Source organism: Paramormyrops kingsleyae, chromosome 25, assembly GCF_048594095.1.
Source record: "Paramormyrops kingsleyae isolate MSU_618 chromosome 25, PKINGS_0.4, whole genome shotgun sequence".
NCBI classification, from domain to species: domain Eukaryota; kingdom Metazoa; phylum Chordata; class Actinopteri; order Osteoglossiformes; family Mormyridae; genus Paramormyrops; species Paramormyrops kingsleyae.
In genome coordinates, this window is record NC_132821.1 from 31,583,059 (window position 1) to 31,655,147 (window position 72,089).

Consider the following 72,089-nt stretch of genomic DNA (forward strand, 5'->3'; position numbering starts at 1 on the left):
GTTTCCTTTTCAACTGTATTCATAATGAACCTGACAGATCACCCGAATAGAAGCATGCCGTTGAATTCTGTCCACCCATAAATATATTCATTTTTTTCCCACGTAGCTTTTCAATACGTGTTGAGTCTGTAGCCTATCCAAGGGAGCAGAGAGGGGAAGAACGTGCAAAAACGAGAGCGGGGGGTGACACATCACAAGGGCCGATAATCACCCAGCTTGCCAAAGCTAATTTGGGAAAATAATGAAAGAAAAACAGCACACAGGGCACTGCATGTAAATGAGCAACAAGCACCTCTCCTGGGATTTTAATGAATAATAATAATAATAATAATAATAACAGAATTGAGTCTGGCAACTTGTTATTAATTGACAAATGACCCTGCCTTTAAGTCACTCTGCAATGAAACTCGCCTCCTTCTCTTAACTGCCAGCACTGCATTACCTGCACTGCATTACCTGCACTGCACGGCACTAAGCCTGACGACGCACTCCAGGGCGTAAGCTGGCTTTAGCCGCGTTGAAAGCTTTGAGAGTCAGAGACTGAATCTGGAGTGCTATGCTTGCATTGTCGGCAGTGGGGAGGGCGGACAGATGTTAAAGCAGCACCCCGCACCCCCACCCCGCCCCCCCGCATGCACGACGCAGCACAATAAACTACAGGGCTTATCAGAGATGGAGCAGATACTCACAGTCTGACTAATAAGGCATTCTGCAGATATCTGGCTGTGAGGTGCTTCATGAGTCAAAACTATTCAGAATCTGTGAGTTATTAAAACTGCATTTAAATGCTACTACTATTAATAATTATCATCATTATTATTATTATTATAAAACCAATAGGAATGCAGCAGCTAGACTGCTTGAGCCTCTAATACTAATAATAATCACCAATGAGAGGGGTGACCTGCCATTTTACTCTATTTTAGCTTTGGACAAGCAGGTATAGAAAAGTGATGGATGGATGGATGGATGTTACCATTTCTAAACAAAATGGTACCAGCAGATTTCCTGAAATGACTGACTGGCTAACCTACACCGTTCTTTTACATTCCTTCAACAAGTTTGATGATTTCCTTCAGTGTAATACCAGTGCAATTTTACTGTGGTAAGTAGCCAAATGGGAGATCTGTCTCTGAGTCTGGGTAAAGCCGCGGGTATTACCCCCCCCCCCCCCCCATTATTACAGGGCATAAGCTAACAATTACAGGGAATGAAAAACGTGAGTGCTAAAGCGGCTCGACTGGTATCATCCTCACCGTACAACTTCACTTGCTGCAAGAGCTCCTTCAGGTCAAATTTAGCAGAAGGTGCATATGTTCTTCTCTTTTATTCCCCTCTGCATCCTTAAGTTTGCCCCCGATAACCTAAAATATGCTGCAATGAATAAGTTTGTGCTATGGGTTTTGTGTTAATGTGAATTTCTTCAAAACTGAGGTTTTATACTACAGTATATATGCGAGAAGACAGCATACACGTTTAACGTAACGCTCCCCTCCATGTAATAAGTAACATTTTCAGCGTATTCATGGCTAGATGATTTGCTTAAATGGTGTACTAGTTCCTAGTAAAGTACCAGTTTTTCCAAAAATAATCTCAAGGAAAGTTCAAGAAATGGTAGCTATATGCTTCAAGTTTGTGTTCTGTCCTGTGCTATGCAGGAAAAAATAAGCTCAAAATCAACGGCTGTAACCCAGGAACAACTTAAACAAATTCAAAATACAAGAACCTCCATAATCAGCAGGGATAGAGCTGTCAGGCAAGCCTTAAAAAAAGTGTTAATTAAATCTGGAATTACGTATGAATTAAACATTAAGCCATCACTGAGATATTAGTGTTATACCACGCTGCCATGACAGAGCATTTCATAGGGTTAAATAAAGGTTATTCATTTATTTTTTTCATTCCTCAAATAAGTAATTCCTACAACTTACCAAAGTAACTTTTGCACGGTTTTGGCCAACATCAGTTACAATATACAACAGATAGCTAATTCTCCAGTAAACAGTGTTTAGAGCTCATTTTATATGTAAATGTACCAATTCTGGTTACACTTAAGGGTAGCACAGCATATTCCATCCAGGGACTTGAACTGGCAATCTTTGATGAACTGGATGTGGGTCCATGTGCAGGGACGAGGTCATTTGGTGATCGTAACAGAGCAAAAATACGATCAACGAATCAAAACTGGAAAAAAAAACAGGCAGGGGTCATGACGAGATCAGAAACGAAACTAGACTCAGATCACTAGTAATAAATGGAAGACATCGGAAGCTGGAAGGAAGTCTGAAATCACATTGGGAAGAACGCTCGGTATGGACAATTCAGAATACCTCGTAACGCAACAACAGAGAAGGATGGCATTTACGACATATGGTAATAGTAAACAGGTGCATTTAATCAACTGCTTCTCTGGAAAATGTGGATTGGATTCTGGATCCGGAGGCTGACAGGTTGACAGAAATAACAGTTTGACCACAAGACTGATGATACCTCTTCGCTTTTGCTCTTATGAACCCCGTATCCAGGCAAATTGCTTACTTAGCAAAACAGAAAGAATGCCTGTCCCTGAATCTGCCTCAATCTGATGTCGAGCGATGTCAACCTTTGTTCCTGAATCTGCGAAATAAAAAAAATCACTTCCTCTATGTGATTTCTAGCCATGATTAACAGATTTCTCTTTAATTAATAAAACTTTCAAATTCCCTTTTCAGAGCTCTATAATGACCTTATTCAGCCATGAAACATTTTCCTGCTTCTTCTGTTTACTGCCCATTCTTCCTTAATCACCTCCTCGCTTCTCTGTGAATTATTGGTAGTTCCTTAGACAAAAGCGAGTGGTTCAAAGAAACAAATGAAGAACGCATCTCTTTATCTCGTGCTTTGAAGAGCCCAGCTCACTGCCGCCCTGTTTGCATGCATGACCGGGGTCGTTTGTGGGTCACATTCAGACAATCGGTGCCATCAAAACAAGGGTCAAACCACGGAGTTTTCATCTCCCAATCATTTCTGTTTCTACTCTTCTCATTTGAACATTGCTTTTTTGATAATTTTAGAATCTTATCTGTAAGGATAATAAAGAGGCAGTTATAAATGAGAACTTTTTTACATTGACTTTGTGCCAACTATTCAAGCTTTGATTTATTTAATAAGAAAAAAAGATTTTAAAAGTGTTTGTGCAATGCTAGCATTAAATATATCACCCAGTTTGAATAGCCAGTATATCATCTATTTATTCTCAATATAATCAGCCTTAAACATTAAAAAAAGGTTTGTGACAGATTTAATTGGTCAGTTAAGTTTCGTTCGTCAATTTTTAAAAAATGTTTATTTTTTTATTTTTTTTCCATAGTGGGTCTTACTGTCCTCTATTCATAGTGCTGTATCTCTCTTTTATTTGTTCCCAGGATGCAGTACGACATAGTTTATTAACATATTGTCCTATTGTTACAGCGCCTAATACCATCAGTTACATTTTATTTAATGTCATCCCCACCAAAGGAAACCTTATCAATCTTTCAGTATAAAAATAATGGTTCTTTCAACTGCATAATGGAAAATGAAAATGGGTATTTGTTTGAAAAAAAAAAAAAACAGAGTAGCCGACATGACAGGCAGATGTGTAATCAGCATTTTTACTCGACTCAGCGTAGTTCAGATTCAGATAAAGGTGCTTGCCTTTTGTTCGTCAATGCCTTGAGGGAGCGTCCTGCCTGGGTCATCCCTGTCAGCCACAGCAGCACTCGATAAGCAAGGGCACTGATTACGCACATGAGCCCGAAAAGTTTAAGCCGGAACAGCCTGCTTAACAAGTCAAAAAGAATGCATTCAGTCAGCAGATACAAGACAGCATTAACATCACAGTACTATCACCATTATATACAAAACTCACGATTGATCCAGTCAGAGAGCAATTAATGGTCATATAAAACTGACACAGATACAACTTGAGTTTATTATAATTTTTTCATCCAGTTTTTGAGTGTTGGTTTGATCTCAGAAGAGAGTTCTCCAGCAGTGTGAATCCTGTCACATTTTAAAATAAATATGATTACTGTTGTTGCTTGTTGTTATACAATAACTGTTCTTGTTTTATTTTTGTTTGTTTTTGTCTGCAATGGAAAGAGTGAAGGGAAGGATAGAAACACATTTTGAACGGGACTTCTTCATTTGTTCCTAAAAACACTTCGTGGTGTACCTGTTTAATGGTATTTCCCTGTGGCACCACTAGCTGTGCCGATATAATGACTAATTTATTTCCTAAAACTTTCAGCCATGAAGCATCGAAATGGCAACGTGAAATGGCATGTGTTATTGTTTACATGTTACATGTATAATGTAAGCTTCTCATTTAATACAAACAGATGATGAATAATAAATCGGGGAACAAAGTAGCTAAATTAATCTGGGTACAAAAAAAGGTAATACAAAATTAGTTGGGTAGCCTCTCTGTGTTTGCAATAATAACATTTTTCATTATTTCAAAATTAAATCACCTGTTATGGTGAAGACCCAAGGTAAGGAAATGAATTATTACAAAAACTCAACTATGAAAAACAGGAGGCTTATTAAGTAAGTAATTGAAAACCATGGTATCGGGAGCCTGATCAGAGAATAAACAAATAAAAACAATATAGTGAGGTCTCTGAACATCCCTGTAAGCACAATCTACTTAATCAAAAAAAGTAAGTTTCATTGTGCCGTCCAGACTTTGCCAGACTCTGACTGCCGCCACAATGAAACGACAGGCAAGAATGCAGATGATTTTGAACTCAATAAAAGCTGGCTGCAGCGCTTCAGAGTCTGAGGCTGAGAAAAAACGAAGGGCTAGAAAACTTTTATGGTAGAGATCAATGAATAAAAAAGAATCTAATTACTGAAACCTGAGAGACTCTATGGACTTTGCAATAAAACAATTCTCTAAAGATCTAAAGACCTAGAGCCTCATTTGGCTCAGGTCCGGAGTTTTATTTTTTTCTATTCATCATTCATTGGCTAAGAATTTGGTTTTGGTCTTGATATCAAATGTGGTATTTCAGCATTGTTTCAGTAGGCCACCGGCATTAGACACAGAAAGCTGGACTAATTGTAAATGTCACGCCTGTATTTCAGTTCCCTGACAATAGGAGCTGACAATCAGATACTGAAATCACCACACACAATTTTGGAATGTCAGAATTCTCAGACTTTCTGTGCTAAGAAGTGGATCTAATCATTTTTGACAATGCTGGAGCCATGGAGGTATTGCAGAGAACGCTCAGATTGCATTTTCTCCCTGGTGGGTGAGGACACTCGTCCCTTTCCACCAGGCATTAGAAGCCTGACATTAGAAAATGAAATCTAATCTGTACAATTTTATGCTTTCTGGAGAAATGAATATCCAAACAAATTCAGTAAGTAAATCAACGAAACGTACATTACACCGAATAAATTGAGGAATGATGAAAGTTGCATACAGTTTTGCTTTTTATCTTTGTTGAGTTCTCTGTTACTTTTTTGTAACTTTGTAAAATGAATCATTCTGGAGAGACGACGTTGTCGTAAAAGAAGATGTGACACTTCCAGCAATTAGCATCGACAATAAACAATTAACGAAAGAGGTAGGAAACTAAGGCGTACGTGAAAGAGAAGCAAAAAAAACCATAAGAACTAACTTTTTGTTACAATGCTAAGCATTCAACTACACACAAACACACAGAAACATTATTATGTTTAACCGAATCATATTCAATATATTAGTGATATTATACATATAAACTAAATAGATCAAATAAAGTAGCTAAAATAAAATATCCCCCTCAATTTGGCCCATAATGATAAATATCCAGCCCCTGCCAGAGGCCTACTTACGTCTCAAGATAAATCCACAGCAGACGTGTTTGGCTGGCTGTGCCCTCTGTGTTTCACTACAGCCGATATAATTAGCTCCCCTTTGTCCTGTACAAAGCCACTTCTGTGCATAGTGGCATCCAATGGAGGGAAAGCAAAATAAATTGAATCAGTTCAAATATTAAAAACAACTATTTAAAATCCATTATGAAAAGTTTTCTTGATGAGGTTAATCTGACTAAATATTCCCTCGCAGCCAGAAGTGGAAATCATTTTTTAAAATCAGAAGATACTTTCAAATTGCAATTCTAATTATTGTTATTATACAAATTAATGTCTTCTGATAGCATGTCATTATGGTTCTCATAGCTATATATATATATATATATATATATATATATTTTTTTTTCTTTGTTGTTTGTATATTTTCCTTTTTTAATAAACTTGATTGTAGCACATGGCAAATTGCCCCCTGAAGTGCATGAGTTGGAAGCTCTGGAAGCTGTGGATATGAAGCAATCAGGAGATCAGGGTTACACCATTAAATTCTACAAAATAGGACACTTTTTCTTAGTACAGATTTACACTCCGCATGACACGTATCGCAAGCATAACATTACCGTTTTATAAATCACGAACAGCAGAAAGCATATGGAATTTGACGAGGTGCAATCTGGACAAGTACTGGCACGTTACAGGCTATTCACAAGCGTCTTCTCACTCACTCGCACGCACGTGCAGACAGACACACACATACACTAAACACAAGTTATAACTGCTTAATCGAGTTAAGCGAGTTTCTTTGAACTCCAGGAGGAAACCTCAGAGGACCTGTAAGTATTATGGGAAGCCAGAAAGAGTCTGCAAAGAGCAGAAATGCTACTGAATTCATACATGTAACCCCTAAGGTAGGAGACAGCTCTCTGATAGGCCACACACACTATTATAACAATGAAAACATACTGCAATTATGTAACTTCTGAATTTATAAATAGGTGTAACATTGTTAGATAACTACTCCACAAACAAGTACTCTACAGCTGTTCTCTGGCATGATGAAGTAAATTGCTTTGGAGATTTGTCAGTTTAGTGGAAATGCAGGAGATGTCCATTAAAATGAAATTTACTCAAATATTACTCCTACAGCCATTGTATATTCACTTAGCAGCCACTTTTATCCCGTGGAACCAATGTTAGATGTGATATTTACTCAAAAGTCACAAAAGGCATTTTGGATTATAGCGAGCACGCATGCATGCAGCAAAACCTGCGGCAACAGTTGACTTTGTTTGGATTTTATACATAAATCTATTAGCTACGAGCCCACTAACGAATTCTGCACTCACTCAGGGGAAGATTACACGTACATCTATCTAGAGCCCAAAAGACCTCCAGGTTGAATGGGATCTTGATTTGCGAAAAGCAATCATGTCTGAAGACCCTCGACCGATTTCAACTCTGCACCGCTTACTCACCACCGTAATTTTATTCTAATTGTGACATTCCTGAAAAGTCCCCAAAAATTAGACACCCTTTTTGTTGACTTTCATATATTTCAACAAGGTATATTTTGAATGTCATGAGTGTCTTAAGTGATATTCATATTTTTTTTCTGTAAAATTTTATAGTGACCTGAGCAGTGTTCCTTTGCATATTACCGATCTGCACAGATTTGCATTCTAAAGCTGTTCCCCTAAAACTGGTTCTGCTTTCAGAAAGGAAATTAATTTCCTGTAATTTCTATGCTTCAGATCCAGAAATAGGACTTCCAGAATAGCTATTTTTCTTTGTTTTTGCTTATTTGCCTGCCGTATTTTATCATACTCGTGCATGCATTACCTCTACCCGCTTCAATAAGAGAAACCATTTTAAAGGTATTTAATGGTAAGAACTGCAAGTAAATTCTAAATCAGTGTTTACATGCTCTGCTTAACAGCAATTTCCCATTTATGTGCAAACATTTAGGAATGAAACAGGAGGGCAGACAGGCTAAAAGCTGAAATACGTGTGCACACTTGAGGACACCAAAGAATATTTAAAGAGTTTAGATATAGGCCTCAGACTACTGGCATTCTTCAAAAATGTATGTTTGAGGCGTATTGATGTGTAAATAATAGATTAATTATTCATGATTTTAGAACCCTTTTTATTATGCACGCTTTTGTCACAGATAAATGCTGTCAGAGTTGACAACAAAGACAATTTCATTATAATTAATATTTTGTCTTCTCTTTTGTCACACTCACAAAAGTGTTTGAATCCACACTCTTCCAAACTCCTCCTTTACATTCATTGCCTTATATGTTGCAAAAAAGTGTTTTTCTTGTAGAGTCAGAACAAGAGCTGCATTGTGGAATCGGCATAGAGGCTATAAACATGCCCTTTCTGTTTGTTCCATGTAGCTCATTTATCTTTTTTAGGTGTCACAGTCATGTGAATAAGGAATGCGCATGATGTTACACTGGAGCATTGGCTAAGAGGGAATGTGCTTGATGTTGCAATGGAGCACTGGCTAAAAGGGAATGTGCTTGATGTTGCACTGGAGCACTGGCTAAGAGGGAATGCGCTGGATGTTGCACTGGAGCACTGGCTAAAAGGGAATGTGCTTGATGTTGCACTGGAGCACTGGCTAAAAGGGAATGCGATTGATGTTGTACTGGAGCACTGGATAAAAGGAAATGTGCTTTATGTTGCACTGGAGCACTGGCTAAAAGGGAATGTGCTTGATGTTGCACTGGAGCACTGGCTAAGAGGGAATGTGCTTGATGTTGCACTAGAGCACTGGCTAAGAGGAAATGTGCTTGATGTTGCACTGGAGCACTGGCTAAAAGGGAATGCACTTGATGTTGCACTAGATAAAAGGGAATGTGCTTGATGTTGCACTGGAGCACTGGCTAAAAGGGAATGTGCTTGATGTTGCACTGGAGCACTGGCCAACAGGGAATGTGCTTGATGTTGCACTAGAGTACTGGCTAAGAGGGAATGCGCTTTAATGCTGCACTGGAGCACTGGATTTTCTGGTGAGATGCATGCATGTCTGTGCTCTCATAGACAAAGACGTCACTCCTGCCACGACTGTAAAATCTTGCCTTGTAATCGTAAGATCCGCCCTCCCAAAATCCGCAGTTCCCCAGTCACTCTGCACACGACTCAAGAGACAAGTAAGTATGATTTAACTAATTCCTAGTCATTTTTATACAGCACGAGTAGGTGGCTGACATGCTCCTTTTGTTCCCTTAGGTTGTCCCCCTTATGGCAAAAGTAAGTCAGCCGTCATCTCTGCATAGAAGCCGCAGTACAAAGTAAATATTCCATAAGAAGACAAATTCACTCCTATGACTACATGAGAATGACTGCAATGCTACCAGGGACAATTTCTTCTTCAGGGACTAGTCGTATGTGACATGCAAAATAAATCAAAAACAAAATAAAAAGCAGAATATAAATAGACAGCAAAAAAGCATATGATCCAATTCCCAACAGCCTTCTGAAAAAAATAAGTAAATATAAAAGAAAACAGAGAACACAAGTCATGGGCATTTTTGGCTGAAACAAACATTTTCTAGCAGTTTTTCACTGAAGCAGAAAATTGTCTTAAAACTCATACATTGAACTGGCACATGGCATCCCAAGCGGCACTGTGGACACCCTGCGAGTGAGATCTTACGCATGTCTGGATGTGCACAGATGAACCCAAATACTGAACCATGACGGAACGGCAGTGGCGAATTGGGAGACCAGCAGTCAGGCTAAGGACCTGAGATCAAGAAACAGCAGGTCAACAAAAGCACAGTGTAGGACTGAGCAAAGTGGCAAAAACCTGGAAACCAACCAATCAGAAACCCTTCAAGGTCTGAGACTGAGAGGCAAGGAGCAACAAGATCACGCACCAAGATTTGCGCTTGGACTGTTTATTCGAGCAGAAGATATTTGCTTGTTAGCTGGCAATTCTTTCAGATTAGGTCATAGGTCAGGTAGGGTGTACATGGCGGTCCCTGCTGCACTGGAGGAATTATTACACAAACAAGCACTTCCCAGACAGGAAAACCCTATGTTTTACCCATGAACCCCTAGCCGTCTTTTTAGAAAACGGTGCTTCCCTGTGACAATTTTGCAGAAATGCTTCGTCTGCTATCATTGACAGCCCGATCAGCGGCACAGTCTGATCAGCAACACTGTCCTATCAGCGACAGCCTGATCAGCAGCACATCCTGATCAGCGGCACAGCCCGATCAGCAATAGTCCGATCAGCAACAGCCTGATCAGCGACAGCCCGATCAGCAGCAAAGCCTGATCAGCGACAGCCCGATCAGCAGCACAGCCTAATCAACGACAGCCCGATCAGCAGCAAAGCCTGATCAGCGACAGCCCGATCAGCAGCATAGCCTGATCAGCGACAGCTCGATCAGCGGCACAGCCCAACTCTTTTCCTAATCCAGAGAACATCTACTGCAGGCCTTGGAAATTGGTGAAGGTGCAATCTGCAGTATCCTTTCCAAAGCCAGCAAAATAAACATTGACTATAAAATAATTCTCCCCCAATACTCCGTCACCGTTATGCCGCAGGTTATTCTGGGACGCATGAGGCAGGGGGACACCCCACGTGGGATGCTAGTGCATCACAGAAAGTACACACTGTAGGCCGTATACAGTAGCTACACTGATTGGCCTAATGGAACTTTTCTTGAACTGCGAGAGAAAACTCACAGAAACACTGGTGGGAGCCGAGAACCCCATGGGGCCGTGAATGAAACCTAGAGGTGAGAGACTACAATACCAAGCACTGAGCCATGCAAGCCGTCTTTGTGGATGTCTCTATTTCCGCTCTCTTACACAAATCCAGATCTATCCTTACAATTTACTGGCCCAACAACTAAATATCCCCCAGAGTTATTAACTGTAATCAATAGATTCTATTAATGTAGCTAACATCTCAGCAAGTCCTCTCTCATTTAATGATTTGTTATGTCTGATGTGTCCAGGTTTGTTGACAAAAGCTTCCTTCACAGCCCTTAGCTGACGCACTTGTGACTTTTAACTCCCAGCTACTTCGGTGACACTTGTCACGGCTCCCGGCAGAGAGGTGGGAGCTGGAGCAGGAGCAGGAGCAGGAGCAGCAGATGCTTGCTGTTTCATCTGACTTACAGCACACACACAGGGAACACGGTGGCCTGTCATTATGACATCGCGTGGAGTGACATGCTATGGCTACATAAAATGGTCAGTCGCAAGCCTCCACAGAGCGGTAACCGTGGAAACTCCCTGCATTCTCGTATGCTCTCTGAGTCACTGTTCCCAGCACACAGCCACAGTGCCCTGCACTGCACGCAGTGAGAGCCGCTGAATGGATGCAGCTGGTGCAGTAGGATACCCTGGTGACAAACGGTTCACTTGTAAAAAGCCAGGCTTCGCTGTTTGACGCTCATCGACTTTTGACTTACTTGTGAGAGAGTGGTAAGCTTGGTTGTGCCGATAGACACAACGGATTTCAAGATGGCCAAGAATGTTACCCAGGATAAGTGGCAAACTGATGATATAGCCACACCCAAGACTAGCATGACTGGCAACCAACTGTTCATTTTTGAGGGCTACAGAACCTGTCAGAAGACCTTCAGAGCAAAGGTAATCCAGTCTATAGGGATTTACTCTGGGATGAGCCATTCCTGAAGTGGATACCTGTATTTGCATAGCATTGATTCATCTGTATTCCACTAAGGAAAACTAGCATTACCTGGAAGTCTGTCTATGAGGGAGGGGGAGTAGACGTCCCAAGGTGGGATTTCTCTTACTCCAGGAAACAGGCCAAGACCCTGATGCCAGACTCTGCTCTCTGTGTGGGTATGTCTTCCCTGTGCTGATGTCAGACTCTGCTCTCTGTGTGGGTATGTCTTCCCTGTGCTGATGTCAGACTCTGCTCTCTGTGTGGGTATCTCTTCCCTGTGCTGATGTCAGACTCTGCTCTCTGTGTGGGTATGTCTTCCCTGTGCTGATGTCAGACTCTGCTCTCTGTGTGGGTATGTCTTCCCTGTGCTGATGTCAGACTCTGCTCTCTGTGTGGGTATCTCTTCCCTGTGCTGATGTCAGACTCTGCTCTCTGTGTGGGTATGTCTTCCCTGTGCTGATGTGAGATTCTGCTCTCTGTGTGGGTATGTCTTCCCTGTGCTGATGTCAGACTCTGCTCTCTGTGTTGGTATCTCTTCCCTGTGCTGATGTCAGACTCTACTCTCTGTGTAGGTGTCTCTTACCTATGCTGATGCCAGACATCCCCCATTGCTCCTTCCCATTATATTTTTGATATCCCCTACTATTTTAAACTAGCAAATAACCAACATATGATGGGCAGAAAAGGATAGACTACTAGCGGGATGCAAGAAACACACACGTAGCCAAAACTGGCAACGGTGAAAGACAAGCAGGTTTGGCAGAATTGGAAGCACGAAGGCAAAGCGAGCGTCAGAAACTCAACAAGGCAGGACTAGAAATTCTGCTGAAATGCAGGATAAAACACTAACAACCTTGCAAGGAATGACTGGATAGGACAAGTTTAAATAGGGCAACAGCAACAAGACACAGGTGGGCAACCTAAAACAAAGACAAATGAGGGAAGACAAACAGGTGGGTAACAAAATGGGCAACTGGAGTCTGCTATATGTGGACTGTGACACAACAGGCTAAGAACTGGTGCAATCAGTGCAGAAAAGTCTGGTCCTATGTACTGTTCATAAGGCAAGGTAAATCTGACTGAAACATCCATCTTTATGAACACCACCGGTTTTGCCCAGACAGCTTAATTGTTCTGTTCTTGTTTAGGGGAAAAAATAGTTAAGGGTAATACCTTCTTCATTGTGCCGTGCTGTCATAAAATTAAACGTGGTGCATTCTCTGGAGTCAAGTGCTGATGTTTGAAATATTCATGCACATGTATTAGATTTTTAAAAGACGAAACTTTGTTTCAGTCTTGACAATGTTAAAGACGGTTATCATTTATTGTTAAGAGGTACAGTAATGAACCCGCGGAGAGGCAGGCTTTCTCTCACACCTACCATTTGCATACTTCACATCCACCAAAAACACAATGAAAAGAAAGAGAAAAAAAGAAGGTAATTCTTCTTCTTAGCCACACGGTACAGACTTGTTACCTGAATGCTTGTCATCATACTCCCTAATCGCCTCTGAGAACACTGATGCTGGTAAAAGCAAGAACTCAGCACTGAAATGTACACTGAGGACTGCCTACGAAGAGGTATTTCGAATCGCAGCACGCCATGCTGGTCTTTAGGTCATCCGGCAAAGTTCTCTGACATTTTTTTTGTCTTCCCTTGCCTTTGCAACACTAATGATTAATATTTTTTGCTGAATCTAACCAAAAACATGCAGTTTATAGTGTATCATGCATTAGTTTATTTAAATTAAGTATTGTAGAGTTGAGACTGATACCAGAAAATTAAATATTGATGTTTGCAAATCTATTTGCAGATCTGATCATTCAAAGAGTATTATATTAGCAATGTGTAGCATATTTTAACTGAATATTTATCTCATTTGGGTGTCCTCCAGAACAGATGTTTATCACCACTCAAACCACACATTTTGTTGGGGCCCCTGAGGTTTGGAGGCCCCTTGTTGGCCACAAACAGTCACTACACCAAAGAATAAATAAATATATTACCTGTTTAGCTAGCCATCTAATTATATAGCTACAATCTTCTCTACTCTACTCGCTAGCTACTTATTAAGTTTTTTAAATGTCTGAAGAGGTAGGTGGAATTGGGAGCCCCAGAAGGACTTTTTGAATGGGGCCCCGGAAACAATAAACTGACTGTGACTGTCTCCTATAATTTGTCACATACTCATAGGTCACAGAGCGGGGAAACATGGGCAGGAGTTAAGGAGTCGGGGTTTAATTCAGAGTAAAGACAAGCAGGAACATGGAACAGGCAAAAACGTCACAATGACGTTAATGACCCGACTGGGGAAGCGTACTTTAATGTGGAATTAAATACACCAGATTAATTAACAACAACTAGAAACAGCTGGTAACATGGGGATTCCACACGGGGTAGATGAGGGGGCGTGGCACACGGGAGGATCGGACGAGCAGGGCATGACACAATTACAGCTAGCTTACCCACATCATGTGACAGCCAAAGTCCTCTTACTCATAACACTAGATATTAATATCTATTTTAGCAAAGTGCAAAATCTCTCATTTTAATTCAAAACATACTGAGCAAAACCATAGCATCCTGAAATCACGGTGTGGAATGAAGGTGGAACGGCCTGCAGTCCGTCCCCAACTACAAAGCGTGCAGATGGCAGATTACAGCTTCAGATATCATGCTACCTGATGAGCAGAATAACTTTTATCCAAAGTTTAAGGCTCAAACTACAGAACAGACATACAAAGTTCCCAACGTGAACCATCAGCACCTTCAGGTTCCTCTAGATCTGTAAGGTAGACAGAGGAAACCGGATCAAACCACATGAAAGCCTGTCACAGCACCTTCACTTCCCGAGGTTCCAAAAAAAAAATCTGAGGATGAGTAAAACCAGATTTACAAGCTTCTACCTCAGTCCCATTCAAAGGATTCGCTGGAGCCACAGGACAGAATAGCTATATGTAGGATTTTGAGGTCAGCCCAGACAATCATAGGGACCGAATCACTATCCGTTGAACAGATGTAACCTTACTGGACCCGCAACAAAGCAAAAAGTATGTTACATGATTCAAAACAGCCCAGCCATGAGCTGTTCTCAGCCCTGGTATCTTCTAGGAGATGTCAAAGCATCAAGACGTTGACGACCAGATTCACGAGCCAAGCTGTCTGCACCATCAGTAGCTGAATCTGGGCTACTGCTGCTATATTACTTGCATCTGCATTCCTTGTCTATGCAGACTTTACCCTGCACTGTCAGTATCGTCTATTGTCTATTTATCATTCATTTGTATGTAGCTTTTAATTTATCGATTGTGTCTAGATGCGTAAGCTTTCCAATACAGCCATTGCCAAGGCCAGTGAGGCATTTTGAATATGGATGTATAAAAATGTGTTCCAATGAAATGCAATTACAATGAAGAGTGGCACTTTTTATATCAAGCAAGAAGAGATATTTAAATAAATAAAATCTTTAAATTACTGCAGTGCATTTGTGCTATATATGTTTTTGCTGGCAGAAAGCAGGAACTCCTGATAGCTTGTAGTTCTGCACCTGGAAGAGGAGGCTGTAGTCTAACTGATAGAGCCACACTGCCTGCTGTCTTGCGGGTTCCTCCTATTCGGGAGTTATGCCTGCCGTTCTCCATTGTTCTGCGTTTCTCCTGACAGCCCTACAGCATAGCCCTAGTGCCACTAACTGGAAAATTCTATGTCTTATTTAAAACACACATGAGTCAACCTAAAGGAGAGAGGAACTTATTGCACACTGGTCCTGTCACTACCCTTCACTTTTGCACATGTCCACAATCCTTGCCTAATTAAAGGATTTATAGAAATAACATCGGGTTTATTGCAGAGAAAAAGGGGGGAGGGGTACTTATATCGCTTAACCTAGACCCTATACCCTCAACATCAGACATGAACCAAACGTATCATTATCAAAATGTAATGTACATATAGGAAAATAATTCTGTCAGTGAAGGTTCCATTACTGACTACATAAGTGGTATAACAGTCTGTACAGTCCCTGTAAAGACTGCAGTGCTGCTTATTAAAAATGGGCCCCTTAACGGCTTACTAGGCCTCCTGATGCTGATTCGTGAATCGAATAACACGTAGCTTTCAAAATAAATCCATGTTCGCGAACATGTCGTATTTTGCCGCCGGCCCGTCGAGGACAGCTGATTGGTTTCAGGTGAGTTAAAACGTGGACTGTGTTCACAAAAATAAATATACGTGGTGGCGAGCTAACGTCCGACATGGAGCAGGTACACTGTCATCGAAGCCAGCAACAGCGTTATCGTTAATCTCTGATCACTAATACACTAAGCGTAATCTCTCTAGCTCAGCCTGTAATTAATCATAAGGTTCATGGGAACTATGGAATAGCTAGTTTTTAAATGTGACATTATAATACAATGACATTAATTATCATGGAAGTAAAGTAAAATATAAAAAAATAAATGGAACATATCACTACATCAGGCCCTTTCACAGACTCAAAGCAGTACGTTTCCTCGATTATTTTCAAATAGAATGGAAAATGACCTGAACTGCTGTTAAATGAACATATGTGTCTTGAGTGAAGCTCTGTGAATGGAAAATCAAAACGCAGCATTTAGTTCACTTTTGGAGTCTACATCGCCATGCTAATTTTTTTCAAGAGGCAAATAAATTATAATTAAGAAATGGGAGTCAGTTTCCCAGAAGCAATGAAGTGCGGGAAGATGTGGATGCAAACAGGAGATAAGCGAACTACCGTCACTTTCGAAATGGCTGTTTACAATGAGATGATGTTTTGGCACCTAAAATAAACAAAACAAACAAACAAACCCAATTGTCATTAATCACTACTTTTGTGTACTTTACTGCAGACACAACTGTGAATTGTGTGTACAGAATTGGAGATTTTGCTGATTTGACTTCTGATTCCTCCATCCGTCCGTTCATCCTTTTTCCAGCACTCCATTCCTGATGTTACTAGGTCAGCGAATGCATTATCCCTAAAAAGTTGTGCTGGTATGCAACAAACACCACAAAACAACAACAAGTCTGATAAATTCAACAAGCATACTGATGAAACTGACAGCTTCTAGACCGGTGAACAATGAAAGATTATTCAAGAAAGCTACTTGCCAAACAAAAAGCATGTGTAAATCCTGCTTAAATAATAAAATAATAATAATAGTAATAATACTTTGCATTGACCTACCCAAGGATATTATAAATAAAGCAATTAAATTATTCAAAATTTGAAAAATATGTCCTATATGTATATTAATAATAATTGTAGCTACTAAATTAAATCCTTTTTCACAAATTTGTCATATTTCGTAATGGATTGTCATCATCCCGTCTAGAATAGCTGAGCTGTTTCACATAAATTTGAATACGAACTATGCTCACAAATATAAATATATGCAGTGGCAAGCTATTTGCATGCCGCTGTTAACCTGGGAGTTGTCATTATCGCCTCACGTGGCCAACCCTGACAGCGTGATGTCATCAAGTGTCACCACGCCGATGGGAATAAAGAGCAAGAAACGATGTTTCTGGAGTTGAGGGAGCGAAGCATGTCCTGCTCCTTCTGAATTATTGAGCACTTTGAAGATGAGGGTGTGTAAATACCAGGATGCTCTTGAGCAAACACACAGTGACTTGGCTCCACCCCAAGAGATTTTAGTCTTCATGATCAAGAACTACATTATAGAACATTACATCACAATGCGCCTTTTGAGGCTTGAATACCATTCACTGGCTTGCGTTTGCACTCTATTTAGCTATAGCTAGAGGAACAAAGATTATTTAACTTTATGGAACTGTATAAATAGGCACACCTATAAAGTAAACTTGTAAATGAATGTAAAATATGATACGGTGGCATACAAGTAGGGATTTCCAGAGGACTGTTGCTCATGGTGATAAACAGGATATGAGGTAAGGGACAGGGAGTGCAAGAGGGAATCAGGTGACCAGAGATGTTTTTGTTTGTTGCGAGTGAGTCACACTCCCCAGGTGGGTAATCCTCTGGGGGCTCAGTTCTGCTTTGCCGGTAAACCAGACCGGGGGCTCCCAGAGCTCTCAGGTCATTGTTCATGTGTTTTCTCTTTTACCTCCGTTCTGATGAGGTTGAGTAGGGTGAAGGTCCTTTGTTGCCACAGTCACACCTTATATTTTAATAATTGTTCGAAAAGGGGCTACGATTAGGATTGATACATCTCTGGTCCGTCAAGAAATCATTGTGTCACAAGATACTGTCCATTCAGCTTCCAAAGCTTCTCCAATTAGCAATTCGAAAATATAAATTTTACCTAAAACTGCGACATATAGTGTCAAACTGAATATAATTGTACTGAATATTCATTCAAAAATTGAATTTAAGATTATCCTGCATAGGACAAGCAGGTACAGAAAATTGATATAGATGGATGGATGGATGGATAGATGGATGGATGATTTTAAATTTACCAAAAAGAAGACCATCACCGAAATGTATCTGGATATTTTATAGACCATTAAGTGACAGATCTGTCGTAAGGAAATAAAGAACAAAGTGTGTATTTCTCTGCTTTTCCCCCCCATTGCTGCCTGTTATCTTCCTGACTGCTATATCAATTGCCACTGCGGACTGTAAAAAAAAAAGCAACTTAATAACCAGCCCAGGAAGAGAGACAAAGGAAATCGAACAAAGCACCCCGCCGTAATTTCAGGACGGCCGCCACACGCCGCTACGAAAAGCTGGGCTCCTGCCAACGTTATAAACGGCACTTAGTAATTAAAAGGGCAGCATGCAAGGTTTATCGGGGAGGCCGGGCAGCGTCTCTCCGAGGGTCCGTCGCTCTTGGGGAGTAACTCGGCGTCTCACCGCGAAGCCACAGCATCGCCCCGGTACCCAGGAAGAAGATCAAATTCTACATCACCAGCAGCTAACGCAGAATATAAAATGTCCTTTGGCGCAGTGCATGTTCTTTAAACTACTGAAGCAGCAAGCCGCATATTCTTGTAAATGGAACAATCAATACTCTCTCCCCCGCCCGACTCCTTATCTTATACGGCGGGCTTTTCACTTTTTTGTTCCTCCCTGTAAAGTGAAAGATTGAAAGGAGTAAAGTATTTAGCTTGCTGTTATTTCATTAAAGTACGAATTGTTTTACAGAGTAAACAAGTGACAAAATCCGGGTCTACGGGGAGAGACTTCCTTGATACAATGTGGAAATTACACTGGAATTGTAGATTACCTTGGGTCCGTGTCGCAAGTCTGCTGATGTAAGCAGTTTCTATTTAATTTAAAATAATACACACCCCCTTATACCAAGCTAAAAAAAGACAACTACAGAAGCTATTTAAATTCTTGCCATATAAGCATTTTTATTTAAATGATCAGTATATCTCAGAGCTCTATCTATCTATCTATCTATCTATCTATCTATCTATCTATCTATCTATCTATCTATCTATCTATCTATTTTCTGTACCCACTTCTTTTCATTAATCCTGAAGGTTCCTTCAGTCACTTCTGCCTTACAGCCACAGGTCTGCGGTTTATCTGATAACTGAAATTCACTTCGATTTCCCACAATGGAATCTGGTCAGATGTTTCATGGGACAATGTCAAGCACACACACATATATATATATATGGGGGGGGGGGGGGGGGTGTATTTTGATATTTGGGTGCTTTTATTATTTTCCGTTTACTTCCTAGGTGAATGAGAACATCGAGTGACAGATATGAAGTGGATCTGTCTTATCCACTCCTGTGGCGCTCCTTGCCGTGGTGTGGATGGGCAATATGCATTTTGATTTACCGAGGGTATGACATGCATGAAAACCATTCATGATGCAGTATATGTGGAAGCTGGCAACTGATATTGAAATTTATTTTCTGCCCTCTGCATTTTACACTTACAATTCAATTCCAAGACATATATGAAGTCAGTATATATACAGTCTATGTCCGTGATATAGCATGCAAGGGTCACCTCACTTAATAAGTGCAGTTTTGCAGTGACGACCAGATTTGTTTACCGCAAAGAAGGAGGAAGACATGGGGAATGTTCTTTACATACAGGGTGGGGAGGAAGAAACATCAAAAGACAACTATACTAGTTTGGCTCAGGGGTCATGCAAAGCAGGGGACAGTCTTGGGTATTCAAAGTAGAGGGCACAAGAGGGGGCATAGTTCATACAGTGCGGCCAATCTTATCATTAGCCAATGATATGTTTTGAATCAGTGAGTGACAGGGGCACTCTGGGTGCCAATCAGATTTCAGGTTGGAGCCAGTGCCCCTGTAGCCCCGCCCCTTTACACGCCTCTGATGCTAAGGGAAAACAAGATGACCACCAGGTAGACAGAGGGGTGTGGGGATTTCTGGCATTAGTGAGACAAACAGAAGACTCTGGCCCACCCTGAACCATGCAAGCCCCCCCCCCCCCATCTCAACTCCTTTACTATAGTTTATACATAGATCATAATTCATTTAACATTACGCAAAGTTACCTCTGAAGGGTGTACAGATCATTCGCATATTAGCTCAGTTAGCACAGAGCAGCAGTACGTTTAGTGACACCTCACACTTCCATTACGTATGCATGTCACATTCTGTCGAATTCCTTGCAGTTATAAGATAAAGGGTGAAATTGTCCTACAAATTAATGAGTAAATTAGAGTGTGCAGTCGTTCCAGAGTTACCTAAGGCAGTTATTAAAACTGAGCACAACATTAATTTTTATGCTTTTGTTCAGAACATGTGATCAAATTAAACGGATTGGTTGCGGTGCATCTGCTTACACAGTTTTCATTAGTAATATTATTTCATTATCTCGTCCATTGTGTTAATATTAACTATATTGTTGAATAATATCTTGTGAAAAACCAAAGAATGTATAAGATGTATATTATTATAATAATAATACTAATAAATAAGGACAACAATAATAATAATAAAATTGCCAAAAAAAATTTGCCAAAAAAATAAGGCTACTTAATTGTAACCTAAGATGACAAGTCAGTGTAAATAATGCGTATTCATCCTCTCGGTCATTTTTTCTCCCGCTATAAAACAGCAACGCTTCTCCGTACGTATACGGATTATTGTCTCTGTCCACGCGCAGCCGGTCCTCTCCGCTGAGCCGCTCCGAGCTCATGAGCAGCTAGTGCTAAGTGGCAGCTTAAGTGTCAAGGGCAATATAAAAAAAAACTGACTGGCTAGTGGCGATAGCGCAGGGCAGTAATGGGAACACAAGCGAGAGACCGCACAAAGCTAATTAACATGATACACTTATAAAGACAATATCATTAGAAATAAAGGCAAACCTAATTCCAGTCATCTTTATAAGGGAAATCCTATTATATTTGTGCCTCGTAAAACGGTCTTAAATTAATTTCACAACAGGTCAATCTGCTGTTGCCACGGTGATCTCCCACATTCAGCTTTAGGGTCCTGCAGCTGAAGCGATTGTTTAATGTATTAATTTGTACAGATGAGTGCAATTTGCATTATTTTAGTGCCCATTAATCATCCGTCTTTTATAAGCTGCTGACCAATATGCGGCATTCATCACAGTCATTTGATTTGATACCTTTAATAGCCATTAATTTGCTGCCTGAATATAGAGTAGTTCTTACACTCAGCTCTTGTAATGTGAGGTCAAATCCTGTGCAAAGACTCTAAATTACCTTTTTTTTCTGAGAAAGAAAGCAACTTCAACACAAAAGAGCTGTATTGTTTCTAATATTAGGTGATCTTAAACTACCAGATAGTGCTGGGACTGATCGTTCGTTAAGACAGGTCTTAGTTATGTTTTCAATTACTGTACTTGGGCCTTTCATGTTCTGCTGAGATGTAAAATGCAATGTTTATGCCTTGCAGCGTAAAAGCAAACAGAGGGATGACTGCTATGTCAAAGCTATTGAAATTTCAACAGGCCGCAGATGAAAATGAAAACTGCAACCGTAAAGCTTGAAAGAGCAGGACAAGGCATTTATAAAAGGGAACAAATATCACGTTGGATGATTGTCTGTTAGCATCTTATTCTTAGTAAACTGTTTTCCATTAGGATATTTTATTTGTATTATCGGCAATGGCAGAGGGTGACTTTACCTGTCATAATGACGTGTGAGAATTTATATAACTAGGATCAGATAAGTGCTTAGTTTGCTGCCATATGTCTTGGTAGGGAGAAACTAAAAATAATCAAAACATATTTCAAAAAGCTATGAAATACGACGGTCTTCACAAAGATTAATATGTGCAGATGCTTTGTGTTGCAATCTAAATGCCAAAAACGTAGTTTTAGAAATTATTATATAAGCCAGAAGGCAAACTGTCCATCATGCTGTATAAATTCTAAGCAGTGATTACAGTATTAACTAATTAATTTACATTAACTAAAAGTAATTATATTTTAAAGAATATTAATTTCAACAAGTGTGAGGTATTGTGTTGATATATTATTTGAATATGAACTTGTAATTACAGGTAATCTGTGCCTGATGCCAAATTCAAATAAATGTCTGAATAAACTTAGTGGTCCCATTACTACAGTAGGTGCATTAGAATTAAGTAGAGTATACACTATATGGACAAAAATATTGGGACACCTGGCCATTACACCTCCAGAAACTTGTTGGCCTGGTTCACAATCTCCGATCTAGGTAATCCGAAAAGTATTCAGTAGGGTTGTCAGATCAGTCAGAGCTCTGTGTGAGCCAGTCAAGTTCTTCTACACCAAACTCCCCCAACCACATCTTTATGGACCTTGCTTTGTGCCCTGGGGCATAGTCATACTGAAACACAAAAGGACCTTCCCCAAACTGTTCTTACAAAGTTGAAAGGACAGAATTCTCCGAAATGTCTTAGTATGCTGAAACATTAAGACTTCCCTTCACAACCCCTGATAAACAACCCCATACCATTATCCCTCCTCCACCAAACTTTACAGCTCGCACAATGCAGTCAGACGGGTAGCATTCTCCTGGCATCTGCCAAACCCAGACTTGTCCATCCGACTGCCAGACAGAGAAGCGTGATTTGTCACTCCACAGCACACATTTCCACACCTCCAATCTAGTGGCGGCGTGCTTTACTCCACTCCACTTGGCATCGCACTCGGTGATGTGAGGCGTGCTTTACTCCACTCCACTTGGCATCGCACTCGGTGATGTGAGGCGTGCTTTACTCCACTCCACTTGGCATCGCACTCGGTGATGTGAGGCGTGCTTTACTCCACTCCACTTGGCATCGCACTCGGTGATGTGAGGCGTGCTTTACTCCACTCCACTTGGCATCGCACTCGGTGATGTGAGGCGTGCTTTACTCCACTCCACTTGGCATCGCACTCGGTGATGTGTGCTTTACGCCACTATACTTGGCATCACACTCGGTGATGTGAGGCGTGCTTTACTCCACTATACTTGGCATCGCACTTGGTGATGTGAGGCGTGCTTTACTCCACTCCACTTGGCATCACACTCGGTGATGTGAGGCGTGCTTTACTCCACTCCACTTGGCATCGCACTCGGTGATGTGAGGCGTGCTTTACTCCACTCCACTTGGCATCGCACTCGGTGATGTGAGGCGTGCTTTACTCCACTCCACTTGGCATCGCACTCGGTGATGTGAGGCGTGCTTTACTCCACTATACTTGGCATCGCACTCGGTGATGTGAGGCGTGCTTTACTCCACTCCACTTGGCATCGCACTCGGTGATGTGAGGCGTGCTTTACTCCACTCCACTTGGCATCGCACTCGGTGATGTGAGGCATGCTTTACTCCACTATACTTGGCATCGCACTCGGTGATGTGAGGCGTGCTTTACTCCACTCCACTTGGCATCGCACTCGGTGATGTGAGGCGTGCTTTACTCCACTCCACTTGGCATCGCACTCGGTGATGTGAGGCGTGCTTTACTCCACTCCACTTGGCATCGCACTCGGTGATGTGAGGCATGCTTTACTCCACTATACTTGGCATCGCACTCGGTGATGTGAGGCGTGCTTTACTCCACTCCACTTGGCATCGCACTCGGTGATGTGAGGCGTGCTTTACTCCACTCCACTTGGCATCGCACTCGGTGATGTGAGGCGTGCTTTACTCCACTCCACTCGGCATCGCACTCGGTGATGTGAGGCGTGCTTTACTCCGCTCCACTTGGCATCGCACTCGGTGATGTGAGGCGTGCTTTACTCCACTCCACTTGGCATCGCACTCGGTGATGTGAGGCGTGCTTTACTCCACTCCACTTGGCATCGCTTATGGTCTTGCTGTTAGAGCCATTCTCCGTTAACCTCTGTCTTCAGTAACAGAGCTGCTGCCCAATGGAATTTTTTTCATTTTATTGCGTTAGTCTCTGCAATCTCCAGACGCCACAGTGTGAGGAAATCCCAGAAAGGTAGCTGTTTCTGAGATGCTGGGAGCACCATAACCAGCACGGGCTGCCACACCACATTCAAAATGGCGTAGATCAGACATATTAGCTGTTTGAGCACTTAGCAATGGAACTGCTTGACCCTGCCAGTGTGCTGTATATATATCCAGTTTCACCCAAATGATTTGCTGATATGACGCTACTTTGTTGTACCTAATAAAAAGGCCATGTGTTTATCTGCTGTATGTATTAATATGTTTCGATTTTGTGTCCCACAACTCAAAGACATATTTTCAATCTTTTTTTATTGTCGCTACCCTCCGTGTGTGTCCCATACCAAGGCTGTCTCCTGTCCTGTCTGTTCCGGGGACAGGATTAAGGTTAAACCATAATGGAAACTGCACCGCTGATGTAAAGAGTATCAATAAGCTGTTCAGCCTTAATTTGTTACGTGTCAGTCAGGATTACATAGAGGTAACATATAGCAATAATGGAGAGAGCGTGCATGAATAATTAAGATCCTCAGATTGTTTGGAAATGAAGGCTTCCTTTTCCTGGAAAAGTCCCAAACCTATTCTCAGTCTCAGTCTTTTTAATATTTGAAGTTAACCCAGTGGGTAACTGGGCAATGTAGAGCAGGTAAGAAATGCTGTTGAGGTTCGTAACGTGCAACTCAGTGGTGAAGAATTTCCGCCCAAAGACAACAAGCAAACAGTCACACACACACACACACACACAATTGTTCATATATATACTGTACTTCTCCTTGTGAGTAACCCAGTTTGACACTGAACCTTAAAAACATAAATTTAAATAACATCTCATGTAGCAATATAATTGAGCAAATCTTGCAAAATGATAATTAGACTGTCCGTTTTTCTACTTGCGCGTCTTGCTGTAGGGTTGAGGAGCAATGGAAAGTATAAATGTTTCAATAACTCAAATAATGCAAAGCTGCCTGTGAGAGCATTGCAGGGCATAGGAAGATGGGCTACATTTGTCACATAAAGACGCATGCTACATGACAAATATTTCATTCATCGGAAAATGCGCCTTTGCATTTTCACGAAACAAAGCAGTCGCCGCTTGCTTGATAAATTGCTTTTCACGTACGGAAGAAGAAATCGCCCGAGCTTCCCAAATCGCCTCACGTTGCTGGTTGCCGTTGCGAGGAGCATTCTGGGGGAATAGGGTGGCACCACAATTAAATTACTGATGCCAATCATTAAACTCTAACAAGTCTTCTCATAATTTGATTTGGTACAACGTGTTAAGCTTGCAGTTTGACTGCTGATTGGTACATTTCCCTTTGTGTGTGTGTGTGTGTGGGGGGGGGGGGGGGGGGAGTCCACGGTGGACGCCATTTTGTAACTATTCACTTAAATCTCAAGATTATGAAATGCCGATACAATGACTCACAGCTCATACAGTCCGCGATCAATCCTCACTCGGAAAGTGCAAGCAGGCCGTATTGTAAACCGCTTCTTTGCAGGGTATATATTTTTGCAACCTTTTAATCTCCACATGAGTCATCCACACAGAAAAATATATATACATATCAATAGTATTTATGATACAGATGCCATTCAAATCGCTTTAACGTGTTTTCCAAAGAAATCAAAATATCCATGCAACGCTTTGCGTGTATTTTGTCGCGTATTCTTAGGATTTATCCGCTAATTGTTTTCCCTTGTATGAGGATGACCACAAATAATTAAGCAGGAAGGAGCATCCAGTAGACTGACAGTTTTATTGCAGCAGTCTGTGGATTTGAGTATAAGACTGGCCCCAGTAACCAGAGAACCCACATAAAAACAGTAATGAAGATGATCATTTGCTACTCCAGGCTCATTACTCGTATATAACAGGGTCAGAGAGCGCCTTTATGAGCATAAACAATTCTGAATTTGTCATTGTGTATAAGATGAACTGTAGAGCCACATAGCTGGTCTGCAGCATAGGGAGCTCCCATCAGTGACAGTATCTCCGGCTCTCTGAGGACGCCTCGCCGCACTGTGAGTATGATGTTATGTACTAGCGCCGTCGGCCCACAGAGGGGAGGGTTACGGTGTGGGGGGCTCCCCGCGGACCGGCTGCCGCGTGAGCTCCTCCCACAAATCTGCCCGCCGTCTGTGGGCCGCTCGCGGGCCAGCAGTGAGGGGAGCTCCCACAGCCGGCGGTCGCTCTCTCTCCCAGCTCCGTGTGATTGCAGTGGCCTGGTCCCAAACCTCTGCAGCACCCTGCCGACAGACATGCCGCGTCCCATACAGAGATATACAGCCTGCACTGTACAGTGAATGTCTGTCTATCTATCTATCTATCTATCTATCTATCTATCTATCTATCTATCTATCTATCTATCTCTCTATCTATCTATCTATCTATCTGCATGTCTGTCTGTCTCTGTCTGTGTTTATCTCTCTCTCTCTCTCAATATATATATATATATATATACACACACACACACGCGTATAAATCGATAAATCATTATATTTTCTGCTAAATTAAAGTTCATTTAAATGTATAACCAGTGCAATAATAATAATCCATCCATCCATCCATTAAAGGTGTGAGTTAGTCGCAGGGGGTCCGGAGCCTGTTCTGGAGGCTGCAGGTACAATAATAATAATAATAATAATTATAAATATACTGCCTAAAACCCCAAATAAATTGCATGTAGCCAAATTGCCTCGTAATGTAATGCATTTTAAGGTATTTTGAGATATTCATTTTAACCCACACACTGATTGCAGGATCCCCGTGCTCATATGGCTGATTGCCTATTAAGGATCCGGAGATGTTCGTTGATTAGCCGTCCACGTTAATGCCCCGATTGGGTAATGCTGATCTAAACGGGCAGTGGGCAGGTGATCCCGCGGCGATCAGGGCTGGCCGGGTGGCGGGAGGGATGTGAAGTTTAAATTAGGACACGCAGCACATTGCGGTTTCATATGAAGAACAAAAACTAAGCAAGAATAACAAGCTGGAAATAAATAAAAAGGACTGACAGAAGGAAAATGAGACCTGAAGGTTTGGAAATACATATTTTGTTTATGTCTAAATGACAAAAAAAAAATGCTTGCGGACAGCATAATTTTCTAAAAATGAGAGGTTTGGGGGTTTGTGCCATGAGACCGACTGATAAAGGTTTCCACCCCTCTGAGCATTGCTGTTACTGTCTCCCACACGGTGCTCCATCTGGCACATTTTAAAGGAAAAGCCCCATTCAGCCCCCCCCAAGGGAAGCCACATAATGCTCACTTTTGCAGGATCACTCGTTCTTACATACAGAGAGGGACTGGAAAAAAATGAATGCTTCATACTGCACACATGTCATCAAGTTACATCATCCATTTATCCATCCATGCGTCTATCTTTCCATCCATCCATCCTTCCATCTTTCCATCCTTCCACAAAATATGGCAATAAAAATAAAAAGCAAATGACATCAGTAACTATTTTTCTGTATTAACAGAAGATAGTTAAGGTCAGGGAGATGAGGTGCAGCGTGGATGTAGCCTGTTAGGCATCCTCGTTTAGTATTCCGACAGCCTGAGGGGAGAAACTTGTGAATCGCTTTCCCGTAACTGCTTATTCAGGGTAGGGTCACGATGAGCCTGGAGCCATTCCCAGAAAGCCAAGGGGCATGGGCATGGGGTACCCTGCATTCCAGTCCTGCACGCGGGAGCAGGCATGCAGAACTGCCAGGCAGGTGCCTACCCAATATTTTGTATAAAATGTTACGTATAAATTAACTATTCGGTCAACCAATAATTTCCCCTCCCCCATCCCACATCATTCCCAGGATAATCTGGCCAATGAGTGAGCTCCCTCCATGACATCGCGTCTCTTAATCCCCTCCCACATCTCGCATCATTAGCCTCTTCTAGCGATAACTCTGCACATCATCAGCGACTTGTCACATTCTGACATCCACGACTCGCATCTCAGCAACAGTAAACAAGGTTAGCTGGACATGTTTCAGGGTAGAATAGCTGCATAAAGTTCCAAGAACATTAATATCCATGTAAGTGTATTTTTATGTTCTATGTCTGGTTGTGAACTGGTGCCTACCCACAAATTTGGTTTGCACATCGCCCCAGTGCAGAGCTGTGTAATTCAGTAGTCCCCCCCCCCCCTATCTGATTCATATGCCGGGCTGGGTGCACAAATTAAAACTTATTAATTGCTTATTTCTGGGAATTTCCATTTAATTATTTTGGACTGTGTTGACCATGGGTAGCTGAAACCACAGAAAGCGGAACAGCTTAATTATTATGCTATGCCATGTTGTGTTGAAGAAAGTGTTAGGAAGATATAAACTTGAGTAAATAAGTATAGAATATTTATATAACTATTTCTCTTTTTTTCCTAAAATCTCCTTCCAAGATCTGGAATGGACTGAAGTACCCTGAGCAAGGTACCGCCCCCAAGCACTGCTCCCCGGGCACTGAATTAGCTGCCCCCTGCTATGTCACGATGTCACATATGGGTTAAACCTAGAGGTCAAATTTCATTATTGTGTGCTGTGGTGTGTCAACAATGACCACTGATCACCAAATTCTAAATTCTAATTGGAATAGATGCTCCACGCAAGTCCCCTTTGAGTTATTCCTCTTTATTCGGCTCTCAGGAACGACAAGGGCTCAGTTCTTATCCTGTGCTTGCCGAGCCGCTAACACAAGCACAGCACATCTTCGCCATGCTCCTGTTTATGTAAGAGTGATAATAAAGAGCACACTCTCACCTTTCCTGGCTGATTTACCGACCATGGGAGGATCTGTCAGAGGATTCCTCCGGACTCCCAGGTGGTTGGCAGGCAGTGAAGGGTCTCAGGGGTCGACCGGAGAATCTCTATTCAGCAATCCGACATGCTCTTCCCCGCCCACGGCCCCCGAAAGGGGTTTCACTCTGATTATGGGTAATTCAGCCCCCCCACCAATACCATCACAGCAGCTGAAGCAGCTTGAGTGGCAACTATACTATGACACCCAGACTTTACAAACTATCATTTCTCACATATTTCCAGAGAATAAAAACAGTTTTCCATTAGCTTATCTGAAAACGGAGCGAGAAATAATATTAAAAGCCTTAACGTGAATTCTGACTTGGCCATATCAGTAAGAGTTTAAATAGCTCGACCTGAGTATTACCTGCTATGTGGAGATTAATTCCTAGTAATTCTTTCTTTTCCATGTATTTAGTCTAATTTGAAACTCGTTCGATACAATGCAAAATAAGCAATGAGATGCATTAATGTGGTGTCATATCTCTGGTGTTTGTTTTTGTGATTCATTATTTAAGAATCTTCATCTTTACCTCTCAGGTATAAAAGCTTGTTTTCCTTCTTCCCCCCAGATTTCGGTGCTAAACCAGGGCTAAAATCTGCCTTTAGTTTACATCTCCTCTTCTTACAAAATTATCTTGTGAATGAAACCTGATTTCAAGCAAAGGATTTTCCATCCGTCCGTCTACAGTATAAAACCTGTTGTCCTCTGCAGGGAAGCCCGAAAGCAAGGCAAACCACGCGGGCTTAACGGAGGACTGGACACCAGTTCATCACTGGGAATGCATTTTCTTCCGGTGGATTTTGTTGTGGGGATTGCGTCTCCGATTGTATTGTATTTAAATGAATGTCAGAACACCAAAGACGGCTGAAAATCTGGAAATGTTCAAAATGTAGCGCTAATCGAGTTATGAACGGGAATGAACACGCACACACAAACACTCTGCGGCAGGGATGCGGTTTCCGCCCCCACCCAACAAGATGGTTCTAAAACCAAATAAATAGCTAGTCAGTAGACTTAGAGGATAGTAGCTAGCGTTGCTGACCCAGGGTGTTCTGGTGCCCTAGGCAAGGTTCTGCTGATAATCCCCAATCCCCCACCCCCTGGAGCAGCAGAAGACAAATACTGTCAATTCATCTGTGTTGTAAGCGCTGCAGTAGCACAGGGTACCTGGTTCATAACTAGCTATCTTGGTATTTCCTTTGATTTTTTTTCACTCGCCGATTTGCCTAATCAAATGACACCTAGCCGATCGCCTACGTCGTATGTAGGCCTGGCCGACCCAGGTAGCTAGCTAAATGCATAGCAGGACGGCAGATGCATGGTTTGAATGGCAGTAAACACCTCTGTTTGCTTACACTTGCTTTCCATTTTAAGTTTTGCATATGCTGATTTGAAAGCTACATCCCACATCCTGATTTTTTAGTTGAGGTGAAACCGATTCAGATTCAGTTGTGATAAAACGCTTCAGTATCTGGAGGAATAAATTAAATATATAGGAGTGAAGTGTGCCGCTTTATTTGTGCGACTTGGAGAACCTTCAGAGAAATACACCAGATGTTGTGATAACCAGGAAAGCATTCTTTTAAAGGCTAGCTGATTAACTCTGGGGCTTTAGCTTGGTGGTTTTGCCGATAAAAAGTGTGAGATGTCACACTTTCTTATTATGACAAATGCTTGAAAAATTGTAGACATTGAATCCACAAAATCAGTTTTAATGAGCGTATTGATCTACATTTTTTAAATATATTTTATTGAGGATAGCGTGATAAATTAACGATTAAGTCTTACAGGGTTTGTTTTTATAAATAAATAAATACTTATTTAATTGCTTGTTTATTTCCTATCCAGATGTTTAGTCCAAGGAAATGCACATTATCACACATATAAACTGCGTTTCTGAAAGGCAGGTAGGCGTGTTGTGTAGGTTTGAAACATGATTTCACTGACAGGGAATGAAAGACCTACTTCCTTCCTCAGGAATATGTTACCACCACATGTTTGTTGCATCAATCAAATTGTGCCAGACGGTTAAAGCTTATACATTTTTTATCATATACTCTTTTTTGTGAAACTTGTGGGTTTTAAATGTCGCATATGCAGTGCTGGGGTTATAATTAGTTGTAAGTTGACAGTAACTTCTTAAATTTGTGATGGGAGTACATCACTCGTTACTCCATTTGAAAAGTAATTACTCATTATTACTACTCATTACAACTTTTGAGCTACTCAATAAAACTACAAATTCCCAATTTGCCCCATAAAAATATGAGGAAAAACATTGTTGTCTTTTATATTCAGTGCTTCATGTGGGCATGATGTCCTATTAGGTGCTTAGACAGCTAGTTGCTCATTGAATTTACAGCGTAAGAAAGGTGTTTCTGACCTTTGCATAGCTTAAATTTTGCATTAATAATGTCTTTTCAAGCAGACGACAGAAAATAATGTATATCCACTTATTGAAGCACCCTATAGCTCTATGTCTCTCCTGCCATGATTACAATTTCCTTTATGATCTGTGACTAACCCTGCCTTCCAATCGTAAATACAAGATGAGAGCACATGAACGGCACTACAGAGTCGTATTTACCAGTGGGAAACTTGAGATTTAAATTTCTTTAAGCCTTGAATTCCCGAGTTGGGAGCGTGTCATTACAGCAATCATAGCGGAGGCAATGGATAGCTCCGCTATGAAAGGCAAACTAGTCTGAAAGTAATACATTTTATGTAACGTGTCATTGCAAAACTGAATTGTTTTACAGTAAATGTTGAGGAGAAAAAAATACTGTTAGACTTTTATCTCAATATTTGATATGTAGCTGGTCAGGTACCTGCTGTTTGAGCAATAGATTACGAAAAGTTCAATTAACACTGCGAATTTGTTTTGGCTTTGGCATACAGCAAAATGAAAACTATCTTTCTTATCACCTCCATTTTGCTCTGACTTAACCACTTGAGCACGTGCCATTTCGTAATTATGATTTCGCAACTTGCTAATGGGATTTTCCGAGTATGACGTGAAGACAGCACGCATGCATTTTTTTGCATTGCCCAGTCCTAAAATAATGGCAATATGCAGCAATCACCCATCAATCAGCACGCACATGCATTTTGCATTGTCCAGTCCTAAAATAACGGGAGTATGCGGCAATCACCCATCAATCAGCACGCACATGCTTCGCATTGTCCAGTCCTAAAATAACGGTAACGCGCAGCCATCGCTCAGTGATCAGCATGCACGTGCTTCGCATTGTCCAGTCCTAAAATAACGGTAATATGCAGCAATCGCTGGAACACTGTATTGACCAATGAGCGCCCAGCACCGGAAATATCTGTTTTATAAGTTAAATTCAAATATTCAGCACAAAAACACATTCTATTGAGAATGCATGTGTAATGCAGTAAAAGACATTTGAATAATCCAGTAACTGTAATGTTTACTTCATCAGGAACATAATTACAGCAACATGTAAATTTGTAACATGGTACCCCCAGAACTCCTCATATGCTACTTGCACCTACTTGCACCACGCCACCGTAAACTATTTACCCATTTCTACTTGCACGTATTTCTTGACTTTTCTCTACATCTTACATATTACATGCCTTGTGTTTTTGCTTACACCGCTCAGAGAGCTGCTATCCCAATTTAGCTGCGCTGCCGTGTACAATGACATTAATGGATTGAATCCAGAACCTTAAAATGCTCATTGGTGAAAAGGAAACACATGAGGTAAAATCCATTGTGCTACCTACTGCTTTACCGACTCCCCTCACACACAGGCTACTAAAATGTAAGTGTGATTTCCAACAATTGCAGAGTCAATTCAGATATAAAGAGGGGGTAACTGTTTCCCTCTAAATGTTAAAATAAAATTGTGGCTTTAACCAAAGGTAGAAAGTAATGGCGTAAATTTACTATTATTACTCTAATAAAGCAGTTGTTTTTTGTTTTGTTTATTTTTTTTTTAATGAAAATTGAGTACATTTTCCACCACTGGATGTAACCAGTCAACCATTTATGAAATACCATTAATGCCCTTCTGTTTCCTAAAGTTTACCTATCTTATTTTGCGAGGGAAAACTATTTTTGTAGTTCAATTGACTAATTTGGATCTAACAAGGACATCTGGTGTGGAAAAAGGCCCAGCATAAACTGTTCAATAATGTAGCTGAACAGGGAGAAATTCTGCTGCAGATCAATATCATTGTGCAGTTCTAAGCTTTTCCTGTATGTTACTTTCAACAAAAGCGCCTGCTAAACGTGTCAAATGTCAATGTAATATAAATTTGAATTAAATGTAGTAATATGCTTGCTATGTTCCTGTGAATATCGTGATTGTAAGGCAACACTTTAATTAATATCTTCTATTGTAACACCTACATTTTCAGGCAGATGTCACAACACTGTGCTCTCCTAACAGCCAGAGTCATAACCTGTTAGAACACGACAGCAAAACAAAAACTCAAAACAAACGTCATTTTACCTGGATGATTTCTGACATGCAGAGCTGCAGAAGAGCCGACTCCTCTAAAAAGGGGGGGGGTCACCACAGGCCCCAGGCCGCTCTGCACCCTCCCCAGCAGAGGTGTGAAGTCACTGGGGGTTAAGGTCGGGGATAGTCGCGGATAACGATCAGCCGCAATTCAGTTTTATGGGGATACTTACAAATTTCAGGGATTTATTCACAGATGCTGCTCATAACAACAATGATCAGACTCTCGCAGCATTTGAAAATTGTGTGTGTGTGTGTGTGTGTGTGCGAGCGGGTTTACCTATCCTTATGGGGACATAATGTCCCCACAACGTGATAAATATCCGTTTTTTTTCCCTTATGGGGACCGGTTTCCTGGTCCCCATAAGGGAAAACTCTATTTTATAAAAATCGGTGACTGCTATGAAAAAACTAAAAATGCAAAAACTCTTGTATTTTGTTAGGTTACTTATGGTTATGGTTAGGGCAGGGTGGGGGTTAAGGTTGTCATAGTTAGCGTTAGCATTTTTCCCATTGAAATGAATGAGCGGTCCCCATAAGGATATGTTTACCCTACGTGTGTGTGTGTGTGTGTGTTTGGACTAGGTTTATATTACATTGTGGGGATTTTGAGATATCTGTGAATGCAATCAAAAAAGTAAAAATGCCAATAATCTTATGTTTTGTTTGGTTATTTAAGGTTAAGGTTAGAACTGATTAGGGGTTAAGGTCGTCACATTGGGTTTAGATTTTTCCCCACAGAAATGAATGGAGAGTCCCCACAAAGATATAATTACAAACCAGTGTGTGTGTGATTACATCATTTTTGTTAATATGCATAGGGTACAATGCACAAGCATAGCAAGACATCAAGCATAAAAAAATGCTCATAGAGTCGAATTGATAATGGTTAGTATTTCGGGTCAGGTGGTCAAGGCAGTTGTTTGAAGGGTTTTCTCACTAGGCTGACAGGAAAAGAAAAGGCAGCTCTGACCGAATCCTCAAGTGTGCTTCTCCTTCACGGGAAGGTACACTTTACACGCCTCGCCGTTTGCAGCATGCTGTAAAACACACTTGTTTTAAGTTCAGGCCACTTAGGTTTGTGTCTTGGCTGACTTCCCAATACGCCATCAGGACTTGTGTGTTTGGGGAGAGTAGGAAAAAAAACGAGAGAAAAATAATCTCTTCTGGATGAAAAGAAATCATTACAAATACATTGAAATAAATACATTGCTCGTGGTATTTGTTTCTAACGTATTTTCTCAAGATGCATGTTAAATGCAGTTTAAATGCAGGAAATCAACAAATTTGCTGGGCGTTGATCTAATACCTATTAAGTACCTAATTGGAATATGTCTGCAGCAGCTGTTCCTATATAGATATATATATAGTAGATGTATTTGCATTGACTACCATGTCCCTTGACATTCTCAACCTTGTTTGTACAGTATATCATGTTTTCTTATGTGAAAGTGTGTTATACCTTCCGAGTGGGAAGTTCACACGCACGCACAGCTACTGATGAAAGTCTCGACTCACAGAGAGAAACACGCATTTCTCTTCAGAAATTATTCTTACAAAGCAGATCCCCATTGCACCCCCCCACCAACCAACACCTGCCCCAATTTTTAAGCCTGGTTTCTTGTTTGTTTTCCTGCATAGTCAATCCACAAAGGAGGCCGTACTGTAATTATCATTGAGTCAGGATTTACCTTTAATTGAATGAATTCCTAAGTGGCCTTTATTTTAGGACTCTTCTTTAAATAATAAGGAATTTGTGTCACCTTGAGTATAAGAACATTTGACAGCCGCATGCATTTTTTGTGACAGCTTGTCACTTTCTCAGTCTTGCTTAAAGCCCACTGGTACTTGCCAGTTAAATAGTTTTAATTATGTCTGATAGTGAACATTACTGTGCAAATTGCCTGACCTGTTGCCATCGGGGCACATGTGACAGATCATTATTTGCCAAGTTGCACCTATTTGAGGTGATATTCTTTAAAATGATTAGTGGATTTGTAAGTGCTAATCTACTCAATCTTGACCAGTTGTCTCATTGATCCCTTTAAAAAAAGGGACTCATTCAGTAAGTTACTTAATTGATCTCTAAGTACAGAGAGAAGCTGAACAAATGGTAATGACTGGTAGCCAGTGGAAATAGGTGCATGGTGAGAATTGAACATGCCCACCAAAGGAATATAGTAAAAGTTCTCAAAACAAATTTTTTTTTATCAGGTTAAAAGTATAGGAGACCCCTATTTTTGCTTCACCTTAATGTAAAATCAACTGAAAAATTTAAGATAAAACTCAATTTCAGGAAAAATATGAAGCTACTGTTTTAATTATATTTGTTTTTTGCCACTAAGGATTTAGCAAAATATGGTAAAAAAATAATAATAACTAAAATAAAAACAATGAAAGAGTACAAGATCTAGAACAAAAATACATCACAGGCAATATGAAGCTGTATGATGTTAATGGTCAACAAGTATCCCAATAATGGACAGCCTGTTTTGCCGATAATTAAAAATGGCCTTTCATCGATCAATTACTCTAAGCCATTCAGCCTCCTACTGTTCCAACCTGTCTCCTTTTAACAGATATGTGATATGTCTTGTTTCATTGTACCTCAAGGATTTGATCATCGTTACCCCTGGTGCCTCGTTCAAAGGTCACGCAAGGTGGGAGATGAGAGCCATTATGTGTGATGAATGAAAACTGCTAGAAAGCACAGCTGTGGGCTTCTTGCAGACAGGCGTGAGTAGGATACGCTGGGCATTGTTCATAACCTTCACGACAATCCTCGAGTGAGGATCGGGGTGGCAGGGAGAGCTTTTCACTGTCAGAACACACCCGCTATGCGTCATGTGTTTTGAACCACTGCTAGCTATTTGCTAAAGCAAAAACTTATTCCCTTACTGTCTCCTCATTTATGTCAACGGAATGTGCTGTTTTTATCACTTAATGTCATTTTCCGCTAACTTGTGAGGCAGAAATAGCTTTTCATGGTACGTTCTTGGATATTTTTTTTTTGTTGTATTTTTCCACAGTCATCAGCACGCGTGAATAGCTATACCGAACTGTGAATTTTTGTCCTGCCATGCTTAATTGCAGTCGTGTCAGACGCGGCCACATCCGGCAAGACTGCACTTAACAGATAAAATGGATAAACAAACTGTTAAAAAGCTTCACGACACGGGCTCCGTCTTCACAGATAAGTAGTGCAAAATTTCCCACTGATAAATATGTCAGAATATTATAATCGGAACAATTTCTACACCCAATGTGCTGTGTAGCTGCATTGAAGTCTCAAAACCAGTATCCTCACATTGTCATTTGGCCTCCATCTTACATAAAAACAGCACGCTTGTCAAAGAGGGGGAAGGACGGGAGTTGAAAGGCTGTTCTGCAGCTTAAACTGTCTGTGGCAGGGAGGCCAAAAGCTTGTAAAATCACCCTGTTTCAGGTGGGCAAGACAGCTCTCAGTACTGGGGTACCTATCATGCCTTGAAGGAAGACCTAGGAAGAATGGGGTCACTGTTTGAGAATAAAAGAGAATAGTTGAAATAACTCTAAAGCCCCCTCCTATCTTGTTCTCAACTGGGCACAGTAAGGAAATACAGCATTCATCCATAGCAGCTTGCAGGGATGGATCACGTTTTAAGCCTTATTTGTTTATCTTGTCTACTCCAGCAATTTGACACTGAGACGAGACCCATCTTGGTGTTTCATGAGAGCCAAAACTGGGACAGTTATTGTTAGAAATCCTTGAATAAGTATACTGATGCCCAAAAAGATAACTAAATATAACTGTATGTCAAAAGATGTCTTGACCCGTAGAAAGATCTGAAATATTTAAAAATATGTAGCAGTGCATATTTAAACCATTTATTCATTTTAAATAAACAATTATGCAATCAACGTAAAAAAAGATACAGAGCTTTAATTATCTGTCTGTCTGTCTGTCTGTCTGTCTGTCTATCTATCTATCTATCTAATGTTTTTCCACCGTGGGAGGACAACGGAGAGCCTAGAGAAAACACAAACAAACATGGGGAGGAAATGCAAATTCCAGACACACAGGGGCAGAGGTGAGATTCGAACCTGAAGGTCTGAGGCAACAGCAGTACCCACTTGGCTACTGTCCCACTCACCATATCAACAATTCTATTTAAAAAAATAATAATAATAAAAAATAGGCCATTCTGGTTTGCATTGGATCAGAATCCCAGATACTGCATTGTATTTCTTGAGGTCGGCTCCAAACTCACATCCACTCTGTGCTGGACCGGTGATAAGATGGATGGATAGATCATTTTTAGAATTTATTCATACAAATTGAGAACTTTTGGCTACTTTAAAAACAGGTTTTTTTTTTCATCACTGCACTTTAAATAAGAAACTGGAAATTTATAAATAGAAATTAAAATCAAAAGCCACCAAACGAATATGTTTGTCACGGTTAGGAATGTGTAGCAAGGTATGGAAATATAGCAGGCAAATAATCCTATGACCTTAAAATGATTAAATGCTTAAAAATTAAATAAATTCCGATAGCGCTCCCATACGCTTTCCTATTTCTGCGATGCGCTATGCAAATATCTCACAATTGCGAACATGTGAGCTATATATAATGAGCTACTTACCATGTATTTTGCATTTTAAACAACACTCTTTGCATACGTGACAAACAAGGAGGGAATGGTATGCAAAATTACGCGTGAAGCGGGTTGTTCTTGTGACACAATCCTTAGTCAATGTCAGACATTTATAAGACACCAAACATACAACTAATTTAGAGCAAAGTCTGGGGGCAGCTACAGCAGACGCACAAGTACATTCCGGGCCCAGCGAGTCCTTCTGTTAGCTTTTCCCGCCGTTCCCATACGGGAGCATTTCCCAGAACTCATTTGGGGAAGCTCAGATTCCAATAACCCGTAACATGTTTATACATCAGAAGACATTAAGGCTCAGTAGTGAGGACTGTAGTCTCACACCTCCGGGGTAGATAGTTTGTTTCGCAGATCCAGCCATGTGCATGCGGAATCTGGGTCTGTAGTATTTGCCAAACGATGGACTGGCATTGAGCTGAAGGTCTCCTCAAGAATCAATGTGTCTGTGTAAAACCCCTTAATCTGAAATAAATATATGGACTCCTTTTTAATTACTCCACACTGTCTTTGAAATCAGTCTCACCCTGAATTAGGTATCTGAAGTAGATCAGACGCGGCGGCTTCAGCGCTGACCAATCGAATCAGCGCCCTCCGCCAAATCCGTAACGATGACTGACAAAACAAGCAGCCGTTGCCTGAAACGAAGTCAGACGCTTATTCTGCCAGATCATTTTTCAGTTTCATTCTGCCCTTCCAAGCGTTATGAATATGTAAGTAGTGTCCACCCCTTTTTAAATGAGTAGAAGGTTAGCTGGTTAGCTGTCGCGAGCTTGCCCTCCTGACAAGACCAAAAGTTCCTTGTCGTCCCAAAGGAGGCAAGGAGTAGATGCATCATCCATTCAGAAAGGAGATTTAATATTATGTTTTTAATAATGCCTTGTATCTGATAGGAAGCCAAGGTTAATACATCAGGAATTTACATTTCATTACCTGGCTGACACTTTCATTGAGTCACTAACAGCTCAAAAAAAAAAAAATCTACCCATTTTATAAAGCTTAATATTTTACTGGAGTAATTTAAATAAACTGCTACTTGACTCTGCAAGCTTCGGGTTAAGAGTTCATGTTTAAATGCCACTCTACTTGCATCGTGCATAATAATTGTAAATAAACAATAACACGAGCACATAAATAGCGGCATTTTTAGAGGGCTTTTCCCAAAAAATAAAAAAACAAACTCTTCCACCTTCTAGCTGCTGGAACCTGTTCCAGGCAGCATAGGACACACGGCTAGGAACAGCCTGGACAGGAGGTAGTCCTTCACAGGGCACACGGCTAGGAACAGCCTGGACAGGAGGTAGTCCTTCACAGGGCACACGGCTAGGAACAGCCTGGACAGGAGGTAGTCCTTCACAGGGCACACGGCTAGGAACAGCCTGGACAGGAGGTAGTCCTTCACAGGAGACACGGCTAGGAACAGCCTGGACAGGAGGTGGTCCTTCACAGGGCACACGGCTAGGAACAGCCTGGACAGGAGGTGGTCCTTCACAGGACACACGGCTAGGAACAGCCTGGACAGGAGGTGGTCCTTCACAGGACACACAACACCACAAGCACATATACACAAACATACACACACACTTATATAATATGGGTGTTTTAGAGACACCAAGACACTTACTAGCCCAACTGAATGTCTTTAGAATGGGGTACACAAAGATAGCCTGCAAACTGTACAGACACACAGTGACGGGCCAGGACTTTGTCCAGGACGTATGAGGCACTGGGCCACCATAAATAATATATTACATATTTTTAAAAGACACTGGGGTGTCTTAAAGGAAAACGAGGAGAAGATGGATTCTGAAAGTAAGAATATATGGAAATGATTCAGGGAGCAGACAGACAACAGTGTGTTGTTTGGCGGACACATCCATTTTATTTTCTATCCAGAATATTAACAAAATACTGACAAGATGCTTACGCTTTCGTGTCATTTTAGTGTCATGGATCTGTCCGGGGAAGCAGCACAAAGTCGGGGAAAATGTGGTTTATTCGGGGAAACCAGCAAACACAGCACAGAACGCAGAAACAGACGTCAACCAAAGTCAATGACTGGACGGGGGTAAGACAGACACAGAAGCACTAAATACACAGAATCAATTAACAACTAGACACAGCTGAAAAACACCAGGATTCCACACGAGTTAACAAGGGGGCGTGGCACACAGGAGGGTCGGACGAGAAGGTCATGACATTTAGTAAATCTAAATGTATTACTAGGTATGTAATGAAAACAAATTTCTTAAAACCTTTTAAAACTTCTGTATGTATGCCTTTATCTGGGCACATGAGTTTTCTGATGGTACAGCACTGTGCAAAGGTCAAGATAATGATGTTTAAATGGTCTTCATGTCGACATAAAACTATGATATTACAGCACCCCCCACAATTATTGGCACCTCTTGTAAAGTTTCGTAAAAAGGGTTAGAAAAAAACCCACCTTTTGGTGAAGTAGTTTTATATTACACTGAAAAAATGACAAACATCCAACTTCTCCTATAACAGTTTATAAGGTTGGAGAATACAGAGCAGGGCATCTGAGACCATTCCTCTTTACAGAATTCCTCCAGATCACCCAGGGTCCTAGGCCCTCTCTTGTTGACTCTCCTCTTCAGCTCAGCCCACAGGTTTTCAGTGGGGTTCAGGTCTGGGGACTGAGATGGCCATGGCAGAAGCTTGATTCTGTGGTCAGGTAACCATTTTTGTGTCTAGTTGGACATGTGCTTCGGATCATGGTCCTGCTAGAAGATCCAGTGACGGCCCAGTTTTAGTTTCTTGACAGAGAGAGGTACATTTTGATTTAAAATGTCTTGGTGTTTCATGGAGTCCATAATGCCATGTACCCTATCAAGGTTCCCAGGGCCTTTGGAGGAAAAACAGCCTCCCATCACAGAACCTCCACCATGTTTTGCAGTTGGGATAAGGTTCTTTCATTATAGCCATGCTTCTTTTTACACCAAACCCACTTTGAATGTTTATTGCCAAAAATTACTTTGTCTTGTAATTCACTAACCGTGATCCTTGGGGGTTTTTTTCCTCTCTTACGACCCTCCTCATTGTACATGGGTCCTCTTCCAGGTGGGTTTGTAACAGTTCCAGTTGTTGTCCACTTTTTTATTATTGCCCTAGCAGTAGTAATAGGCATGTTCAGGCGAGTAGCTATTTTTTAATATTCATTCCCAGATTTATGAAGGTCAGCACACTTCTCCCTCATTGGTCTGTGTGTTCTCTTATCTTTCCCATGTTGATGGATGACTAAGGGAATTTGGGCTCTGTGTCACCTCATGTTTGTACCCCAGTTAATCAGGAAGTCATGGATTACAGCTTCAAGGTTCCTACACACACTCCAATCAACTCAAAGATGTGCAATTCAAAGTCAAAGTCAGCTTTATTGTCAATTCTGCCACATGTACAGAACACACAGAGAATTGATATTACGTTTCTCACAAACCCTTGTTAAACAGAAAACATTAATACAAAAAAATAAAAATTTAAAAATACAAGTAAGAAAATATGAATAAATACAATGTACAAGTAAGGGCACGTGGCAGAGGGTGCAAATCAGACATAAAGTGCAAATAGAGCTTGTAAGTATGATAAGTGATAAAGAGCAGCCTTGAACAGACAGAATCATTATGAGGTAGACTATGAGTAGGATGAGGTAATTAGCAGACCAATGCTACACAAAGTGACTGGTGCAGGTCAGTGAGTGTGTGTGTGTGTATATCAGAGTTTCAGAACGTCCGTGGGGCAGAAGAGGGGAGTGGGGGGACTGGGGGAAGTGGGGGCGGAGCCCACATGGGAAACACGCTTCAGTTACATTGTTCTCACCATAATTTACAGGGCTGCCAATAATCGTGGCACATGTATTTTTGTTAAAAATAATTATTTCTTGATGAAGGATTTTCTTTTCTTTGAATAAATTTATTTCAATGAAAGGTTGGATTTTACAAATTTTTTCAGTGTTAGATGAAGCTACTTCAGTAAACGGTACATTTTGACTAAAATCTTAACAATGGGTGCCAATAATTGTGGAGGGCGCTGTATGTCTGTCAAAGTGTGTCATTTCAAAACCTCTCTTAAAGTCAGCCCAGTATATCTGCAGTAACCATCCAACAAACCCATGACTTGTTTTGACTTGACCAGTAGAACACACCCCGTTTGGCTAATCAATACCTCACAGAGCTGAGCCGGTGGTGAAATTTAGCAAATACGTGGAATGGCTGAGGTGCCCCTCAGGTGAGGTTTGAGAAGCAATGCGTCGTTCATCTAGCCATCCAACACCATGTACACAACTTTCTGGAGAACAAAAGACATTTGTGTTTATTTTGAATTGGGTTACTGTTAGTTTGCATATATTATAATTATTAATTGTGTTTTTTTTTCTGAGGTATTATATTTTCTTTGACTGCCTATGATTTTTGCACAGGAATGTATGTTTTCTACACCACTAAGCACTAGTAACGTCTTCTACCCATTTGGGTGCATAGGCCGTCAACAAAGCTTCTCCAGACGTCTCTGTCTTGAGCGTTTCCCTGCTGCTGCCTTCAGCTAGAGCCCATATCTCTGATATCTCCCTCAAGGTCTTAGCGCCCAGTGTTTCTTAGTCATCTTACTTTGGCGATTACACAGCAGGGCCTGCCACAACACAAGCCCCCGTGTCCAATCCATCCCCAGGATCTATTATGACTAGAGGACCAATGTCATTCCAGAACTGAGGAGCCTCAGATTAGCTGGTTAGCTAGCCCTTTGTAACATGCTCTTCCTTTTTCAACCGGGTTTGGGTTTAACATTTAAAAACAGCTGGAATTGCTTGCAAATTGCAAGAAGTGTCATAGGATAAATGATTAAATAAATTAAATCAGATTGCTACTCAGGCATAAATTTACGTATGCGAAAGAAAGTAGTGTTAAGTGATTTTCTTTTTTTCTGCAAGTCATATTAAAATGCTTGGCCCGTCTCTTTTGGGCAACTCTCAGCATAAAGCCGCATGTATAACAGGTGTAGCAGGAAGCTCAGACATCACTTCCTGTTTACACTAGCAAGCTCAGTATCATCTATCTTTTTTCTCCCCATTTCTTATAGCGGGACTAAGAAGTCCTGTTTGTCCGCCCTTCACCGTAATGGTGGCCATAAATCACTGCGTATTGTCTCAACACCATTTCTACCACCGGATAAGGCTGCTTTCTCCTGTTACCTCCTTGCTCTAAGCAAATGATTTTTATTTTATTGCGCTGTCACCACAGCAAACACATCATCGCTTTTGGCGCTAAGCACCAGCCGTATATTCTCACGCTGGGCCTTTCGTCTCGTCTCTTCGTCGCCACTGCAAGCTGCCACATGTGCCAATGTTTAGGCTAAAGTAGCATGCTATTGTCTTGCCACACAGGCCTAGTTAGGTTATGTTCTTCAAAGGTTGGTATAGATCTTTTCCTGCATTAACGGTTATTTCCTTGAGTGATGGCTACTGTGATCGAGTTCGCACATTTCTTCCACTAAATCTGTTTTAATTCCCCCTTTTTTATACCATTGTAAAAACTTTTGAGTAACATTGCGGCAATTTCAAACGCACAACGGTCATCATTGTCTCATACTCATGGTCTATTTACAGCCGAAACACTAGCTGCAAGATCTCAAAATCAGATTAAAGCATCTGTGATCAGACACCGAAATACAGTAGTTTCAGTTATCAGTGGTTTACTGCGATCTGGAAAAAAAAAATCAATTGTGTAACAGAATATATAGGCTAATTAGCATGAACTGTTAATGACTGAAACACTCGTGTAAGAATTGGAAACTTGGGGGGGGGGGGGAAGCAGGAATAGGGCAGAGTGATTTTTTGATTTCTTTAAAACTTTCCATATTGTCTGTATTCCTCCAGGTTTCCTCTAGCTGTTAATGCATATGCACTTTTCGTTCCTTCCAAAAAGACGTAGTAATCCAATTTGAGACAGATGACTGACAAAACTAATTAACTGCAGTAGGAGAACACTCTGGGGTAAAGACCTGCTTTATTTGGTATGCGGATATCTGTGCATATATACTGTGTGTTTGTGAAGTGTGTAAGCTAAGGTTTGCTTTTCAGTATGATGTCACCGCTGCCTCACAAGGTTTTGGGCTCTAAGCCCGTGTCGGCCGTGCGAGCGTGTGAGTCGAGATCTACCTCTGCTGATTGGCTGATCTCATCGTTCAGAGAGATGCAGTTAGGCTAAATATGGGCACTAAATTAACTATGGTGTGTGAGTGTGTGTGCATATAAAGACACTGTGATGAACTTACCTCCCATTCAGGGTGCCCCCCCAGGCCTTGTGCCGAATGTTGTCCTGAATACCCCCCTATCATCCGGTTAAAAGATGGATGTTTCATAGTAAGAAACACTGACTGAAAGACCCCAGAAATAAAGTAATTCATTGACTTATAATGATTGCACAGCCATGTTTCGTATTCTAACACAAATTTACGGCTTTAAGACGATATTTATTCTCGGGGGTCCAGGGGGATTAAAATGATCTAAACAAACGGGCAAGAATTAATCTGTCAAGTAATGTAAATTAAAGTAATTACCTGTCAGCTTCCAAACTGTCATCTATAGAAAAATAAAAGCAGCAGGAAATCCATGAAAAATGAGAAACATCCATGTAAAATATTTAATCCCATCCTGCTGCATAGATGACGGCCATCTCTCAGATGCGTTCTCTCGTATTAATTGAAGTTTTGGCGATTATGGGAGCTGTGCGAATCGGAATCGCTGCAGTCAATGCTGCACAGAACTGCTCTTCATAAAATATACAGCAATATTAGCTAAATAAAATGTCTAGAACAGATGATCCAACGCGTGCTTATTCTTCCAGGTCGTTTAATGAATGCCACTGAGATTTTGTTACCAATACTACTCATTCTGACTAGTTCTATTACCACTGCTAATAAGTAGAGTAAAATTATTATAACTGTGTGCTACTTTATATAGTATAAATACACAATAATAAAACTGGCAGTCTGAAACACACAGATTAGAATGGAATTTTCATTGACTCCTTTATTTACATTCTGAAAAGGCTTCTCTGGTCTTACCAAAGCATTTATCATCTTTACCCTGACTGAGGGTAAAGCTCTAAAGGGTGGTAAAATTAAAGGACATGCGTCATATTTTCATATCTCAGTGGAGGCAAGTCTTCTTTTAAAAGCTACCATTAAATATGTATGTTTGGGTTATGAAATTTTTACATCATTGTGAAGGTTATATTCGCTTTAAAATTTAATACTTAGTTATAACTCACGCTCATTTAATCCTCATTGTAGGATGTACTGCATCTTGCAAGAATCCTCCAGTGTATTATTACTATTTGTCAGAAGAAGAAAAATATATGAGCACCACAGGCTCACATTGTTCATTTATTAATTAGTTTGTTTTGTTTATTTGTTTATCTTTATTAGTGTGTTTATTTCTGGGATCGTGATTTGGAAGCAATTAATTTTGGGACTTGTCTTTTTGTTTTGTTTTTGCATATATTCAAAAGTATAACACAATAAGCCATGGACAATTTTGCATCTTTATAGTCCACGTCATGATTTTAGCTATGCAAGACTAGCAGTGCACGCATGCTTTCACTTTATCTCTTTTTAAAAGTTAGAGCTCAGGACTCAATGTTAATCTCACCTCATCGTTCTTGATTATGTAACATGTTTTGGGCTTGCAGTTAAATCCATGCTGGTGCTAAGGGAATACTGATATACGGGTTACATATCAATTCAAAGATGACTGGCTATAAAAGATGTATAAGCAGGAAGAAAGTCATCGCTGACAGGTCAGTTTGGGGTACTGAATACTTAATAAGAGATATGTGCAGCCCATGTGTCTTACAGTCTCTTACGATGCTCAGTGCATAGGTTATGTGTAGCTGCAGTAAACAAAGTATCTTTAGAATTCTTTGATCAATTTGAGAAACAGTTCTTGATTTATATGGGTGTTTTTTTACATGGACAGGTAAATACACACCATTAATGGATATATGAATAATAGAACATTAAATATTTAAGTGAGAGTTTTGTATAATTGACAAAGGAGAGCATGATATTGGAAGTTACATTTAATAACATTATTAATTAATAATTCCTATCTGCACTATAGAAAATGGGATAGAATCCGTCTGTTGATTGTTAATGAAGTTTGGAACAATTAATACATCCCAATTCCCTGCTTAACTGAAAACACCATCTGGGTGTGGAATTTGACTAAAAAGGTCACTTCTGTATAAAGATCAGCAGTCATCTAGATATGCATAGCAGTAATTCAATTGCAATTCAATGTGAAGACTTGCAATTCAATCATTCATGGGCATAGAAAGATTAAATCTCCAGTCAAGCAATTAGTGGGAGTCGGCACTGTGGTTTTGATTAAGAGTTTAATTATTGCCTCATAGATTAGCTACGTAAATTTACGTCTGTTTAAAATTACCTTTAGCTATATGATTATAGGGTTTCAGGAGTTGCAGACATGCATGATGCAATTACTGGAATTTGGTTTTCTTTGAATAATTGTTAGTAAACTCCATTTATATATATATTCACACACACACACACACACACACACATACTGTATAAAAAGTCATTTTTCCATAAACTGAGGCAAACATCATATAACTGAATATGGATTTTCATTGCAATGAACTGAAGAAAAATCCGTTACAAATCTGTTTTTCCCTGAAAAAAGGAAAATAGACAGTAAATTCTTTATTCTCTACTACTATAAAGTCTCAGTCTCCTTCTGTCTTACTAATCTACTGTTTCCTCTCTGTCTTCATAAGGGATCTCCTTCATCTGTAGAAGATTTACTGCTGGCAAGCATTTTGTGGTAATTTGTACAGTATATATTGGGTAAAGATGTATTACCCATGCGTCTATACACTTTCCAAACTATGATAACCATATATCTGTATCATCATCTGTATTTTTCAGGGATTTATTTGCATTACTAGTAATCTCTTTAACTTGGTTAATATCATGATGAAAATATCATGCACTTCATATAATGAAGCTTCTTTATTGCTGATTGTCAATTCAGGATAAACAAATAGTAAATTGAGTTCACAAATATGTCCTGTAACTTTTTAAATATGTGGTTTTTTTTGGAGAAACAAAAATTCTGTGGATCCATGTAGTGCATCCATTGTGCCTCCCTTATCTCATCTTTCTCAAAGAATCGGTACAGTATATCAAGACAAATCGCACACAGAATCCAATCAACATGCTCTGTGTTTTTAAAGGAATGTTACATTATTGTATATATGTACAGTAGACCACCATATCTCAGGAGCCATATTTCACTGGTGGATGAATGATTAATGTGAGTCGCTGCTGGGAGATCTCAGGATATAAATTAAAATAAGATTAAGAAAAATGTTCAGGTTCTGCATGCTTATATTTCACACCGAATATTATCAGATTAAAAGATGTACAATGCGGAGGATTGCTGAATAATGAAATTATACCTTGCTGTTATAAATAATATATTGAAAATGCACATTCAGTGTGTCTCTCAGTCTTTCATCACAATAATAGCAACATGCGTCCTTTTTTTGTAATTCTTACAATAAATCTTACCTGTATGCAATACCTGTCTTGCCCGTATCTGTCTCCCCCAACAGTCAAAGCTTGTGTCATAACTCTAACAAGTACCATTTTTAGCTACCTCTGGTAATGAGCCTGCTGTCTAATACAACACCCTTGTCATTCTTTATATGATTACAATGTTTCCTCCTGCCTAGATAATCTCACCTGCCTCAGTCTAACCTTCAGTCACTGGCCAAGACAATCCACTTTTCCTACATTGTACAGTTTGGCAGAAGTCTTTGGAAAATATGGAATCATGCTATGCTAAATTACTACCCCAAAATAAAAAAATATAAAATTAAATTAAAAAAAAAACAAAATTACTACCCCAAGACAGCATTACACGACCATCCATCCATCCATCCATCTTACAACCACTTATCCAATGCAGGCTTTATAACTATGATTCGTCCCTCATGTGACTGTCAGTCCAGCTCATTTTTCTGGGGCTTAGTGATCCTCTGCAGTCTAAAAATATATTTACCCACAAGTGATGGTGGACGCCAGCAACATCCAAGCGGCATTTAGACAGAAATACAGAGAACGGCAAAGTGCACTTCTGAATTGTTAACGCAGCGGGTCGCCTCACTTAGTTTCCGATATATATCCCACCATAGAGCATTTCGCAGAGTTAAGCGTGGCCGTCTGCCCATGGTACTCATCTAACACCTCACCAGGCATTCGGAGCCATTTCCTGCATTCTTCCAAGTATCACTGCTCTCAAACACACCCCTCTGTTTTGAGTCAATAAAGTTATTCAGAGCCACTGAAAACTTACCCAATGGTAGGCGTGGGCCCTGTGGAAAGGGCAGTCTAGTGACATTTGCAGACCGATACATCGGAAAGCAGCGGCAGATTCCAGCTGATTTTCTCTCCATGGAGAGACATAATACTTTCAATGGCGCCATTTCAAAACTTGTCCCCCATGCCGTCCATTTTCCGCGCGAGGAACCAGCAGGACTAAGCTCTGCTCATTATAATGGAGCCTTCCGATGGACAATGCTAATGTGTTTGTCGCCGTGTGGAAAATGTAGGGTCATTTTCCATCCTTTATTTGTGTTTAATGCCATGGCAACATTGAAAAACATTTAAATAACGGTTTTTGGCATGTTTATCAATTTAAAGGTCACTTTTGGGTTCCCCTGTTTCATTATTTCTTACCATAAATGCTCTATTTTATTCTATTTCACTCCCGGAAATGGTGAAGGCTTTTCATCTTTTAATATTTTTGGTCACAAAATGGTGGCATTTTTACTTAAGAAAGCAAGACTGCTTATCTAACAAGCTGATGTAGCGGGGTTGGGAAAAATAACAATTCCCTAACAAAGTTTTGGCTTCCCAGATTCTATTGGTACAGTAATATCTTCTTTTTGTCCACAAGATAAAAAATGAGTCATAGATCCAGTGATATTAAATGACTCTTCATTTCAAGGTCTTTATGCAACAAAATGACAATTCAGCTTAACATCCACTTTCTGGCCCTTCAGCGTTTTCACTCACCTTGGTTCCGGAGAGCAAATGAAACTTGAGTGATAAACACACCACGTTCAAACAAATGAACACAAAATAATATGTGATTGATAATCCCCACCCTAACCCTCACCCTTGCTCTACAATCTCATTTTATGCATGTTTTTGATTCAGAAGAGAACAGAAGTTTCTTCAAACACAGTACAAACTAAATAAAAGTTTCACAATCCATAATTATAATGTTTAGTCAAGTAATGTTCATCTTTGACTGAGAAGTTGTCTGTACATTGATCCCTCCCTCCATTTCCTGTAATGGCTTGTTCAATTGAGGGTCGCGGGGGTCTGGAGCCTCTCTCTGTACCGGCGCAAGGCAGGGCATATCTCAGGATGGGGCGCCAACCCAACACAGTTCATCTGTACAATTCGTTCATTTATAAACATTCAGGTCAAGAAAATTTTAAACACAGTAAATGTATGTTAAAGGTATTACACCAAGCAGATTATGATCGCAAATCCATCAATCCATGTTCTGTACCAGCTTCTCCTATACAGGGCGGCATGGGTCTGGAGCCCATCCTGCAGGCTATGAGCAGAAGGCAGGGATCCACCTGGGATGAGGTGCCAATTCATCACGGGACACACACACACCATTATACACACACCTTACCATAATTTTGGGAATGTGATCGGAAACCTCACAACGATATGGGTAGAACATGCAAACTCGACACACAGAGAGCCAGGGTGGAGACTCAAAGCTTAGAGGCAGGGGGACTGGAGGCAACAACACAAACCCCTCTGCCACTGCGCCATCTGTTTAAAAATCTATAATTTGCAAATATCATGTGGCAAACTGGTTTACGTAAAGCTAAAATGAAAATACAACATCTGAGACCACCGCTAGGAAGGATATCACTTTGCGAGATGGGCTGACTGCTTAATATATTGAAAAACTATGTACCTGCTCTACTGAAAATGTCTAAAGACTGCAGCATGAAACACTTGCTGCAAAGAATGTGGTTTTGAAACCCAAGGTGGGCCGTTCACTTATCGACAGGTTTCACCCACTTCCTGTTTGCTTGCTGTTGTTCAGAACCAGGCAGTGACTGACACCCACCACGCGCTCGGAAGCGCCGCTTCGTCCATTACCGTCACCCACATCCTTGCCAATTTTCTTATCGCCGGCTGTGCTTCCTCTCTGACCCTCCACGTTCTCCTTCATTTCGCTCGAATTGCATTTGCACACAGCTGGATGTCGTCTTTGTTGTCTGGAGACCACAGACCTGTGTGGGCAGTGAATCTCTTCTGAACATATAATTGGAAGAACGTGATGTGGAGCAGCATGGTTTTTATAAGCCAGAATACATAACCTGCATCTTCTACATTGTCTTTGAAGATTTATTGATACTGAATAATTAAATGTTTCATTCACCTTTCAGCTTATGCTTGTTTAATTTATTTCATTTTATTTATTTATTATTCGGTGAAGAAGATCTAGACAGATGTGCAAATGGTCGTCTTTAAGCAATTAATTCATAATTTATTCATGCTAATGAATGTCTGATTCATTTCACATTTTTGTAACACTTTCTCCTGTATCAAAATGATTTGTATTTTTTTCACATTAACACCTCCCAGGAATATAATACAAAAATCCTTTTTACAGACCGATAGTAAGAAGATGGGAGTGCTGTGACAGATGACCTGGCCCCCACAATCCCCCGCCCTAAACCCTATAGAGCTGCTTTGGGATGAACTGGATCGAAGAGTACAAGGAAGGTAGCCGATTTGTGCCCAGAACATATGTAAATGCATTACGGACTGTTATTAAGCATTCCAGCTGCCTACATCAGGAATGGAAGGAGACTGCAGTGCTGTCATCAAAGCCAAAGGACGATGCTTTGAAGAGTCTAAAATAGTCGTTTGCAGACCAGCTGCAATGGGAGTGACACAAACAATTCACAGAACGATGTTTATTTAAAAAATTGTACAGTTATAAGCCCCACAGATCACGTTATTGTATGAAATAGTCTGAATCAAGCTGCAAACAGTAACACGGCTGTTTGGAATATGTTTGGAAGACTGAGGTATTTATTCTCTTGAGTGATGGAACAGAATATGGAGATTCGGCAGTGATGACCACATGCAATGTAGATTTGGAAGAAAAACGTTAAATGGCACCAATAAAATATGAAATTCATGCACTGTTTTAACTATCTTTAATCAAAGATGTCACAAGTAGCTAGGTTATATAATGTTAATGTATGGTGAGTGTATTGCATTCTTGTTTTGGTGTAATAGAACAATATTTTTTACAGTTATTTTTATTTCTTCAAAAAAAAAACAAATGCAATCATAATTTCACTGGAGTGTTTCTTTTCTATAGAGGTCATGTACAGTTCAGCCTTAATGGAAACGTTCGTGCTGGAACTAGTTTGATTTTCCCTCTTTGCAGAATATCCGCTGCTTGTTTGTTCCTTCTTGGTTCACTTGTTATAATCTCATGTTGCTTTCTTAATAAATCGAAGGAGCGGAAGTATCGCTTAGGGTGGAATTGAAATATTTAGAAAAAAAAAGCTTTGGCACTTAATTCCAGATTGTTCTGGCTTTAACATTGCATATAAGCCATGTGAATCATTGTTGCAGGCTATAGAGTACTTTTTTTTTTTTACTTAATATCATAAGAATGGCATATCTACATATGCAACCGTTTTTTCTCACTTATGTGAAGAATAGTATATTATGGAATAGAATTCTGATACTTTATTGATACCAATGGTGAAATTCTCTTTTTGTGTTCTCCTTCTTCTTCTCCGCGAGAGACACAAATACAAATACAGGCGAGAGTAAGATGGGGGGGGGGGGGGGGTCACAGCTCAGGGTCTGCCAGCATGCAGCACCCATGCAGCTGGGGGTTAAGGGCCTTGCTCGAGGGTCCGGAGGTGGCGATACACGCTCAGGCGCTGTATACTGATATGCATTTACTTTTTATGTAGTATACTAGCGCTTGATATATATTTTCTCACTTGTGCTAATAAAGTCTGAAATTTATTGCATGTTGCTGTGAGCTTCTTTCCTTGTTTTTCAGGCACTCGTCTTCAGAGGAAGCTTTCAATGCAATCTAAACTTCCCAGGGTGTAAATTCTTAGGTGACACAGATGCAGCTGTTATTTATAAGTCCCAGTAGTGGCTGGGGGGGGGGGGGGGAGGTGGGTCGTAACAAGAATAATCTGATGGCTGCACTCTGAGGCTGCGAACTGAGAAGGTGGTTTAATTAATTTTCTTATTTATTCTTGTTACAATGTGTTACTGTGACACTTTCCTAAACCCCATTTGCCAATGTTCAGATAAACCAGAGAGACTGTCCTTTCAGCTCAACAGAGCACGTGCTGAAAGCAGCACAGATCCAGTCCTCTGCTCAGCCGCTTTCCTGTTTAAAAAGACATTGTGAGAATAACAAGCTACGTGGAGGTACAGCCCTAATTTAACAAGGGGTAACAAATCTAGTTTAACACAAATTCAAAAAATCATTGAATCAGAAACTAAATTTAATGACTAAATCGTAACCATATTGTGAGTATAATTCCAAAGTAAATTAGTAAACAAAGAACAAGTAATCAAATAAAGATACACAAATTACAATCATTTATTAATGAGAAATATTAGCCCTTTATTGGAAAAGTTCTTTCTAATAGCGAAGAATCTAACATCGCAAATTTTCTTTTTAAATTAGTAGCGACAACATGGTCTTCCAGCATAAAGCTCAAAGATCAAATGTGCAGTCTGCTCCCGTCTAAAGTAAAACTGCAGAACTCCAGGCACTAATTAGATATGACCGAAGAGACATTAGTCTCGAGTCCTCAGAAATCATGTCTGACAAATTGCTTTACCTTCAACAGCCACTGCAGGTGTCACAAAACAGACACATTGTTTAAGCAGCCGGTTACTGAAAACATATTACTGAAAATGATAATGATAGATTAATTTGACAGTTAAGGCTGTGAAACTAATTACAATAAATTCAAACTTTGATTAAAAAAATCTAATTCAAACCCTTTTAGTCCAAATGCAATCTATCGCCTTTTGTCTGTTTTCTGGCTTTATTTATGATCTTGGTGGTTGGCAGACGTTGCTTCTAATCCAGCTTTACAAAGAGCACTCAGAGACATCAAAAGTAGCTTTATCCGAATTTCATTTCATGCAACATTTGGTCTGAATGCGTGCTACATTCATCACACCAGGCCTGGATCCAGCGATGCAATTATTAATAGAATGACGCAGCAAAGATAGCTTAGAATCCAAGACGGGTTCAAAATATTAAAATTTGCAGGACGTACCATATTAAACGGATGCATTTTTATGAAGTTGATGGTAAGAACTCCAAGCTTCCCCGCTTCCCACGCCCTGTTCTTGCTAAGGCTTCCTAAGAAATTTGAAACCATGGCTGAAGACACAAATCGAAACAAGTACTGCAATACTGCCATATCTAAATGACTTTCATTGACTGACATGCACAATAATACTAATATTTGGATGAATATTTAAGAAAAAGTGGATAATTCATGAATTCATCATCCACCCTCGTATTGGTTCTCCTGTTCTAGAGAGCAGTTGTTTCCCAATCTGGTCCTCGGGGACCCACAGTCGGTCCACGTTTTTGCTCCCCCCCTGCCAGACAGCCCACGTTTTTGGGGAGCTGGAAGGGAGCAAAAACGTGGACCATCTGTGGGTCTCCAAGGACCGGTTTGGGAAACACTGGCAGAGAGTAGAGGTCACAAGGCAAAGTGACATGCTGGACAGGATGCCAGTCCTTTTCAACCAGCAGCCAATTTGAAATATACATTATTGTACAAAATACGGTGACAACGTTTCAGTGGTTGGTAGGTGGTAGGGGTTTGTATATATAGGCATGTAGCTTTCTGCTTACTGACAGTAAAAAAAAAAAATAATAATTCAGCATAGGTATTTAAGGCTCTATACAAACAACAGGGAAGCAGTGAATCTCATCATGTCATAGCGTGATGTCTAACACCTGTCACGCAACTCTCTCCGTGCCACGCGGACGGCACCCACACTGACAGATACAGAACCCGGCAGCATCTCCAAGCCAATATCTATAACGGAGTAGCTGGCTTCACAAAACTGCATCTGCCATTTCCGTGCCTGCAGAATCCAAAAAGTGGCTACACTGCATCTCCAGCACGTTTACTCTGCTTGACACCAGGAGAAAAGAGCCATCAGCACCTGATGACTGATTTCCGATACAAATGATCTCCATCATTGGTATAAAATTTGACACTTTTGTGTTTTAATGAAATTTAAGAGAATTTACATTGTGTTAACACGAGATGAGCTTATACTGCGTCTACAAGTATTGATCAAACACGCATGCAATCAAATTTATGCAAGATGTAGTTTAGTGATGTTTAAAAACAAAACATGCTTTCAAAATACAAAATGTATACAGAACCACAGCATAGTGTAGTATAGCATTGTTTAGCATAGAATAGCATACTACACCATAGCATAGAATAGCATATACTACACCATAGCATAGAATAGCATATACTACACCATAGCATAGCATAGCATTACATAGAATACCATCATGTTCTATGTGGAAGTTGCTACCATTTGCTACACTTGATGTTCCCTACATTACTGTGGCAACACATCTCATTCTATTTTTTCTTTTTTCAGCAATTGTTAAATACAGTTTTCCGCTCCTTTTATCCATCCATCCATCCATCCATCCCCATGCATCTTAAGCTAAGCAGGGTTGGTTCATTTCATCCATAACTAGATGGTCTATGGGGGGGCATTGTTCTTCCTCTGGTATTGGTGCTTCAACAGGGGACACCCATAGCTGGGTGGGTGGGGGAGGGCGCACTACTGCAGAGGCTGCCTTCCTCCGGACGACGTGACATTATCTGATATGTTGACTGCGGTGACTTACGCTTCCTGTGGCCGTTATCCAGAGAAAGTGAAGAGGAACGCAGGCCAAATTCATGAAAGGGCTACGCTTCACGCATCACATCTGTGCGCCAGATCCATCAACCGCATTCAAACCCATCTTCCTTCTTCTAAGCGCTAATACTCTCCTTTGCGCAGGTATGACTTAGACCATAACTCACTTATGGCACCATATCAGGTCACAGGGTAAATGGTTGCCTTTGAGAACCAACAGGAAGTGACTCCTCTTTCCCTGTTAACACCCAACCCCCCCCATCCTTGTCAGGCATTGATATCTGCCATTCCACACAATGCACCAAAACGCTCTGAGGTCTTTTGCTTGTTTACAATACTTTGTAAATGTCTATGCTGTTCATAATCAACAAATAACATTCAGGAGATTGAGAAAGTGGTAAAATCGTGCAGGGATAACCCGATCCTGCCGTGTTTCGACAGGGAAAACCTGATCCTGTCATGTGTCGACAGGGAAAACCCTATCCTGTCATGTGTCGATAGGGAAAACCCAAACCTACCGTGTGTCGATAGGGAAAACCCGATCCCTGCCGTGTGTCGATAGGGAAAACCCGATCCTGTCGTGTGTCGATAGGGATAACCCGATCCTGCCGTGTGTCGATAGGGAAAACCCGATCCTGCCGTGTATTCAAAGGGAAAACCCGATCCTGCCGTGTATTCAAAGGGATAACCCGATCCTGCCGTGTGTCGACAGGGAAAACCCGATCCTGCCGTGTGTCGACAGGGATATCCCGATCCTGCCATCTGTCGATAGGGAAAACCCGATCCTGCCGTGTGTCGATAGGGAAAACCCGATCCTGTCGTGTATTGATAGGGATAACCCGATCCTGCCGTGTATTGATAGGGATAACCCGATCCTGTCATGTATTGATAGGGATAACCAGATCCTGTCATGTATTGATAGGGATAACCCGATCCTTTCGTGTATTGATAGGGAAAACCCGATCCTGTCGTGTATTGATAAGGATAACCCGATCCTGCCGTGTATTGATAGGGATAACCCGATCCTGTCGTGTATTGATAGGGATATCCCGATCCTGCTGTGTATTGATTGCAATTTCAATTTCAACACAGTCAGCAAACGAGGTATGTCGCTTGTTATGTGCTATGTTTGTAAAATCATACATTTAAAGATTATTTAAATATAAATATTATAATTTCTGAGAGTGTATTTGGCTCAGAGGGTATCTCCATTCCTTCACACCTCCAGGAGATAGAAGTCTTGAAATTAATTTCGAAATAAATTTTTTTTATTTAGTATATTAGAATTTGAATTTTTGACTATTCTCCTTATGGGCTTGCAAACGTCTAACAAAGAAGATAAGCAGGAATTTTTTAATTGTTTCCTGCTGCTCAGTTTCTGTCATTTAACAATTTACATTTTTATATGCCATATGGAACTTTGCTGCTTAGGCTGTGAAGCCTTAACATTCATTTATACACATGCAGCATCACAGTCAATATGAACCTCGCTGACTAATTTGATATTCAAGCACGTGGCTTCGTTCTTTTTTGGAACCAGGATTACTTTAGCAAACTAACAGCCTAAGAATGGAATAAAAAAATAATCGACACCTTCTGTAGCAACACATTCCGACATTGTTCACACATGCGGCTTGGCAACGACGCCAGCATATGAAACGTTCATATTACCACAGACTGCAATTACAAAAAATCCTCCGTGAGCAATGTCCTGATAATAAAGTAGTTAGCGTTTGCTTTACTTTGGTATAATTGCACACAGCTGGGAAAACTCATAGGTATTATTCACTCGTACCTGGAGATTCAAACTTCCCCAACAAGGATTTCCTTATGCCCAGACCTGTCTCCACAGCCGTCACATTTCAACCAACATGTGTGACAGCGCATGTGTTAGGAAATCATGGCAGTGAAGCGCGCTCCAGCCCCGCGGATAATGAAGAGTGGGCATCTGCGCGGATTGATAGGCCGGCGCTGGAAGGACAACCGGCGCCGCTGCCAGTCCCGCACGCTGGCGGTAAAGGCGCGAGCCAGATAATCAGCACGCGCCCCCACCCTGCTCCCAGGACGTACTCAGGCACGTCATCGCAAAACAGTTTCGAAGCATGCTCACAAATTGTTATGAAATATGGTTACTCTACCAAACAAGCTATTTATTAAGCATAAAAAATAAGCAGGTGTTCAGTGATACAAACACCATCATTTTTCAAGGACACCAACTTAGGCTATTTTTTTAGCCGCTGCTCGCAGGTAAAAATAAAAAACAAGACACCAGGTTATTTGAATAAGCATCTTTTTTAGTCTATGGAATAGTAGGCCTATAGGAACTGCTCTTTGCACAGAGCTCATGAAATACAACTATGAAATATCAAAACTTTAACAGGTGTGGTTTTAAAGTGTAACAACAAAACATAATATTTCCATACAAGCAATCGAGTGGTTGACCTTCTCCTATGTATAACATTTCTTACATTCTATTTCTCTCTCAGATTGCAAGAAGCACTCTCAGCACCACCCGAAACTCTTGACGTGATTCGCTGATAAACGTACCCCGGGATGTCTGATGACCTTGGCCATCACTTACTGCCAAAAGTGCTCCAACACTTTTTTTTTTTTGCCTGCCACTAGACAGAAAGGTGGGAGGGAAACGCCCAGCCCGTTTTGCCAGCCACGTGGAATATTGCAGCTTGCGATGCAGTAAGATATCGATAAGGCGTAGGGCTGCCGCTGTCCTCGGTGACATCACGGCATATCCACCTGCGCACCGACAGCAGAACACATCTACTGACGCCCGCGGTCACCCTGATGTAGCATAACGTGCAGAGATATCTCAGAACACCTGCAGGTATCCTACGGCAAAGAAGTCTCAAATATAAATAAAAATTGAGCTCTGTGGACACACAGTTTGTTGAATTCCTTAGTTAATAACCCTTAGTATACAGACACATGATAACTTAATTGTATACATACCTGACAGTACCTCTTCATTTGAAAATTGAGAGCGTTCCTAGTTTAAGAAGCAAGAAATAAGTCTTTGCAACAACAACAATAATAATAATATATTACCTCAGCTCCATTGCTCCCCAAAGATAACTAAAAAAAGTGTGTGTGTGTGTGTGTCAGTAGATTTCAATTTGCCTGAATAAGATTATATTAATAAGAATATATCAGAACATGAAACACGAAAATAAATAAGATGCACCATTTCACCATGCAATTTCTGATGTAGGCTGTGTGTCTACGTATCTTAGAAACAGCTATTTCAGTTCCAGGGCTTCTGTGTTCTAATTAGCAGTACTAATTCAAGATCTGCTGCCTTAAAACAAAATAAAATAAGCTATCGACCAAATAAACTATAAGTGATAATCAGTAACTAACATAAATTACACAAGGAACATAAAGTATAGTCTTTCAAAAGTGTTTAAATATGCAAAAAGTAAAAATTAGTTGTCCAATGAAATGCATGTAGACACATGTGATATGTGTGAATATAACTCTCTGAGGCAATGACTAAAATACAGCAAAACAACTACGAACAAAATAAGTCATATCCTGTGAGTCTTCTCACTATGGGAAACGAATTCAGGTCTGAAATTAAAATGCATTGAAAGCCTGTAACATCACAGCCGAAGTGAACCTGAAGCTTTAAGTCCTTCTGTGTCTCCGGTGAAAACCATAAAAGTAATGTGGACTTTTAGCCACGACGTGAGAAAGCTGGTAACATTGTGTTGTGTAAAATAGGATGGACAATTATGAACCTAAGTTCACTCATGTCAGCAGTCTTGTAAGGTTCTTTTTCTCTTTCATTTTATTTTAACCACGCTGTAGTTTGTTTATCCGGGGCTGCCCTTATATTACCAGCTGTTGCATCAACCTGCAACCGAATACTCCAGGTAGATACAAAAAAAAACATTGTGCAGTGTTTCACAGTTTTCTATCTGAAAAAGGCTTCAAACCTTCTTTGAAAAGCTTCTTTTTTTCTGAAGTTTTAATGTTTCGTAGACTGTTTCATTAGCAGGTATATCGTACATTGCTGTGTAATAACAGACAGCATTCCTCTGGGCATTCCTGTTTCTTCCCGCTGACAGAATGAATAAGTTATGCAAATCTGTCCGTAGTGTGTACCCTGTGATGGACAGGCATCGCATCTGCGGGCTCCTCTGTCATGAGCATTTGGATTAAGGCTCACCCTAATTCTTACTTTATAAGCGATTGTGGAATATGGATTGGATTTTGCATGTGATAATTATTTAGCTAGCATACAAATAATTATGTGAATGTGGACTGGCTCAAAAGCCCCCTAAGACTTGACTGAGTTGAGGTTAAAACAATAATTCTACAACTGCAATAAATACAGTCAAAAGTGCTCAATTTCACAAATCCTCTCAGTCATCAATCATAAATTTACTATCTGTCAAAAATGATATTAACCCAGCCTCATCTAATAGCACGTTGCAACTCTTTGCAATTCCCTTCGGTTTGTGTACACATACAAGTCATTCTCATGTTTATGTGTGTCTTTCACAACTTAATATATTTCTTTCTTAAATGTATAGAGCTCTGTAATTAGAAGTGTAGTGTTTTTTATTATTATTATTATTATTATTATTTATCTGGTCACTGTAGGAATGTGAGCTGACTTAGCTTAAGGACACAACCACGTGACTAGAGGAATTTCGGGGAAGGGGGTCGGGTTTTGATTTTGGAACTTTCCCTTTTCAGGGTGAATGAGATCAGGGAGAGTGAGGGGTTAGTAACACAAAGGAAAAGGGGGAGGTCTTGAGAGCAGGGTACTGAGAGGGGAAAGAGCCTCAGCACGTCCAATCAGGAGTACTGAGAGGGGAAAGAGCCTCAGCACGTCCAATCAGGACAGCCGCACATAGCAGAGTACTGAGAGGGGAAAGAGCCTCAGCACGTCCAATCAGGACAGCCGCACATAGCAGAGTACTGAGAGGGGAAAGAGCCTCAGCACGTCCAATCAGGACAGCCGCACATAGCAGAGTACTGAGAGGGGAAAGAGCCTCAGCACGTCCAATCAGGACAGCCGCACATAGCAGAGTACTGAGAGGGGAAAGAGCCTCAGCACGTCCAATCAGGATAGCCGCACATAGCAGAGTACTGAGAGGGGAAAGAGCCTCAGCACGTCCAATCAGGATAGCCGCACATCCCACCTCTGCCGGGAACAGCACTAATAATCAGGGAATGATAAAGATCAGCTGAGTCAGGGCCACGCAGTCACATGACTCTCCCTCCCCCTCCCCCCTCCCCCCGCCACACCCTCACAGTCACCCCAGAGCTACTAGCTGCAAACCCTAATCGTGCATTAATGGCTACTTTTACAATTATTTAATTGAGTTTACTGTATTTTGTCCTACTGAATCCTTCACAGTTCCAAGGCAAAGTCAATAATAATGAAAAATCCCAATTCTGGCTATTAACTGATTCGTGAGGAGACAGCGATGACATGAAGTAGCTCAATTTGATAAATTTAGACAGAAAGCAATTTTAAGAGCTTAATTAACATTATATAATAGATGTAGATTTAATGTAAATTTTAAACTTTACATAATAATATTTTACGCCTGCTGCTAACGGATAGCAGACAAATTATAGACACTGTGGTTAAACCAGTTATGTTACTTACTCATGGAATATGAATGGAAACTCAAAGCAGGAAATTGTACATTTTCATCTACCTCTCTTAGATTGTGTTAACCTGTAAAACCAAGTTTAGTCTAAATTCAACAACATGGAAAATCTAGGTTCACGGTTCGTTCCCTTGTTTCACCTGTTAAGAACTGTGGTTAAGTTTCCCTTATTCTTAGAATATTACTGTGAGTTTCCACTGTTGAATTAACCTACATTTAGTTGCGTAACTGAAGTTATGTGTCCATAGGGATTTACGATTTTTTTTACCCATTTTTAGAGGATAGATGTTTTACTGGAGCAATTCAGGTCAAGTACCTTGCTCAAGGGTGAACTATCAGCCTTCAGGTTATGAATTCCTGTCCTTAACCACAATGTTACCTGTTACCTATAAACGATTCTCACTGCCTGTATAAATTACACAGATATCCGGTACCTAAGAACTCTGGTATAAACATTTCATACGACCAGGTACGGAGTCTGGAAGTGACGCTCGCAAATGGTTTGCAGACTCTCTCAGCAACGACAGTGTGTGCCCTCAATCTTCTGTCAAACAGTTGATAGATTCATCCACATCATTTATCTCTCTCCTACAATCATTAGCATGGCGAGCCCAGTCTTCTCCTGTGTCAGGGGACCCCACCCCTCCAATTTCTGAAGCTACGCAAGTCTCCGGACTGACTTATGAACCTCCATCTTCCCGTCTTTTTGGATTATGTGAGATGGTACAGATTTGCACTGCAGGCTTTACCCGCCGCATAACAAACCACCCTGGGTTTCATAAACGCATTGTAATCAACCGTGTATGTTTTTAACACCTTCTGAGACAATATGCTGACAGACATCCAGAGAGGTTTAGCAAATGTGAAGTTGCACACAGCCTGTGGTATTATGCTGGGATCCAGACAAAAGTCAAAAGATTGGATTCGCTCCACATGCTATTCTTTTGGCCTAATTGGCACGCTTAAGTGTCTTTCTGAGGATTGTGTTTCTCCATAGCACAATAAACAGCAAAATGGGACGTCTGGATGCCTGACAGACTCAACAAATCATTTATTAGCTCATATTCAAAGTTAGCCCCCTGATATTCATTTTGGAAAACTATATGCACAGAAGAATGGTTCCACAACTCATACTTTTATTGACATTTATTGGTTAGCTTTCTAAACCAATTCATAAGTTATGAGAAAATACATATTTACATATATATATATATATATATATATATATATATATATATGTACACACACACACATACACACACACACACACATATTTCCACCACATGTCAGCGGCCCTCAGTCAGCAAGTGGACAGCAAACAACAGCCTTCTCACGGTTGGCGTGGAAACCACATGTGGGCTAACAGGCTAACAGGATGCGGCTGTCAACCACTAATTACCCCAACCAGGGGGTGGGATTGTCTATAATCTGCACTGGGGAGGTGGGGAAAGCAAGCAGCTTATGTTTTTTTATCCCTGCCCTAGTAGACAGCCCAGAGGGTGACTGCCACCTCCCAGGCCCCCTGCTGGTCCGCTTTGGGAACAGCCATCGCTCCCTACATTGCCTACCTCAGTCCCTCCATTGTCCTTCTCCTGTGTATTAATTTCCTGCGTCCCTAAATAAAACTCGCCCCTCCCAGGGCGTTTCCCTGCATCCACGTCTCCCAGACCTCCTTGCCCCGACATAATTTATTTAAGAATTCATGTATTATTTTGTATTATGTATTCATGCGTTATTTTAAAATTTTAAATCAGTGAGTCTTTCAGCACATCACTTAAAATTAGCACTAAGCAATCTCTTTTGTATTATCACCAGAGGTGGACATTTCAGGTCCAGAAAGTAAAACTCCTGGCTAAGATTTTGTTTCAACCGACCAGTTGAGCTTCAAGAACAAAATCTTGGACTTTCTGGATCAGAAATTTCCATCCATGATTATCACTTCCTGTTTAAGTCCATTTCCTGGTTTTTATATTCAGATAGATTGATTTGTCCACTAAATACTTTATGTTATACAGTTAGCCTTTGCAAATTAATCCATTGTTTCTTGAAACATCTATTCTCGACTTCATTCTGCATTTGATTTGGTCATGAAACGCAATTATCTACAATTAGGCTACATATTAAGAATTATTGTAAATGGAAAATAATCCCTAAATACATTACAGTAGAGGGAATGGTTATAAATGATCTACTTGTTGAGTTGCAGCAGCCTATTAAGTTACATTTCCTAAGCAATACCTGAGAGGTGCAGTTTAATTCAAAACGTTAAGTACGCTTTTGCTATTCTTATTAGACTGGGATGAGCTGACCAAAGCAATTAAACTGAATTAGCCTATCTAGATATCTGTCTGTGGATAAAAGGTATGGCCATAAAGAATCAGGATGAATTCATAGGTGCAGTCTTACCAGTATGATTTTTCTACATTCAAAATCTGAACTGGTATTTGTCATTGTTGGTGATTCAGCTGAGGTCAAGATGAACAATGACCTAATAATCATGAAGCACTCTGGAATGAACTTTATAAGTCATAACTCACCAATAGGTCAGAGTTTTACATGCGGGAAGAAGCAACATGCAGCCACCTTTGACCAAACGCTACCATACAGCAAGTTTTCTAATAAGATACAGCTTGCATTCATCTCAGGGTCAAGTTAAGGACTTCGGTATTGATTCATGCGCCTTTCAGGAGCAGGATTTCTTTCAAGGCTAGACAATTCAACAGTGGAGTAAACATTGCAATACTATATAAATCACAGTATAGATTAATAAAATAGGGAAACATTTAAATGGGATAGTTCTGAACTACTGCAAAGGTCATGTGGTATTCAATTTACTCATATGAACATAAGAGTGAGAAAAATCCGTGTCCTTTCCGTCTCCATTCTTAACACGTATGTTATTGTAAACGAGGACATACTTAACACTCACCCTACAATGGGTCTGTATAGAAACGCCTGTGGGAGGTAGAGTCGATAGTCATTTCCACGTTAATGGAATTACTTGTGGATCTATCACATGCATGCCAAGCCAAACATATATAAAGTCAAAGATCACGTAATTCAAAGGCACCGGGGAGCTGAATGGGCTGCGTTGTCAGAGACCGGATGGCAAGTTCCGTCTGAAGCGGAACTATCGGCTGAACACGCAGCACATGTCTGACTGGCACTCGTCGTTATTACCGTCTGTCACAGCCTGAGGCTTCCGAGCTCAAGTCCCCCTTCTTCTACTGCACTGAAACACATACAGCTATCAGTGATGTCAGACAATGTGGGATGCAAAAATAAAATAAAACAATGTTACGGATTCTCTAATTACAGAGCTTAAAAGCCTGCCTCATATTCACGGCATGTGAATAAATACGTAGATTTCGTAATTTTATTTGTGTTTTAAGATTCTTGTACATATAGCTTTTTAGGTGGTAATAACAATCTTATCAGTACTTATGGTTTGCTGCTTATGTAAATATAATGTGCAAATGGACATTAACAGTTTGATTTACATTGTAGCAATTATATGCTTTCTGTGCTGACGACAAGGTCGGCCTTTTATGAAGTCTGCGGATGAAAGAGAAGTTGAGAGTGAGGAGGTGCGACTGAATCGGACCCGTGGTTCATTACGGGCAGATTCGTATCCCTGACACGCATGTGCCTGCTTCCTGAAGGATCAATAACTCGCTTTCTTTCAAATTCAATCAGACGCAGTGACATCTTAATCGGTGTGATTCCCAAGAGACGCACATCTCTTTCCAAATCTGTCCCACTTTTATGCATAAATAAAAAGAGTTCTTCACTCCAATTTGATTCAAAAACAATTAGTTGTCAGTATAAACAGCGTATCTGGAATTAATTATGTTGCCTATTTCACCATCATAGACCAGGAGCGTGCATTAAAAAGGCTGTTTTAAAGATATGAAAATGAGTTCCAAATTTTGATTTTGATCACCCACTCTTATACTGTAGTGTCGTTAGTGTTTGCAATTATTTTCTTGCTGTATGACTCAGCCTCCGGCCTGCACTTATGGGTGACCTTCTGGCACCCCAATGCATATTTCAGTGGTACCAAACAGGATTCAACAGACTTTTTGTTTTTGCTTCTGATCCTTACTGTCCTATAGTGCATACCTGAGTCTCTTTTCCTATCTAGCAGTAAATGCACCTAGACCCTAAGTTCTGACCTGGCACAGAGTTGTAGCTCTATTATGTCCAACATATTGCTTTCACTGCCCTCCCCTCCCCCCTTTTCGTTCATCCCACATCCACCCCTACCACCCGAGGCAAGTGCAACAATGTGTTATAAACAGCCTGTCATTGCTTTTTAACTAAATCAGTGCAATATATGCATTTTTAACCTTGTTAATAAATCAGTGATCCATTGGCAGTCAAGAAACATTCTTTGCTTTTGTTTCCAAATCAAATTGCAGTTTATTGCCTCTCTCGTCTGTTCACATTGCTTGACACACCAGTATGCCAATAAGTTTTATTACTATACTATTCGTCATTTACTATTTGTAAATTCTGTTTCACTTGTGATCAGATTCATATAGAAAAAAAAGAATGTTTACATAATAACAGTATGAAATCACTTAGCAGCCACATCTAATGAAATTCTACATACCTGCCAATATACTTTTGCATTTTTAATGTTTGTGAAAGGTTTTTTCTGGATGTAGGTCTTTTTTTTTTTGGTAATTGTTTGCATTTACTTTGTCTTCAAGCATTCTTTCTTCTCACCTTATCGAGGTGCAAGTGTGGCCCAGTTTAATTTGACTTGCTATTGGCAAGGAGAGGTAAATTTAATTGATGCCCTTGTTAAGGAGTATTGACATTTCCTGAGGCATATCATCTGCCAAGAGAAGCACACGTGGCCACAACGGGCAGAATCCATCCACGGCAGCGCTGCTCTTTAAGGGCGGATTGAAACGTCTAGAGGCGTCTCAGGGTTTACTGTTTTGGCAACTGTGGCAAGAAAGATGAGACTATATGCACACATCATTCCCTGATACCTGCCATTGTGTGTGTGTGTGTGTGTGTGTGTGAGTGATTATGTTTATAGTACATTGCGGGAACCACCACACTGTGATACAAACCTGTTATTTTGACATTGTGGGGACCACCACAATGTGATACAAACCTGTTATTTTTACATTGTGGGGACCACCACACTGTGATACAAACCTGTTATTTTGACATTGTGGGGACCACCACAATGTGATACAAACCTGTTATTTTGACATTGTGGGGACCACCACAATGTGATACAAACCTGTTATTTTGACATTGTGGGGACCACCACAATGTGATACAGACCTGTTATTTTGACATTGTGGGGACCATTTTGCAGGTCCCCACAAAGATCTGTGAATGCAATCAAAAAACTAAAAATGCAAAAATCTCTTATTTTGTTTGGTTACTTATGGTTAAGGTTAGGGCTAGGGTTAAGGTCATCATGTTGGGATTAGAGTCTTCCCCAAAGAAATGAAAGGAGAGTCCCCACAAAGATATAATTAAACACCTCTGTGTGTGTATGTGTGTGCGCGTATGAGAGATGGCCTTTTCTGAACATACTGGCACTGGGCAAGATCAGGTGCAGCACAAAAGCAGAAAAAATGTTAATGGGCGTGATGTGTTAATAGCCATAATGGATGTCATGACATTGCAGCAGACTGTATAGAGCTCTTTATAATGTAGTAATGTCCAGACCTGCTTCACTGACACAAGAAATTCATGATTTTTATGTACCTGCAATTTGGATATAAGTGGGCCTCGCATCCAGAGACCTTGTTCACCTTGTTACCATATTATCTAAGTCAGTACCCATACAGGGCACCCAGGAGGGAAGACCTATCACCAGTTTTGGCTTGATTCTTAATTTTGTGAATCTGCGATTTTATCTACCATAGGAAATAATGTCTAATTTGTATCAAACGTAGTAAGTTTAGGCATCTGCAAAACGGCCACTCCGTAGCACATGTACAGATACTTCAGTTGTTTGGAAAATAACTGATTTCTGTAGGCGAAAACTATATCATTCATTGCACGACAGTCATAGTGTGGTTAGGGGAGATAACATAGAGACGCCTGAATCACATTCAATATCAATTATTTAGCCATAACATCACATAGTCAAATTGATGTAAAGTCTTTTCAGGATCGCACTCATAAGAATGTGAAACGATGCATTTGAATTTCAGTCACTGACTATAAGCAGAAACTCTGTTCATCTCAAATCTTGAAATGCATGTAACCTCACAACTCAGGCAGTAATAAAACCCATTTTGCCGCTGCCTGCTTAGACCTGCAGGCACAAGTAAAACAATTAAATGAAAAATGAGTGAGTACAATAAATTGGTAAAGTTCAATCGCAAATGAGCATTGTGTTTTGCTTAATAACCCGTAAATCAGTCCAAATACAGTAGTTGAAAACAGAGGCCTGGAAAGAGTATTTGAATTGTGTGGAAACCAGCAATTATTTATTAAGGTGAATCTGCAAGTGCAATAAGAGCATTGTGAGGTTAATATGGGGAAGGCAGGGGGTCAGTGCAGGTAATTATCAAGTTTAATTAAGTAGAACATATCAATCCAAGCAAGATAGGTATAGTTAACAAAGGACGGCTTCCTCAGTGTAATTGTGAAGTTGAATCGTATGTTATTTAAGGCTGAAGAGAAGGAGGTTCAGAGAAGATAGATAAGTTGGCTGAAGGTATCAGGACCTTTACTGATGGCATCAAGGGACCTCTCTGAATACTCAAAAAAATAGACCTCCCTCCAACTTCTGGAATGTTCCTGCTAGGGTCATGGGTCACGTTTATTTTTCTAGTCTACTCATGCTGGTCTACCTGCCCGTTGACGTACACAAGCAAACAGCATCATGTACCTTTCAAAGGCAGAGCAAATATACCTACCAGAAGGACCAAAGGTTTTGTGAAGGAAAACAATCTCAGAAGCACCGCATTTCTGTCGATAGATAAATGTACAGTATACACAAGGACTGGCAACAAATCTAATCAGATTTGTATGTCTTTTCAATTTTTAGGGGTGTGCGCCAGTATTAAGTTTGGTGAGACAACTGGAACCAAATCAACAGGAATGTATTGCATCAATACAAAATAACAAGATATGCAACCACTGCATGCCTGATTAGTTTCTGTGTCTGTTCAATTGCATGTTACTGACTGACTGCCTATAAGGTATGTGAATGCATGTCATCGCTGTCAAATGAAAACAAACAGCTTACGTCCACTTTTTGATGATTGCAAAAATTTATCATAAATGGAATGTAGCCATTTACCTCCGTCTTCTGATAGCTTTGGACATGAAATTGACCAGTGAAAACATATTTTTTGAAGTCAGATATTTAAATCATATTTATGTTTGTCCATTAGTTAACGTTTATGTTCATGGTTGATTGTATGGATTACTTTATATTGTTAGTTTTAACAGCTTAAAGTTCAGAGCTCGTTGACTAACATCACTGATGATTGTTTGATTCTCATTGACACAAACGTATTTGCCTGGTTGACAACAATCCATGTAAGTCCATTTAAAGCATTAAACCATTCACTGATGGCTGTGTAAAGGTAGGTTTCTGTTTATAGCGATAAGAGTGTCCCATTACGCGGTTTTAGGTTTATTTTGTAAAGTAGTTTCTGAGGAAATGTATTTTTTCACGCTCCTGAAATAATGGAAGTTTGGAGATACGTGGCTTTAATCAGACAGTGACGATATGTCTGACCAATCTCTGAACATCCAAAACAGGCAGGAACAGATTTGCATTTGTGCTTCTTCAAGGCACGCTGATGCCCAGAGGTACATTTATTACTAAGTGGGTCCCTTTTGTGTTCCATAGGCCTCCCACATTTCCCCTTAACCTTCTCCCAGTCTCTGAACAGATGGTGTTTCTTAAAGGTACGGTCCACCCTCATACACTCCTACATTTCACTCTGAAACTCTCCCTGCCCTCAAAGCCGGAGTCATGAGTCTTTCACTGATTTTGCATCGGTCACTTTTAGATTTTCTCATGCAGCTGAAAAAAAGAGGAATCACAGGAACACAAAATTCTGCAAACTACCACAGGGGATCATGAACGATGAGGGATTTACGAAAAATACGTAGCTGTCTCTAAAAATATCCACTCATAATAACTCAAACCTGACATAAACTGGAAAATTTCCAGTCTTCGATAACAGTTACTGATGTTATGTGTTTTATTGTACAGTTTGTTGTAAAGTACATGGCCTGGTGATGTTAGATAAAAGAGCTTATATGTGCATTTTAATTGTACAGTTGGATCTACGCATGTGGTTTTCATGCAGTGCAATTTGTTAAGGCTAAATGCCAAGGTCAACTTGCACGTAATTAGTCAGAAACGTCACTGCATTTTTTCCCCTCCCTACTACAGCACACCTGCGTACAATTAGGACAACTCATGTGTTATACATTATATATCAAGCAATTTATCTGCTTCCATAAATGTACTGTAGCTTCATTACCTAGTTTGCAGTTTATAGAGGGAAGCTAGTTAAAAGATCAAGATTTTTCTGTTCCAGTCCACATTCCGTATGGTTTACACAGTGGTACCTTAGAACACTTGTGTTCTTATGTTCTTAACACAAGTTTTATTTGTTCCAGAAGGCTGGTCGAGTATGCAAATGAATTTAATCCATTCCAGACCCCCAAATGATTGCCTATTTAAACCTACCTACCTACTGTACCAAACTAAAGATAAAAAGCATTAACAATCAATATAAAACTAATACACAGATGATGCACACATACAAAAGCAATAAATGTGAAATAAATGACAATTTTACCTGTATTGAAGTGAGCTGATGGCACATTGGAAGTGGCAGGTGTAGTGGGGGGGGGGGGGGGGTGGAGGGGTTATTGTTAGGAAGGGGAGATGCGATTCGATCTGTACAAGTTTAAGCAGGACTGTTTTGCTTTGCCGTGTTCCAGGATTTTGGTCGAGGTACGAATAGAGAAAAATGCGACACGCCTGTTTGATGTCCAAGTTAAGAGGCGTTAGAGTTCCAAGGTTCTACTGTACATTAGAATAGTCTGGAATTCTGACTGGTTTTCTAGGTGTTCTATACCAGCTTTGCTCTTTAATGCAAAAACTGGCAGTGTTTGGTACCTAGAGTAAAGGATGCTAATTGTTTTTGGCTGGTGAGCACAGATTTCTAACTGTACTTCTGAATAATTTACTCCCTTCTATTAATGAATCCATCCATCCATCCATCAAGCCTGGAGTCTAACCCTGGCAGCCCAAGGCAGACAGCAGACATGCTCTCTGTTTGAGACCCCAGTCCACCAGAGACTATATAAACACGCACATGCACAATCGTACACGTGGGAACTTCAGAGATGCAAATTTGCCGATTTTGTTGCCGAAACATATGACACCATCACACAGGATCCGTGTCTCTCCCACACGCATAGGATAAGTTACCTACATGACTCAGTATGTTCTATATAATCTGATGACAAAATGGTTGGATGATCCAGACACAAACAACACGGGGCTAATGGGTCTGACAACATCTCAGTAGAATCCCAATGTTCTCCCGAGTGGATCCTTCGGTTCCTGGGTGTTCGGCCTGAGCTTCGCTGATCTGCAGAACTTCCCCCAGTCCTTGAAAACGCAGTATTATGCAGGCCAGCTTCTCAGGCGCTGAGATCTGCTGGCACTGCAGACGACACAAACATACAGCTCTATTATATATGACGTATAAATATTTAAATCCAAAATAATGAAGAAAACCAGCCTTAATTGCTCATACTTAAGCATCTCACGTATAATTCTTTATTGTGCAAATAATCGTATTTATATATTATTAATTTCTGACCCCAAAGAATAAACGTTTTCCCATGGGACTGCCAGTGTTAGGCTTATATTGCTGACTCATCGCTTTCATGTTCTTAAGCTGTAGATCTTAGGGAATCCACAAATAGCTGACACTCTCACACAACAGCAGGTAAAATATTCATATGCAAAACTGGAGGCATATTCCATATATGGGACCAGGGATGAGGTTAGGAGAGGGTCAGTATCTCTCAGCTAAATATCACTGGAATGATATTTAATCATACAGACACATTCTTTTATTCTCTTAGCAATCACAGTATAAATAAGTACTATTTTATTGCTCAGTTTATATAATATTGTATTTTGTATCACTTAATGAGTTCAATTAAGTGTACTTGTGTCTGTGCGGTGTGTGTGTGTTTTCGTGTGTGTGTGTGTGCGTATATATATATATATATATATATATATATATATATATATATATATATATATATATTGCTACAACAGACGGGACAAAAGATTAAGGAACAGGCATGGTGAAGAAGAAACAGAAGTAGGTTTATTGAACTCGATGAACCAAAGCAGGTAGGAAACAGGATCATGGGGGATGAAAACAGGAGGACTGGGACAGGGTAGGGCACAGGCAACAGGAAGGTTTGCTATTAATGACTGGACTGGGGAAGACAGCACTGGGAAGCACATACATACGACACTGACGAGGGAGCCAATGAGCTGGGAGTGATTTCCACACGAGGGTTAGGAATGAGAGGTAAGGCGAATGAGTAACAGGCGTGGAGGGTTAGGTGGATGTGGCGGATAGGATGTGACACACATACATACATACATACACACACACGCATACATAAATACACACACACATGCATACACACACACACACAGTATATTTATGTTATATATATAAAAACTACAACAGTAATAGAATTTTTGCTGTCTTTCTATTGTATTGCATCACATTTATTAAAGCAGATTACTATTCCCTTTTGTGTTTCTCTTAAGCTAAACAAACATTACATAATTAGCCTTAAGATATTTGCAATACCTTAAAGATGTATGAGACACATAACAGATTTTTGAAACGAAAACAGCGTACAGGTATGAAACAAAGGAAAACTGTTTTAAAAACATCAAGATACACACCTTGACTGAAACGGTAGATTATACAGCAGGGCGAATAAGTAAAAAATGGAAAGAAAGAGAAAAAGCACTATGGCGTGTTTTGTGGAGAAAGTGTTTTATGGATATACTGTACCAATCATTATCTTAGCAAGCAAACAGTCAAAGGATTCTCAATGTACAAACAAACAAGGCCTCTTGAAGAATCGGCCGACTATTGCAGGCCACCGAAATGAGACGTTCTCCACAGCAGTGCTCTCCTCTGCTCCAGTGGAACCGCATGTAAGACTGATTCTTCTCATTGGCGGCCGGCCACAGGAGTCTGTTTGCCTGTGATTGTGCTGTAGTTTCCATGCCGCCAGCTGTTATTTTCAGTGACTTAGCATACAGGTGAGGTTAAATCATGTAAATCATAAGGTTTTCAAGTATAATAGTCATTCTGTATTAAAATACAGAATGGGGAACATTATAGTTTCTCTTCAAAGGAAAAAGAATCATGAAAAAGACTGTTAGATAACAAACAGAAATTCGGAAATTTTATTCTAGGACGAGCAAAATACATTTGCCAGGTGGATTTTTTTTCACAAAATTTATACTAGCAAGATAATATCCACTGTCTGGTCATTTTCAGCTATTGAATCCCATCATTATTGTCACCGATTTGTGTATG

General features: G+C 40.4%; 1 long non-coding RNA gene across 1 annotated transcript; it reads right to left on the reverse strand.

Annotated features, from left to right (window-relative positions):
* Positions 1 to 1,591: 1,591 nt before the first annotated feature.
* LOC140582871 (uncharacterized) lies at positions 1,592 to 57,980 on the reverse strand. The gene is made up of 4 exons (XR_011985665.1): positions 57,803 to 57,980; positions 5,848 to 5,950; positions 3,676 to 3,798; positions 1,592 to 2,184 (listed from the first exon to the last, which is right to left on the reverse strand). It is a non-coding gene; the product is annotated as an uncharacterized lncRNA (long non-coding RNA).
* Positions 57,981 to 72,089: the final 14,109 nt, after the last annotated feature.